This window comes from Candoia aspera, chromosome 2, assembly GCF_035149785.1.
Source record: "Candoia aspera isolate rCanAsp1 chromosome 2, rCanAsp1.hap2, whole genome shotgun sequence".
Classification (NCBI taxonomy): Eukaryota; Metazoa; Chordata; class Lepidosauria; order Squamata; family Boidae; genus Candoia; species Candoia aspera.
This window is the reverse complement of record NC_086154.1, coordinates 183,780,134-183,852,222: the sequence shown is the minus strand read 5'-3', so window position 1 is coordinate 183,852,222 and position 72,089 is coordinate 183,780,134.

Here is a 72,089-nt window from a genome sequence, read left to right as displayed (position 1 = left end):
CCTCCTCTATAGCTTATAGTATTCAGTAAGCAGCCTGATCCTGGGACTATTATATCCAAGCTGCAAAAATTCAGAGAATCACAATTATTTTCTCTCTATTTTTTTGCCATGTAGGGACCATCTGGATCACGGCAGCCCAGATCTGCTAACCCAACCTGATAACATCATGTTATAAGGTCCCCCTTTTTGCCATTACTGGCTAATGCTAGGTTAGGGAAGCACATACAAACATTTCCCCAACACCCTGTATGGTATTTGTAAACAGCTCAGTTTCTTTTTAAAACACCAAGCCAAGTCATCAGCATCTAGGCCTCATTGTAACTGATACAACCAACGGGTTAGTGTGGACCTTAAATACATGAGTGACAGGCTTCTCCGTCTTTATACAGTCCTTGGCTCTTTTCCAAATCTCCCAGTTGTGTTATGCAGCACTACCAATGAAGACTAAGTTTCAAGGTTCTCCTAGAGACAAATTAATGTTGCCCCACACAAAATTTGTGATGGATTCTAACTTTCCATTAATAACAACCCCAGTTCTGGACCTCACACACTGTTAAGCCAAATTAATATCACATCATTGGTTTGTGTGTTTGCTTTTCATTCATCAAGTAGTCTAAGCTCACTCTCAAATTTGCGAGCAGGGAAATTGGGTGGGCAACCTCTCTGAATTTATCCAGGGAAAGGAGAAATTCCCAAACAATTTCTCAAGAGCAAGACTTCCCCTTTGTGATACCAATGTTTACACAATGAAAGAAGATATGCACATAGACACCTTGGCCACACGTAACACATAAATAAATGTGCACCCATGAGAATTTCACTGATTTTTTCCCCTTTTACTTAGAAATAAGTTCTAAAACGAATGAAAAACTAGTAAGGAAAAAAAATGAAGATCTTCTTTCCCCTGAATTATAGAAGAAATGGCAGCACTTTGAACTGCACATGCTTCTTCAATGTCCAGTTCTTTCTGTGAAGATCAGGCCTAGGTGAGAAAAGCTGAATCTCACATTCTGGGCTTGAGGACAGTAGTGACTGCAGAGCAGATCAAGGAGGTGAGTGGAACAGAATGACAAAAGAGCAGTACGCTGTCATGATGCAAGCCCTGCCCCTTTTGCACACACATCATTATGGTGTGCAGAAACTCATACCCAAATAGTTGGACCTTGTGGCATGACAGCCCAACCCTGCTTTCGTAGCTTTGACAAAAGCAAGAAGGTTCAGGCAGACCCCCTTGCCTGAGTAAATGATATATTTATAAATGACAGGAAGATTTATGTCTTTACTGAATAGATATATTGTCTCAACAGTTAGTCCTTTCTGAATGCATTTCAGGATTTCTCTTTATTGTTATACATCTTTTCTTTAGATCTCCGCATTGAGGAATAGGAGCAAGCCCTGTAATCATTTGACTTCATTGGGGAATATTTGGCTAGAAAGTTCCTTTTGGAAAGTTCTTGCAGGAAATGTACCTGGGTGCTGAGATTGAAAGAGGAAGAATAATTGAATACTGGAGCTTTTAGAAATTTTAAGCCAAATAATACAGCATTATTTTGTTATTTTTATTGCAGTATTCCCAGGGTGTACTCCTTTATTAGGTCCTCTATCAAACTGTTATATTGATGGATAGTATACATGTGTTCATTTGGTTTAATTGCCTCTGAGCCTACTTCTGTTCTAGTTTTTTGAGTGTGAATCCTGAGGAAAGAATTACACAAGGACAAGGACAAGAGGGTGTTATGTGCAATGAACTAGCAGTACTCTGGCACTCCTATGATTGAAATACACATCTGCTACTGGAACTGTTTGCCAGTAGAACTACTACAAGACCCAAACTAAAGTCCACAAACTTTGGTAAATGCCATTGGAAGATCTCCAATTTGTGTAAAATTGGAGTGAAATATGAGATGTTTCCTCATTCCTTCTTTCCTCTGACAGGAACACACACATACACACACACACAGCTCCAGGAAACATCCCCACTGTTTGGGCTCACCCAGCTGTTTGGGGTTGTATCCTTTGATGCTGTAAAACAAAGGAAAGCTGAAGTAAAATTGTAAGCACAGTCACAGTAACATGATTTTCCACTTACCCAGCTCTTCACTTAATGACTGAGTTGCCAGTCCCAATTGTGGTTGCTAAATGAGGACTTCCTGTCTTAACATCATATGCTGCATCCCAACAAATGACTTCAGCCAGGATGAGGAGAGCTTCAAGCATCTTTCTTCCCAGCATTTGGAAAACAGTGGTTTCATATGATCATAATATTGGAAAGTAGAGATTATCTTTCAGGGGTCCAAGTTTAAGATCTGGGTTTTGAGTTCTCCAAAACTTATCTATTCTCATACTATAACAGATATTCTCTCACCCTACTCTCTGGTTACTTCCAATAATGGATTCTAAAAGGAACAAGCAGCATGATGCCACTGATCATCAATGGGACTGCAGACATTTCTTTCATTGCCTACCAGCCTCTGTGTTCCACATTAATTTTTGAAAGATTTTGTTACCACAAGGGACCAGCTATTGGCATCATTGTCAAAAATTGCTGTAGGCTCCAGTTGTGTCTCATCAGATTTTTTAGAAAATAAAAATGCATGGCTGTCCATCTGCTGAAGAGAGGAAGGTAATCTGGTGGAGAGGTATGGAGATTACAGGGAATGGGAAGAAAGAACTTAATTAGTTATTATAAAATTGGTATTTTATTGGCCCACACTCATCAGAGTGCCATTCTATTAAAACCACTCAGAATGTGCTTCCTCTCTTCAAAATGTGTCCTCTGTCCCACAAAGTTGCCTGTTTTAGCATTGTAATAATATCACCATGAATGCTAGCCATAATTCATCTCAAGAAAATTGCTTGTTATGGCTCAAGAAAGGACCCTTTATGGATAATGATTGTTAGGGAGTTTACTGGCTAAATGCTCAGGATATGAGATTGATATTGATCCTAGATTGGCTGCGGTAAGGCTTGGCAATCCATAGTAGTATTCTCAGTTAAACAGTGGGGCCCAATCGTTGTGTATGGAAAGAAAGGGAATGAGTTGAAAGTCAACATCCCTTTTTCCCCCTGGGTATGTGATATAGAACAGCGGGCAGAGGCCTGCTAGAACTGATAGGTCTCCACTTTACTTGTAGATAAATCAAAATATTACGGAATTGGCATACTTTTCCAACAATATCTCCCCCAGGACCCAGTCAAATCTGAAATGCTTCCTTATTTTCTTTCAAAATCCCTTCCTATATTATTTCTCTGTTCAGTTCCAGCAAAGGGTACTGTCCCTGGATCCCCACTGCTGGGGCCCTAGATAGGATATAGCCAATATAACAGCATCATTTATAATGGATAATAATGTCAGGAACTGGGGTGCATCACATTTCTGTTACTGTTGCAGCACCTGATAGATTGCCTGGAGTTGCAGTGCCTTCTCCCACCTCCTGCCATCTTCCTGAGCTTGTGGCCAATTCACTCACTTATTGAAATGGATAGGATATGCCTGTCTCCATTGCAGTTGGCAGGCAGAGTCTAAAAAAATAGAACCTGCAAAACAGTTACCCAGTTAATAGCAAAGATTAGATGTGGCTCAGAATTGTCCTGCTTTCTGAATCAAGCATTTAGCTGTAAAATTAATCACTATATTAGCACTCAATTATACAACACAAACGAGAAAAATCAGTATCACAGAATCTGAATAAGTGGGGAAACCAAGAAAATGTTAACATTTTTACAAATTTGGCGTTTTTACTGGTATGTTGCAGTGGATGGATTCTACATAGATGGACATGTCTGTTTAGGAAATGGGCCACAGTTCAGAGAGACTGATGTGCTTAAAGTATGGGGATTTCAGTGAGGTTTATTTACAGAAGTCCTAAATAAATTTCCTTTTAAAAACCAAGTGCTAGGAGGGCTGTGTCAATAAGATAGTAACAATGTTTTCATTTCTTTTCTTTTTGAAATAATGTGAGTCTTTTAGAAGTATAGGAAATTCTTGGAGCTTGCCAGGCACTGAGTGATGCTAAAAAGCCAACTTCTCCTCTGTTAATTGGGAAATGCTCCTGGCATGGCCTTGCTAGTTAGTTCATAAACTCATTCAACCCTTTTGACACATGGTCAGTTCCACATCTCTGTATTTATGCCATGTTGAATATTACCATTATTTTTGGCTGCTTATACTGGATGAGTCTTTAATTAGGAAATATGGAAAAAAGCCTAATATGAAATGGGTATTGTTGCAAAACACAGCTCTTTGTGTGCTATGAAGGTTGTCAGGTACAATGCTTCTTGCAAGGGTTACAACATCAAGGTTGTCTTTTTGAAATCTGGTGAACAAGCCCTCGTAAACTTGATTGGAAATGATTACTCATGCAATGTTTCCTTCTATTGCAAAATGAAAGAGAGATAATGAGGAAGCTTGAGAGCTGCCAATAACTCCTATATTTGATGCAGTTGTTTGAAGGGTGGACCCTAGAACTAAAATGGAAATTGAATCCCAGCAACAAATGTGCCCTGAATGACTCTGAGACTATTCTGCAGAGAAAAGGGGGGAACACTAAAATTGCATTCTTAGAAGTCTCTTGTCCTGTGCCAGATATTTGAACTACAGCTGCACTAGGAAGTAGCAATGAAATCCAGTGTATGGCTACGAACTAAAACATCTTTAGTTCCCCCAATAAACATATCCAGGATTGCATCTGAAATAATTCAGAGATATATTGCTGCACTGAATTGGCTATGATTCCTTGGGTTGTGCAGCCTAGGCTCCAAAACAGAGATAGAATTAATGAGAACTACTGGAATACTGGTTTGGAAAGTTACAGGTTTCCCTGGGCTAATTTATATGGTGTGTGTGTGCGTGTTCAGATCATGAGAGCAAATATGTATCTGCCACCCTTTTAAAAAAATCCATCTGTATTCATATGTTTATGCTTCTTTTTTAAAAAAAATGTATAATCAGTTGCATTTATCATGTTGCAACTTGTGCGTAAATAATGGTAATGCAGTTAGCCAGGGTTGTCCATGGGAAGGAGGAGTCAAAAAGATCAGGTTGGTGGCTGCAACTGTGTGATTAAAGCTCTACCCCTTTTTCCATGCAAACCATGTAAAAATAAAGCAGGGTTTTCAATCACATGGTCACAGCAGCCATCCTGACTCCTTTGACCTCCCTTACAGATATCCTGTTGTTGGTCCTTACCGGTCACTGATGATCACAGACCTAGCATATAAGAGGAATCTTGCTGAATCATGCAAAATAGTTATCTGCATCTCTCTTTTTCTATATGGATGATTGATTGATTGATTGATATCGATAGATATCGATAGATGATAGATAGATATGGATGGATGGATGGATGGATAGATGATAGATACTGTAGATGCATGTGTAAATAGTATATCATGCAAAATACCTTCTATTAACCAATCAGATATCTATGTGAAGCCCACAGAGAAGATACAAGGATAACAGAAGCCTTCCAGTCATTTTCTCCATCAACTAGGCATGGGAAGAATATCATATTTAATAGAGTATAAAATATCGAACCATTGTGGTGTAGAGGTTGAAGTTTTGGACTAAGAACTGGGAGACCTGGATTCTAGTCTATTCTTAGCTATGGAAGCTCACTGGAAGATTTAGAGTTAGTCCTATTCTCCCAGCCTAACCTACCTTACAGGATTGTTTCTTCTGAGGAAAAATAGGAAGCAGAAACCCTTAGGTGGGCTGCCTTGATCATCTGAATGAAAGGTGGAATATGAATCAAAGTATGGAAAACCCCATACTTTATATCAGATAAAAATATATGATGATATCTTTAATTGGCAATTTTAAAAATGTGGCAAATTACTCTATCAATGTATTATTATCACAATCATATATCGCACTATTTTATGTATTTAATAATAATACATAATCAACCATCATTTATGGCTTAATGTTATGTGTAAATACAGTCAATTGTTTTCTTAGTTAACAAAGTATGGTGAAACAAGTAGTTCTTAGTATGAAAGGTAAATCCATCCAGTATATTATCTTCAAGATGTTAATTAGCTTGTCATTACCAAGTCGTTCTTTGGTACAAATTGTAGCAACATGTCCTCAAATTTCAATAGGGTGGTCACGGGCAAGTGTGATTGGCTCTAGGGCAGGCTTTCTCAACCAGGGTTCTGCGAGAGGTTCCTAGGGGTTCCCTGGGAGATCACAATTTATAAAAAAAAATTATTTCAAATTCAGGCAATGTAAGGTTTGAGTCTGAGTCAGACTCTGGAAATGATACTTATCCTGAACAGCCTGAAGAAAATGAAATTTACCCAGTAGAAATTGGGGAAACAGATACCAAAATGACTCAGCAGAGCAGGAGAAAGTGCAGGTGCTGATTGGGCAAAGTCTGGAGGAGGATTTTAAACCTCCAATCAGTGCGCAAGACCGGAGAGCTGAGAAGTGCGCGAATCAGAAGGCAAATTCTCAGACTTTGAAGTTTCTCGTGAACTCTAGCCATGGAATGAATCCATTCAGATGGATCCTCGGTATGGTAAGTAATGCCTCTTGTTCCCAGTTCTGCTTTTAATTTTGTTCTCAGTGCTATGGGTACCTTTGTCCTTTCTTAGGGCCAAAGCTGAAACTTTCTGACTACAGTCTGCTAGTATCCTTCCTTTTCCATAATCTTTATGATGGATGATATTGTATTATCATTGCTGCATGATCATTGCTGAATCTCATAACTTTCAATAGTGAATAAGTGACTTCTGCTCCTTGGCATTTATCAAGGGCATTTTCTAGGGACAAGTTCACCTCGCTAAGGAAGTATCCTTACCTTCTGTTGTTTCTTATGCCCAAAACAGTTTGATTCTTGATCAGAGACTCAGTCAATATCTTAAAGTCACAAGAGTTATGTTTTAGTTTCAGATCTGGAATAAATTCTTTAACTGGCTCAGGCTTCTTTTCAAGGCATGATCTGAAGACAAATCTTTCATACATGACTTTTTGTGTGTCCCTGTGTGTGTGTCATGCAGTACACCCCAAATTTCTGCCATAGAGTGTTTATATTAGATCTTTCTTCATTCATTAATATAAGTGTATTATATGCATCAAGGGCGTCTGCTCCATCCACTGTCAGGAAAGGGCTGTTTGCTCTTCTTCATGGCAGCCAACTGCTCTCAAGTACAACAGAAATCTTTGATGAAAATGTTGCTATTCACCTCCCATAATGCCAGGAAGATCAGTCCTGGGGAATAGCCTTTTTTCCCCCTTTTTGTTGTAGGCTGTCATTACTCAGCTAAGACCAAAGAGGGTGCTATTCTCTGAAGGCTGCTTGCTAACATTGCAACTGACCTTCCATCCTTGTGCTGCCTCTCTGTGGTTTGATGGAGCAGTAAAACTATTGATTTCTTATTTTAATCAGCAAATATAAGGGTAATTTTTGTTTGGTTGCTTGGGTTTGTTGGCATTTTTTGGTCATACCTGGGTCTCTAAGATCCCATCACTGCTGCACAGGAATTCAGCTTCATTTCTCATACCATGTACCATTTATTTATGAGGGTACAATGACTCAAGAGATGAACTGTTTTTATTTCGATCAGTTTGGACTCATCTCAGACCTGGATCAAAAAACACAGCTCAGTGAACCATTATTCTCTGTGATGAGGGTAGGTTCAACTTTTGTAAATACCAGCTTCCCCACAACCTCTAGAGCAGTGCTTTTCAACCTTGGCAACTTTAAGCATGGTGGCTGGGGAATTCTGGGAGTTGAAGTCCACACAGCTTAAAGTTGCCAAGGTTGAGAAACACAGCTCTAGAGCAAATGGCAAGAGATAGATTAAGAGAAGGAACTTGTATGCTCTCCTTATATTTGTTTATCACCTGGCCTGTTGTTAGTTAAATGAGTCTCCATGTTGCATGGACACAAATTCTTCCCTCTCTCTTTCTCTTCAAGGGGTAGAAGTTTCCCATCCATGTATTTCTTGATGTATCTTTTACTTCAGATATAATGAATGCTTGTTAGTATTCATAGATATCTGGGTTAAACCCATTCTCTGCATCCATGTACATTTTTTTAAGGGACCTGCACCTATGCCAATGTGAGTAGATTAATAGGTAATGGTGGGCAGGTAATGGTGTTCCGTGTAGTCATGCTGGCCACATGACCACGGAAGTGTCTACGGACAAACGCCGGCTCTTCGGCCTTGAAACGGAGATGAGCACCGCCCCCTAGAGTCGGACACGACTGGACTTAATGTCAAGGGAAACCTTTACCTTTACCTATTCTTTTAGCGCTCTGCTTATGTTCAGGAGCATACCCTCTCTGGGGCTGCTGATGAATTCAAATCTTCACCACTAATCCCTACTCTAGATAGGACACAGGATATGGGGTTTGGTTTTTAAAAAGAGTAGCCCAGTGCTTCACGCATGTAAAGTATGTCTTCACCCCCAAATAATGTTATTACATTATAAGATGCAAATAATTATGAAATACAGATATTAGGCAGGTACAGTGATATTTATGCAATATAAACTAGAAATTGTTAACACCATGATGGTTTAGAGAAGTTAATCCTAGGAGAAAAAAAGTGTATATCGATGTTACATATAATTTCTGAAGCGGTAATAAACATAAGGTTGCTTGGATTGTACAGTTCAAACTAACTGTGGTATTGTTAGCCCTTTGAGGTAGCCCAGACAAGAAGCACAGCCATGAGTAGTAACCCTCTGTTAACGTAGTCTTACAATAGAGTCTGAACGAACCCCTCTTGTCCCTCACTTTTACTCTCCCGAAAACTAGGGAGGGTCCCTTCTGAGATGCTTTCTCCACCCCACCCTCCTTTGGGCTCAGTTTTCTCTTATCAGAGCATTGTCTAGGCTGCGGCTCTTCCTCCTGTCTCTCAAGGTCATTCCGACATACCATTATTGGTACTGATAGATGATTGCAAAATGCACTAAATTATTTTATAATACAAAAAAGTTTCTATCTTGAGCTGAATGCTTAATACGAAGGTCTTCACATCCAAAGTATTTCTACGGAGAGAAGCAGCCCACTGAAAGGCCTGCTGCCAGACTAATCAGCATCCCATATTAACAAACAGACTTACTTTCCATCTCATGTTAAGCCATGCTAGAATAACTATTTCCAACAAGTTGAAGACCATTCACTTATCCCTATTACAAAATGTAGTGCAGCCTCAAATCAGTTTATGTAGCCTAGAGACCCTGGTTTTAAGGCCTGGCTTAGAGATTTGACTGAGCAAGTTGATCTGCCCCCCTCCCCGCTATGCAAAAACGATTGCACACATTGTGGGCAATGCATATGGATGACCATGCAGATGCTCAAGTTGTGCAGCCTCCCTTCCTCTCCCCTCTCATATCAAAAAAGGCAAACAGGCTTGTCCTTCACATACAGTTGCTTGTTGGGGAGGAGAAGGCATGCCTGTTCTTATGGCCAACACAGAGACCTGCCAGACTATTAATGTCTGAACTGTATGAACATGCTGGATTCCGTGCCCATTGGTCTTTTGGAGGACCATCAAGTGAATCTAAAGGCCAGTGAGCATTCTCAGTGAAGGGAATATACAGAATGAATATGCATTTTGGCATTTACTTTTATGCCTTATAAAACAATTCTCCTGCACCTTCCCCTTATTTAAAGGAGAGACGCATTCAGGCTGTTGAAAACTATATGGCGAAGGTAATTAGATTCAAGTTTCGTCCTCTAGTTATTAGTTTGTTTCTCTCCCCTTGTTCATCATTAGATGCATTTCTTTGTTAGGATTATGCATGCATGCTAATTCATTACTGTTTAGTTTCCTATTCCGTGGCTTGTCAATGATCTAATTTATGTGCAAGACTGAAAGCTGTTTAAATGGATAATGCACTGCCTTCATGATACACACCACCCTCTTTATGCTCCATTAAGTTCAGGCATTGGCTGTATAAGCGATGTAGCAATTATTCTTTCTCAAGAACAATTGCACAACTTTCTCTACAAAGTATAGCAGATTATTGCACTGTGCTATTAAGCTCTAGGCTAGGTGAGTTACAAATATTGAGAGCGTCATAGTTTGGAGATCCATTTCAGTACTTTTCCGAATAGAAAATCTTGGCGGGCAAGCAATACAAATACTGGCTGGATTTGGTTGATCTTGAAAAGTCCAGCAGGGCCATATCTGGTTAGTATCTGGATAAGAAACTACCAGGAAATCCAGGATTATTGGATAGATTTGGAAGTAAAAACAAACAATCTCAGGGAACTGGAAACTATTTCATATTGTGGCTAAGAAAACTATATAAATATGTTCATGAAGTCACCTGGAGTCAAGCTTGACTCAAAGAATACTTTCTCTAGCAAGGAATATCCAACTGCTATAGAAATTGAGTGTTTTCTAATGGGCAACAATGGTCTTCCAATATTTCTAAAGGTATCCAAAGTTGCTGATGGAATAAATTCTGAAATTTCTGTAATGATCCCAGAAGGCTGGTGGCTTTAGCATCATTACAGTATCAGATGGAATTATACTTTGTCCATATGTGATTTAGTAGGTTCTTTCCAAAATGTTCATTTGGCATGGAGGATAAATCTACCTAGTCATAGACATCCATACCTAGCCATGCTTAATCATGATGATGACAAAAATGTGGATCATGACACAAGCCCCTTCCCTTTGTACTTGTGCCATGATGTTGCATGTAAGTATATAAGGTGTAAAGTTTATGTCGCAACACTGCAATACAGGTTTTGTCACACAACACCTCCCTGGACACCTATGACTGCAGTAGCTGGCAGCTTATTCAACAGCAATGGTTGGGTTTGGGGCATCTTTCATTAATACATTACCTACTGTAGCTGAACCTAGCTGACTAGTTAGGACAAACTTTGTCTGCCCAGATTGAAGCTTTAGGAGGAGCTATACTGTAGTTGGCTAAGATGACAGAAGTATGAGTTTTGCAATGCATTGGAAGAAGATTTAAAGGCTAGGCTGATTCACTTTTTAGAGAGTGTAAGCTCCTTTAAAACTAGGGTAGAAAACTGCTCTTTCCAGAAATTTCTCATCAGTCCTTGCAATATGGTCAATGGCAAGAGATTCAGAGAATTACAGTCCAATAATCTGGAGGTGAGTGATGAAATAAATCTTCTTTAAAGACTAGCAAGGATGTTTGCATGTCTGTCCTTCTAATGGGCATGGCTAGCAGGTCAGACTTTCAAGGTTCCCATTAGAGCAGTACAAATACACAATTACCTATTACTCCATAGTAAAGAAACCAAGGGTCAATATTTGGTTAAATTCTGGTATCAACAGCTAGCATCAACTCTCCTCCCTACTTGAGATTAACTAGTCAGGAAGGAGCTTGCTAGCTGATTTTTGCTCTGGCTGGTAGGAAGGAAGGTTGTGGAGTGAGAATTGTTCAGGTTGCAGGGAAGAATCACATGCAGAGTTTGAGGAACAATAATTTAGCAGAATGGATAAAGGTTTTTTTTGGGGGGGGGATGTGCTCAAGGTTTTGCCCCATTCATTCCACAGCTATTTTTTTCTAACACTCAGTAACATCTTAGATGGACATCTGTATGGCCCTTTTGTTTAAACCTTTCCTTTGAATACATTCCTTTTTTTCTAAACACAACACACACATTTTGTGTTTTTGTGTGCTTCTAATAAAGCCAACTTTATTTTAATCTGGGATTTTTGATGCAACTTTGTGTTGTGGGGCGGGGGGGCGGGCTGTAGTCTGGTAGGAAGCCTTAAACCTTTTAGGCATCTACAAATTGACTAGGGGCTGCTAGGCTTAAACTACCCTTATATTTTTGCTTATCAGCAAAAAAAGGGGAAGACATTTTCCTCTTTTGGGCCTTGCTCTGATATTACTGAGAAAAAGAAAAGAAGGTAGTATCAGCAATACCACTGAAACCAGGCTGCATTTTCTCCAGCCTGTTCTAGCCGAATGGAGCAGGTGAGGCAAGAGAGAGAGACTCTTATAGTTCCCCCCTCCCCCGTTCTCTCTTATAAAAAAAATAAGATTAAATTACCCAACACTAATCTTGCATTTCTAACTGCAAGGAGAAGGTTGAGCAGGGTCTGTCACCTTTCTCAAGGGAAAATCATATTGACTTCAGCTGGAATTTTATTTGAATCAAAATTGCAGAAGCGGGCCCTCTTGCTGGATAATTGTCACACAAATCAATAGGAGTCTGGAAGTTAAATATTCTACTAATTAATTGGTGCCAAAGTCCATGCAGCAATTTAGAACAAGGAGATAGTGGACCCCGAAAGGTTGGAGTTTTGCCCCTGATATAATGATAGCCTTTCGAAAACTGATCATGAGGAAATGAAATACATTACTGAAAGACTGATGTGATAAAGTAAAAGAAAATAAAAACGTTGTAGCCTATTCATTCAGGTGTGTGCAGAGATATCAGTTTATGTGCCATCACACTGGCTTCATATCTATGAACTTCCTTAATGCTTAGCTCTCTGGATATGAGAAAACAAAAATTAAGGGCTCGTGGATCAAGTTTTGATTACATGTTTTATAAAACAAAGACATTTAGCTATATATTCCTCATTAAAAATCTTATCATGGTATTTTTAATGGAATTTTTGAAATGGAGATTTCCCACATGCAATCTAAATTGTTTTTTTAATAAAGCTTTATCAAGTTTTTCAACAAATACATAAAACTACAAGAAAAGAAATAAACTACAACAAAAAAAGGAACTAAAGAGCATGAAAATACAAAAAAGGACTACTACATAATACATACATACTAACTTCCAACTTTCTACAACAAAGATAAAAATAAGTCAATATCAATGTCTTACTCTAGTTCAAACTGGAATGAGCATTATTTCTATAAAATGTTTCCATTCTCAATATAACGTTTCCTTTGAAACACTATTTCTCTCTTGAAATGGATATATATATAAAAAATTATAACATAAAAAAAATTCCCCCCTTAATAGACAGATAATCAAATATTATCCTTCCTCATTACAATTTTACTCCTAACCAAAACATTTATATAGTTTTTATTATATTATCCTTCTTCATTACAATTTTATTCCTAACCAAAGCATTTACAGTATATAGTTAAACATTATATCTCCACCATTGCATATTTAAACAATAACCTTATTAATATCCTTTTACCCAAGGTAAATTCATTATCCCCAAAGCAAAAACATCTGTCTAAACCTTTAAAAGACCATCTTAATAAACACAATTAAACAGTTAAGTAAACTAAGGCATTTCTACTGTATATCTCACTGTTACAGACAAGGCTTTCTTGCAATCCTCAACTTGCCTTATGAAGTTCAACTCATCTTCAAGGACCTTCTGTCCCTTGAGGCTTAAATCTTGTCTTTGATCTCAATATTCCAAGAATGCAGCCATTTCTGTTCCTTTTACACCCAAAACTTTTCCTTCTTCAAAATTAACGTTCCAGAGGTGAATCTTTTTCCCTTCACTTTTTGGCTTTGCGATGTTACTCCTCACTTTCTTCTTTGAGACCTTATTTTCCAAATAAATTTCTAAGAAATGGACCAAAGCATAAGTAACCTTGAGGTACAGCTCCTTAAAAATATCTTTAAAATCTCCATATCCCTCCATGGAACATTATGGTGCCCGCTAGTGTCTCAGGATATTAGACAACAGGCTGTCTTTCAGAAAGAGTGTTAATCAGCAGGGGTGGAAAAATAAAGGTAAACAAAACTGTTTCTCATGGGAAAGCAGATAGATCAAAGCTCAGCTCTGCAAATTCAGTGAAATGGGTAATTATTTTGTAATCCTTCAAACTTTGAAAAAAAGTAACAGTAAACAGGCAAACGTCTTTAAATCCAACAATACAATTTAAAAAGAAAAAGAGATAAAATTTATATTTAGAAAAAAAAGCCAAATTAACAAATTAATAACTTCCAAAAGTAATGAAAACCATCAACAGCTTCTGAATTTCTTTGTTGCAAAGAGCCTCTCCTTAATAATAATAAAAAAAGAAAAAAATGGTATTTTAGAAATGAGGTAGGCAGCTTTTGAGTCCATTTAAGGCTTCATCATGGCTTAGGAAATGATGGCAATCCCTGCCTCCCAGCTGCTAGCTTACCAGTCGATCGCAAAATGCTGTTTTGTGGTCTTCTGGCTGCTTCCAGCCATCTGGATGACAAATGGGGTAATTCCTGGGGTTCTCCTTAATCCAGAGAACACTTCTGGGCTCTAGGAAATCCTGCCTGAGCCCAAGAACATCTGTATTTCCAGGTCAATCACAGAGCTCACGGAGACATGTCTCAAGTTGTCAATCCCCCACTGGAAGTCCACATGAAATCTGAATTGTAACCCCTGGTGAACTGAGATCTCAGATGAGATCTGTCCTATATTACATCCAGTGCTGTCCCCCAAGGAAATAGGCAGGGTATAATCCTAGGTTACTATAATGATAAAAGTGTCCTTCGAGGTTAAATTAAGGTCTAGTGACTTTATGGACAGGTTCATGTACTTCTCTTAAGAAACGTTTGCCACTTTTTCTAGGTTTTTTTTTAAAGTTCCCAGTCTAGTCTACAATCCTGGAATTCCTTGTAGTCTTCCATCCAAGTATTAACCATGTTTAGCTTTTCAAGGTTAGCCATGGCCAGCTAGACGCTGTCATCTAGTTGCACATTGTACCACCAAATCAAAACAAAATTCTGTAAAATAAACTAGTCTGTAAGAAAATTATATGTCAAGGAGGACAGCTGAACCCAAATCTCTGGTTAAAAACCAGCATTTTCCATTGTACCATTGTGACCTTAATAAAACTGAAAAGATAGCTTGGGCTTGAATGGGAAGAACTACAAAGTAGAACCTCATCAGCTGAATTGGTACTAACTTATAATTGACATCATCTGGTTCTTACTATTCATTTTATTATTCTTGCTTCAGATCTGAAAAGAGATTTTCTTTTTCTTGTTTTGAAAAAGGTATGTGTGCATGAAAAATGTTTCCTGGTAACTTCAAGTAGTCCATTGGTGTGTTTTCTTTGTGCCCAGCAAGAAAATGGCAGTGTCCAAATTCAGAACACAACATCAGTTCATTGATCGATAAATTTAATCCATTCTTAAGAAGAGAGGGGAAAAACAGGTTTCAAAAAGATGGATTTAGGGAAGAATCTGAAGGATTGCAGATGTAGTTTTGCGATATAAAGCTTTATGTTGTTGATGTGAATCACTTGCAGATTCTACTTTTCATTTCTTTTCATGTAGGTTATAAGGAAAACCTCCACCGGGATCTATTGTTAATAATTCCACTGGAGGTTTAAGGAAATGCCAATCCATTTCACAGCAAGGCTCAGATGTTGGCATAAGGTCAAAAACAGTGGCACTGAAGGTTTAGCTTGCAATCACAGTTTTACCAGAGTTCATTTCAAGTCCACTTTTTAGACTGTGTGACCCTTTGGGGCTTAAATTGTTTTGTTCCATAGATTAAGGGGCAGTGGCTGTATATCCTATAGCAATCAGAGGCACATGGCTTTAGAAAACATCAACAAGTACCCTTGCCTCTTATAAAGCAAAGCCAAAAATGTGGTGACTGAACTCTAGGCAGTCCAATGCAACATCTCAACACCAATGTAAGAATGGAGGATACCAATTTGAAATTCTAAATATTTGACTCCTTTTATGTTACTTTTCAGTCTGAAAATAAATCTGGAGTAAGTTGTGGCTGTCTTTAGGATTTTGCTGTTCTTATGTTTTTGTACTGATCTATGTAAGCCAAAGTGCTAAATAGGAATTGCAATGGATTGGATCTAAAAATGGTAGCAGGAAAGGAGGGATGTAAATAACTTTTCAATTACTACTTGAGCTAGCCTGAAGAAGAATTATCTAATGGTTCAAATACTCTGCTAAATGTTGTCAGGGTGCTTAGGAGGAAGAGAGGGTATCCGCAAATAGGACAGATGCATTTCCTCTGAGTTTATTTTCTGTTCTTTAGCTCCACAATGATAATAATTCAGCAACAGATCACAAGAACTGAGCATATGAAACCCCATATTTGGCCAATGTTACTGGAATAGCCTAGGAATTGCTGCTGCCAGTCAGAGAAAACACTATCGTTCTGGGCAAAATGGATGGATGATCTGCCATAGGGTAAGATAATCACTGATATTATTTTATGAGTCAATGAGCTAGGAAGTTGCAACCTGTCAAGGCCAAGGCCATGTTGACAGGTTATGAGACTAAATTTTAAAAACCTGTACATATCAAGAAATATGCTAGTAAATCTCAAAATTCTTAGTCTTGGCTATCAAATTTCCACATTTAAGATGTGATATTTTGGCATTCAGAATGTTTCATTCAAGCATCTTAAAACTTGTTAAATGCTGAATATTTGAAGGTTTTCTATTTGGCTGCAGTTTCAAATATCCAAGATTTTTTTTTCCTTACAGGAAGCTCTAGTAAACATTTTAGTAGGGCTGTTACCAAATAGATTCCATTATGTAACCTTAAACTTAACTACCTAGTTATAAAGAAGCTGCTCTGCCTGGCTTTGTCAAACTCCATTACTGATTAGATGTTGAATAATTTCCCCAGAGAAAGTATTAGAGATATTTCAAAACCACTGTTACTTTTTCCCAGTGCAATACATAATTGGCTGTAAAACCAAGATAATTCCTTCTTTACAAAATTAGGAATACTCAGTCTATCTGGGGCTAACTGCACCGAGTTATTGGGAGCTGGGTGGCATAATAATAATAATAATAATAATAATAATAATAATAATAATAATACCAACAACAGATCAAGAGGAAAATTATTATGTACTCTGTGATATACTGTAGGGTCCAAATGGATCTGATCTTTTACCCAAGATTCTTCTCCCTCTGTATCTACCTTTAACCACCCTGTTTCACTGTCCCACCCATCCAAGCCTAAAGCATGGCAGTGCTGCAGTATCAGGTAGAAAAAATGTTGCTCCCTCCATTTTGTGTCAACAACACCATAACATCCAAGCCAGAAATTACACACTTTATTTGCATTTATAAAATAATCAGGAACATTTGCAAAGAGCTAAGAAATCTGCCATTCATTTCATTAATAAATCTTGTTCCAGCTAGACTTTACCATTCCTGTGTTGTTCTACACTGTGCAGTGGCTTTTCTTCTATTCAAGGCAATCTAGTAAATGTTGCAACTTGAATTCAAATCTAAATTGGCATTTCTCATGTCCAAGCCATGCTTTACTAGACGTGTACTTGTCTAGATAAAACAGCTGAGAATAAAATAGCAATCTCATTTTGAGAAAAAAAATTACAAAGGTAAATTACAATTTGCATCTTTGTCCATTAAAAGCATATTGAAACAGAAAGTAAACCAACCCCTTGAATGGGAAACCAGATACAGGTGATGGATTGTTTCTCAAGTGGCATCATAACTTGTCAGATGTTCCATAGCTATAGCTGCTTATGGGTTCTGAATGAACACTTAATAAAAATCCAATATTACCCTAAGGCTTCTTTGTGATTTGATAAGAATATAAGAAGGGGATAAATAAATTAGCCAAGTGGAATTAAATCCTTTTTTGCCTCCTGTGTTTTGATGCACAAATAATTTATGCATAGTAAAATTTTATAGGCTTGGGCCACCTTCTTAAAAAAAGATGCTTTTTAATGTTCTGATGTATAAACATAAATAAATGCATCATTTCCCTTGAATTGCCTTGCAAGTAAGTTTAATGTAGCTGACAATCAAGAGCATGATCCATCTTAGTGCTGCTAAAGCACTTAGGCATGGAGAAATCAGCAAAAGGCTCATTAGAGTTATGTGACCTCCATACTTTCTGTGATTTGAGTAGCAAGTCCCAGGAGGGACTGGATGAAATTATAAGAGCTACACATGAGCAAACCCTGGCTAATAACAGACTAGGAACTGTTTGGACAGGAGAAGGGAGGCAGTACAGATGCATTGATTCTAGTCCCATTCCTTTACACTCTGGAGTGGCCTCATTTCTTCAGTAAGATAAACTTTACTCTATGTAAAAGCCAGGTGTAGGCAGCCTGGGGAGGCCTTCCAGATGGTTTGAACTTCACCTTATTAGCTAAGGCAAACAAGACAAAAATACAGGTTGAGATGCTGTCAACAATGAATGGAGCAGTTAAAGACCTACTTTTCATTGTTGCAAGGGTAAACCAGGTTGGTTGCATTTCAGCTATATTTTGCAGGAATATAGAAAGAATTAAGGCATATTGGACTACAGTATTTGAAATTATAATCAATATGGTGAGATGGACCTTGTCAAGAGAACCTGGAGTCAAGTTTTTAGAGACGATAGAATATATTCTGATTAGGATAAAATTAGGAAGAATTAGGAGGAAATAGGCTCATATGCTAATAGCAAAAGATGAATTTATAAAAAAACAAGCTCGTTTATTAGAGGAGTGAAAAATGAATGTGTATGAATAGGATGTCAGGATGGAAAGAAGCTTATTGTAAAACACTTTGGGCAGACAGTAGAAGTAGCGGTGCTGCTTGATAATCTTAGACCCTGAGATGACTTCCTTCCAATTAACATGAGCACCCACAACTCTGTCCATTCTTAGCCAACCATGCCTTGACAATAAAATATCAGGGAAGGAAAGGGAAAGGAAGGGAAGGGCAGACATTATAAAACAGGACTTGCCTTTGTCCAGCAGGTATTTAGACCAGATCTATTTGCTGCTGCCCCAGTGAGTTGCCTCTTATTGGGTAAACATTTCAGACTGTCACTACCTTTGCTTGTACAGACCTAACTCCCCCCAATCCAAATTGCTTCCAGAATCCAAGGATGATTTGTCAGCAACAGGATGTCAAAACATAGGCATTCACAAAACCTCTGGTTTGAGCATTTGCATGGGTTCTACAACAAAGGGTGTCCAAATGCTGCTGGATTGAATATCTTGTTTTAACAGTTCAAAACCTCTCTCTCTTTCCCCTCTCCTTCTGTTAAATCACTAGTGTTAGACATACAGAAAAATTCACTTGGCGGTGTGTCTTTTTCCTCGGTATCCATTTGTTCAGCCCCCTAGATGTCAAGATCTCTACGTTTTCAAGCAGTACAAATTGTTATGGGTAACCTTTGAAAGCTGAAGTCCGATAGATGAGGAAGAAGCGTGATTTATATATGTGTTTTGTTTTTGCAACAAAAGCTATTCTCATACTGTACAAGGAGCAACTGCCAAGATGCATTAATCAGACCTTAATTAACAAGGAAGAAAGGTGATAATTTACATTTATTCTGGATTGACACATTGTACTTTATTTAGCAAACGAGAGCTGTCAGGTGCTACCAATGAACCTTAGATTGAAGATGGAGGGTTGAAAATGTGTCTTCTGTCTTCCTGAGCCTTTGTAGGAGAGAGCCTTCAGTGTGTTTATACAAGGATCATTAGACATACCTCATGCTAAGTTTTCATGACTCTTTGAATCCATAACACTCAAAGGTCATCAGGTATGAAATATTTTATAATGGCATTCTGTCATCTTCTGGGAGAAATGGTGATTTATCAAAACCTATTCACATATGGCAACTGGAGAAGGAGCCAGCTTTGCTTGGAAATCCTTAGACACTGCAAGAAAGAGGGGAGAAAATGAGGCCCTTGGGTCCTGACCGTGTATCCAAAGGACATGGGTGGAAAGGAGGAGAAGTGAGAGAAAACAATGGTGAAAAGCCTAACTGGGAAAAATGAGACCACGCTTCAAATCAGCGGTAGGTAATCAGTGACCCCTATCAATGTGTCAGATTCTTGTTCCCAGTAACCCTCACCATTGGCCTTGCTGGCTGGAGTTCCTAGAAGTTTAATTCAGCGGCTCCTGCAGAGCCAGAAGTTCCCCAACCCTGGTCTGGATGGTGAGCTCCCCCTTGTCAAACATAAATCTGGCCTCAAAGAAGCAAAACTCTTTTCAACAGATTTGGAACTTCATTTGGTGCTTTCTCATACAGATCTATGACTACTTGGGAAGCTGTTCCAACCCAGTGTTGTTGTTGGGATCTATTCATTCACCCAATCCCTAGAAGGATATTTGACAACATTTTTGTCACCTACCTCTTGTCTTCTAGCAGTTATCCAGAAGAGAGAAGGGACCAGGTTAATAGTTTTTTTCTGTATTCCCCAGCATTTTGTTGTATCTGGTACATAAACAAAGCAGCATGTCCATCACTAGAGTACTGTTATCCCGAAGTAATCTATTTCTCCATGATTTTTCAATGTTACGACTGTGGGGTTTATACCCCAAACATTCAGACTGGTGTAATTTTCACAGGAATTGGTCATTATTTTGTGGGTTTCATTCTGATATATTTAAAGTAGAATTTAAATATATTGTTTAACTAACTTTGTTCTTTCTGGAAACTTTCATTCAGGGATTATGCATGATTGTGGTGGGAAACAGTTAATTATGGATCTTCTTGTGGTGGAGAAAAAAGTAGATTTGTGATGTTTAGGAGGAATGAGTGAGAAGTTGGCATGGCAAGAGAGAAGTAGGCTCAGAGATGGTAGTTTCATGTTCCAGGAAATCTTAATAATGGCACTGTTAATAAATTAGCACTGCTGCTGCTAATCAGATCCATGGAGACCAGAAAATTATGTACTGTACATGGTGCTTTCTGGCTGCCAAGCACCTAACAAAGTAAGAGCAAATTCTAAGAATCAGTACATTGTTAAGGAGAGATTATTAATCCAAGATCTCCAGTTGCACTCAAAGAGATAAGGGCTTCATACTGTAACAGATGGAAAACACCTCTGTCTGAATCCTTGCAGAACTACTTCACAGTGGACCAAATAGCCTCATGACACATGGCAGATTCATTTCTAATTATCAGCATGATTTGGCCTGTGAGAACAGAGCCTCAGTTTGTGATTGGACAGAGAGAAATGGTCATGCAAATTTTCTGAAGGATTGGTTCATCCAAACCTATAGAGCCCCAACAAAGAACCTGCCCTCCATTTCCCATGTTCTAGCTATGGGCCATGGAAAGGCATAAGAGGCATTTGTGGTCTAGCTCAATCTTCTGTATTGATATCAGGAGTGAAGTTCTAATTAACCCATCCAGTATCTGCTTTGGTTCACAGGACTAGGCTTGTAGTGTTTTAGCCTGCTTGGGATTATAAATAATACATTAAGTAATTATATACATTTTTCATCTTCATAGGTCCCAACTAGCATTACTTAATTAATCCTCAGAGTGCAGAGAATTCAGTCCATTAATTGGCGTAATAGTAGCACCCAAATCTATTCCCTTACTATGAAGTCATCCGGGAATAGTGCTATAAATAGTAAATGAGTGAATGTTTAGATTAATTAATCCATAAATTAGAAGATTGTTTTTGACTCTGTATGTGTGTGTATGTCATACATTCTGAAAAAAAATTATTAATAACACATTTTCCCATACAGCCTTACAGCTTTTTTATGCCATTGAATATAGGCATTGATTGTGCCCTGTAGTTCAGTTGAAAGCAGTGACTTTAATTTGCACCAGTAAATACAATTATTAAGCAATTAACCAACAGGCATTTATAGCTGGTAATTATCTTTGTTTAAATAAACACAAGTTAGTTGTCTAACAATAGAATTTTGCTACTGGCTCAGCAAATTATTACATTCTGATGTTCACACATCAGAAACCAGAGGTAGTGAAGCTAGCAGAGTATCTGTAGGCTTAATGGGCCAGCCCTATAGTTATTCTGAACAAAATGCTTTTGGTTTTTAGTTTTTGTATCTTTTTTGTCAAAAGGAAAACCCTCCTCTAAATTGATGAATATTTTGTTAGCTAAAATTATTATTCTGTATAATGTTCAGCATTCTTTGAAAACAAGGATTTAATATGTAACCAATTAGTAAAAAAAATTAAGACAATTATCAAACACAATTTTCTGTGTTAAATGTTAATTAAAGCTAGGGGTATTTTTTAAACAAAAATTAATAGTAGAGAAAACAAATTAGAGAGAGCGCGCCAGTTTAACCTAACTTAGTAATCTATTAATAAAGAATAGATCTAGCTTTTTAAATATGTATTTATTGTAACTGATAATTTAATCATCAAAGATGCAGTGCATAGGCAAATCTTTGACAATTTTAGGGATTGTACTGTACAAAGAATGAATACAACACTGATACAAAGTCACGCTATTAAAGTTTCGTTTCATGTTGAAGATCTTATTTAGAAATGAAGACGATATCCATATAAAGATGCATCATGAATATAAGATTAAGAATGGTGAAGAATTTTGTTCAGATATTTGTTTTAAATAAAAGTACACTGAATGTCTCCACAAACAAGAAGAACTTCTGATTATAAACTATTGGATGTCAGAGAAACTGAAACTAATCAGTTTATCCAATCAAGTTTAAATAGTGTCTTAAAACACAGAGAAATAGCTTCTCGAAGTGGAAAGCTACAGGTTCTAGAAAATGGCAAAGTACAGACTCCTGCAAAATTTATTTATTTATTTAATTAATTTGGTAGATTTATAAGGCTGCCCAAATCAAACAGTGTGACTCTGGGTGTGGCATACAACAACAAAAAATAAGCAGTAAATCAACACATGGACTCTCCTGCCTCAACCTCAGCCTGCTAGCTGGGGAATTCTGGGAGTTGAAGTCCACACATCTTAAAGTTGCTGAGGCTGAGAAACACTGATGTGTACAATATATCAATATAAAATTCAAACTATAAAATGGCGATGAAGCACCATAACAAAACAACCCAAAGGGGAGTCCACTCAACTGACCCTTAATGCCTGATGGGCAAGCCAAGTCTTAATGGCTTTCCTAAAGATGAGCAGAGTTGGGGCCTGTGGTATATCGGGGTGGGCTGGGGTGAGGAGATATGGTTCCAGAGAACTGGAACAACCATGGAAAAAGCACAATTTCTAGGTCCCATAAGATGAGAAGATTTAAAAGGAGAAACTTGGAGGATGCCCTCCCTGTGGGAGCATGTGGGATGGGCAGATATTCTTGGGAAAAGGTGGTCCCACAAATAATCCAGTCCTATGCCATGTAGGGGTATATACGAAAAAATATACTAAGATATACTAAGAAGTGGAGTAATGGGTGGCTTACCTTCTGATCCTGGAGTGCTTACTATATAGTTTTAGTTGAAGACTAAACTCTCATTCATGTTACTGTTTGTATCTCATGAGGGCAGCAAGTAGGTTTGTGAAGGATGCCACAGAGAATCAAAAGTCTGAGCTAGCACTGTGAGGGATCCAACTGAGTCAGAGAACCATTTTGTTCAGATATTACATAAATTTAGAAACACATAATTAGTGTTATCAGGAAGCCCTTCTGATGAAATGTCCTTCATTCCTTTCTTACCATTTGGCTTTTGAACTGACTTCATGCGGAGCAACTAAAAGAGTGTGCTTTCAATGTGTGTCATTTCCACAATGGTTGATATAAATGAGATTCTTCTCCCCTCCCCAATTCATCTAAATGTGAAGGGGCAGCTGGTTTCTCTATTCCAGAGCTTAATAAAAAGACTTCAGTCTCTGGGGCCATCAATATACTTCCTCTCACCAGTGTGATATTCAGCCCAAATTCTATTTCAAGACAATTGTTTCTGGTTTACAATGTTCCCAGCTCCTCAGCGTTATATCAACCAAAGTTCTGTATTAAATCGCTTTTCTGTTCTTATACTTAATATTAGTTTATCCCTGCCAGGACCAAACAGAGAAGCAACAATATTTCTCACAAGGCATTTTGTCTGATAAATTTTATTTTGTACAGGGATGTGAAATTAGGCCTGTTCTCAATATGCTCCACTGACAATAACACAATATGCTACCGTATATTTAAAAAATAGTATCTTTTTTTTCCAGTTTTGATGTGGCTAAGCTGTTCCAGTATTGTAGACTTATGGGCAATGGGATTTTGAACCTGGAACCAATCACATGAGCTGAATGAGGAAAGCTACATTCTTACATTCTTACCCCATATGTGAACCAGTCACTCAAGTAGAAATATCCTTACCACCCAAAGTCCATGCCACTTTAAACTAGATGTTAATACCCAGATGATGAAGCTTCATTAATTGCAATAGCCCTTGACCATTTTCAAGGCCAATTGAAAACAATGCCTTTGACTTTTGATGTCATTGTTTGGGATCATGGTCCTCAAAGGGCTGCTTGTTCCACCTTTGTCTGAATATTTGGATATGCCTCACAGGTCCTTTTCCAGGTTCTTCTGCATCTGAGGGACAGCAGGCAATCAGGAAAGGATTTTTCCAGTGGTGGTGCCCCAGCTGGAAATTGTTTCTCCAGGCCACCTTATCAGACAACCAGATTGGGGTTCCTCCACCACCATAGATATCCTTTCTAATGCCTTTTGATTTATTGAAATAATTTTACCTTGTATATGAGCATGATACTTTTCTTCCTTTGCTTTGCTGTTTCTGATACATTATTTCTGGTGAAGTTTGTTTTGTATTTTATGTTTTCTGTTGTTATGCACCCTGAGGGGAGAATAGAAAGGTAGCATCTAAGTTGCTTCCCAAATTTATAAAACAAATAATGCTTTGAATGCTTTATTGGCCTTATGGCCAAATTACACACCGTGTAGCATAAAGGTATTTGTGTGTGTGTGTGTGTGTGTGTTAAATTTAAAGTATGTAGGGTACAAATGCAATTCTTACTTTAAATGGAAGACACAATAAGGGAAGAGTTATTTCCATATGCCAATTCCTGTCAGCCCTCCCAGGTAAACCAGACAGGAAACACGATGAGATGAGCTAATTCTACTTTATTGTAAGGCTACATTAATAGAATCTTGCAAGTCTGAAAGTACAAATCTCCCGCCCTCCCTGTTTACTGCCTGAGTAATTAGGGTGAGCCCTAAGTTTCTTTCTGTGGCCATTACTCTGTTGTGGGCTACTTTCTCTTTTATCTGATTGTTCCCTGGCCAGCATGTCTTCCCTCTGTTTCCCAAGGTCACCCTCACATTCCATCACAATTCCTGATTAGAATCAAAATCTGCCTCTGACTAGAAGGGGCTTTCGAAGAAAAGTTGTTATTGACACCAAGTTCTCCAAATCTCTGTTTTATGTGCCCTCTTTAAATCTAAGTGTCCATTGACTGCCAGTGCTGTATTGGCTCAGAAAATAAGCCAGATTATTTGAAGGAGGGAATTGACATATTTTTTGAGCTTTTTCAATATGCGTTCAGAGACAAGTAGTTACAACTTTTATAGAACCAGGTTTTTCCCTTTGCCCAGAAAAGCTTGGCTTTATGATGTCTTCTTGCATGGCTATGCTTACCCTGTTGTTGGTCTGCACACTTGTTTCCCTCCATTTCTTAGTTCAAGAATGTTTCAGAATTGTGTAAATGTTTTGAACTGCATCATCTCATCTGCCAGTTATACACTAACTCATTATCTTTATACAGTTATACATTATCTCATCCATTGGCATGCATAGAGTTGACTCAACTTCTTGGGAGCCTTTTTTTCAAGGGACTGAAAGACAGGTATGGCTTGTATAGGGTGGAGGGGAGTGAGAAATACAAATTAGGCTGTGAGAGATCTCTGTTGATTGGAAGGATGGTGAAAAGATGCATAGAACATATTTATGCCATTAACACATTAGATTGGTGGTGTTTGTCAGCTCTTGCCAGCCACTAAAATGACCCAGAGATTCCAAGAATCAAAACTATCATTTATTGCCTCCTGTTGCAAGAACGCTTGTAGGTGTGCATGAAATCCTCTCTCCCCCTCCCCCTCTTTTTTTTAAATCATTTTTATTGTTTTGGGTTCTTAGTTTTATGAGCAGCAGAGGAGAGAAACGCAAACAGAAAGCTATTAAATTATCCATATCTTCACCAAAGTGTATAAGCTTGATGGCTATATTTCCAATGGAAAGTTTTAATTGTTCTGCTCTCATTTCTGCAGTAGGATTTTTATAGGGTAACTATCAATGCAGCTAAAAGTTAAAAGAATGGCAGGGGAGAGGAAGAGGAGGAGGAGGAGGAGGAAATCAATGTAACCCCTGAATAGCCTTCACTAGGTACCTTCATTTTCACGACTTGCTTTCATTTTAGCTTTCAGACACATCTGGATGGGCTTTTTTTGTTCTTCCTTCAGCCATTCCCAGTTTCTGCCTCCCTCCCTCTGCTGCAGGTATTTTTAAATTCTGGTCATCCTGTGGTGAGAATTTGCAGGTGCTTGTCTGAGAACTTTTTCCCCTCTAGCTGGCTGTGGAAAGGACAATGCAATTAATAACAGATGGTATGGAATGACCATGTCCTTGAGAGAATGCCTTATTGGCACCTCCTGCTAATTGTAGCACATAGAACACAACTAAAAGCATAATAAATCTGAACTGAGGGACATTTTATGCAAGTGCTCGCCTCCTTTTCCAGACGGTAAATTGCTCAGCTCTTGAAATATCTATAACCTTGTGACACCCAACTTGCATTAGCTTAATTGCCTTTTTTCCTTGTGCGCGTGCTCTCTCTCCATGCCTCCCACTTCCCATCTCTCTTTCCTCTTGCTTTCAAAGAGCCAGTCTGCATCCTTCCAGGACAATCCTGCCCACCCCTCCCCAGAAGGAGTCCCCACTAGCCTCAGTGGGACCAACACTCAGGCAAGGATCTCCTGTCTGTTTCACCAGCAGAAGAAAAGACGCTGCAAAATTTGGGGCTGTGGTGGTGGTGAAGCAAGAGCTCATTTGCAACCCTAATGGAAAATTGGCTTTTTAAAAGAAGATTCCCCCCACCCCTATCCCCAGTCTTCCTGTATGAGAGAAAAGAGAAAGGAGGGAATGATGAACTGCTGATTGGATTGGGTACACTATTGGCTCAGCAATTTCTTCATGGGGACCTCCTCCTTATTTGCAAATGCCACTTCTTGCAACAAAGTCAAGGTGTGTCTGTGTGCGCGTGTGTGTGTGCGTGCGTCTAAAAGCTCCCATGCCAACATCGTGATTTCTCTCCAAATCAGAAACTGCTCTGGAACTGCTGAGATTGGTTTGTCTGCTGGCATGTCACCATCTGGCAATTAGGCTGGGTATTTCCCCTCACTTGAGAAATTTGGTAGAGATCCTTGGACATTTGCCAGTGCACTTTCCGGCATGTACTAGATATGCAAAAATAATCCTGGCTTTAGCGGAACTATAATTCTCCCTGTCAAGCCCTGAGTCTCAGGGCGCAATCAGGAAAGCAAGAATCACACAGCCTTCAATAATGAAAGAATTAGGGATCAAGTACTGAACCTTGGAAACTGCGATAGGAACCTCCAGCCCTCTTTTATTAGTAAGTTAAGTTTCCTTGAACATTTCAAATCTCTTTTTCCTGGGCGTTTTGCAGCTGGACTGAGTTGCTATTTATGAGATAAGCTACTAATGAACTCCTCTCTGTCTTGGTTAGTTATGGCGAGCGTTCCTCCCATAACTTTCATAGCCTCCTGCAGTGTCTCCCATTCACCCATCAATAGTTCATCTTGGAGGAAAGGAACCAGAGGTGGATATCTTAATGCTCTGGGTATCAAGCAGCCCTATACTCATTTTTGGAGGGTTAGTCTTCAAAGCTCTTACCATTTCGAGGTGGGAAGCCTACAAAGCGGTATAAGGTATAAAATAAACTCAATGCTGTTTAAAAACTCAAAAATCTGGAAAATCCCATTTCTGCCTATGTTGATGGTGTAGTTTGCCTACTTTTCACTCTTCAGATAGTATATGGTCCACCCCAGCCTTTAATTAATACCGTCTTCCCAAATGGAAACCAGTATTCTCCTGCCATCAGATATCTATCCTGCTCTTTAAAGCAGTTTTCCCCAAACCTGCAGATTGCAAAACAATTTGTTTTTGTTTTCCTGAATTAAAGTTGGAAGCACACTTCATTCTTACAGAAGAAAATGTTAGTTTTTGAACAGAAATGGTGAACGTATGACTTTCTGGTTATTGTTAGATGCCAAATCCCATCATCCTAGTTTATTGGCCATACTCTGCCTAATGTATGAAGATTTTAGACCATCAACATTTGTCTAATTTAAAATAAATATTAACAGACTTAAGAGAGAATGCTTTCTTTCTGAATTTGTGTTTAAATCAAAGCCAATGGATTTTTATGACTCTTATCAGTCTTTCATGCCAGGACTTGATTTATTGGAATGGATCTAAAACTACCATTCCTTTGACGAAGCACCATACTCCAGTTTGCTAAAAAATATAGTGACCAGGAATCATTCATATTGATTTCTTCCTGCATGTCAGAGAACATAGTATAAGTTCCAGGACTGATCAGAAATGGATGTGAGTCAACTCCAAACTTTCTCTTAAGTGAAACAGATGCATTTCTCACATACACCAGACTGTGTACCACAGTACACTAGAAATTTATGTGAATCCATTTGGCTTGTGCCAGTGATGGAGTTGAAGAACAGAGAACCCATGTACTCCAACCTACAACTCCCAGAAACTTTCAGTACTGGTCATGGTGTCTGAAGCTGTTGGGTATTGCAATTAAGCACTGTCTGGGGTGCTGCATGTACTCTGTTTCTAATATAGTTCATTGTGGCTGGCTGTTTCCCTAAAGTGTCTCCACCTATGCAGCTTTTTAAATGTATTTGTTATCTCAGCAGAGTATCTCAGTGTCTCTCCCATAACATGAGATCTTATCCCATAGGGTGAAATCATCCCTTTTATATTAGGTGACACACTGAGTGCTGATTCATAGTCATTCTCCTGTAATAACAAATACTGTACGTAAATAGTAATCTCCTTCTTTCATATATCTATCTCTCTGAATAGATTACTGCATCTGATCCTGAACACAGAACTATCTATTATTCACATAAATGTGGCTTCACCCCAGTTCATACATGGAATTCAGGAACTAAACTTCATGTGGTAAGAAGCTACTGGGTTACTGCATTACTGTCATATGACTATGTAAATATAATGGTGAAAGTTTATAATATGAATTTAAAATCTTGATTTTGTAAATTTGCAATGCTAAGGAAACTGGTTTTCTGAACACTTAAACAGAACTAAAAAGAAGACTTATGTACTCTGGCTAGAAGAAAGCAAACTTCATACAATTACAACACTTTTTTCTATTACTCCCTAGAATCTTCTAGCCTATTGGATTTCCTATTTGCAGTGTTTGTCTGAGAAATCAATACCAATGATTCATCTCTAAGCAAGTGCTGTCACGTGGCTAGCACCCCATGCTTCTTATTAAGATGGACAAAAATTCAATTTGAAATCACAATGGACAACATATAAGAAGGCTGTTTAGCTGTCTGATCTACTTAGAGGACTAGATAATGAAGATTACCAATTTGGACCATACTTCAGATGCATAATGTGCATGTTCGGGTGGCATGTTCCGGTCCTCTGCGCTCAGACCCAGGCCCTGGTCAGCAGATTCATAGGGGCCCTGTCCTCTGACTGCTGCTGCTCAATGCCAGGTTAGTCAACAACAAAGCCCCCCTCATATGTGATTTGGTCACTGAGAAGGGGGAAGACCTGGCGTGTATCACCGAGACCTGGCTGGGCCCTGAAGAGGGGGTGCCCCTTTCAGAAATGTGCTCGGCTGGGTTAATGGTATGGCACCAGCCGAGACCCCAGGGCAGAGGAGGAGGGGTGGCGGTTGTCATCTGAGAGTCTCTAGTGGCCTTCAGGGGCACTGTTCCGCAAGTAACTGGTTGTGAGACCTGATTTTTCAAGTTGGGTTCCCAAGAACAGTTGGGGGTGTTGCTGCTGTACCAGCCACCCTGCTGCATAGCAACCTCCCTGCCTGAGCTGCTGAAGGCCGTCTCGGGGTTGACAGTGGAGTTCCCCAGACTTATGGTTTTGGGGAACTTCAATCTGCTGTCCCTGGGGCGTGCCTCAGAGGCAGCTTGGGAGTTCATGACTACCATGGCAGCCATGGGCCTTTCCCAGCTTGTTTGGGACCCAACTTGAGACAGTTGCCTTATCCCAGATTTGGTTTTCTTGTTGGAGAAGTGACAATGTGATCTTAAGGGAGAGTTACAGCTGTCCCCATTGTCATGTTCAGATCATGCCCTGGTGGCCCTGAGTTTCACTTATGCTGTCCCGCTCCACAGGGAAGCAGGAGCCATTCGACTGGTCCGCCCCTGGTGATCGATGGACCCGACAGGGTTTCAGAGGGAATTGGGGGTTATACCCGAGGATCTGCTGCACGGTCCAGCAGGGGCCTTGGCTGCTGCCTGGAATAGGGAGGCAGCCAGGGCCTCTCTTGCCCCATCAAACCTGACACTCCCATGGTTTACAGAGGAGCTGAAGGTTCAGAGGAGGGTTAAGAGACGTCTAGAGTGCTGCTGGAGGAAGACAAAGACCAAATCCAACTGAACACAAGTTAGAGCCTCTATTAAGGCCTACCTTTTGGCGATAAGAGCAGTGAAGCATCAATACTTCTCTGCTCTTATCATGTCTGCAGAATGCCACCTGACAGGCCTGTTTAAAATCACTCGTTCCCTTCTTGGGAAGGTGGGCCCATTGACCCACCTACAGGGCCATGCAGAGGAGTTATCTGAGCATCTGCAGGCTAAAATCTTTCAGATTCATTCCAAGTTAGACTCCAAGCATGAAGCATGCTCCATGGAGATACCAAGGGAGCATTCTTACCTAGTTATCCGGGAACAGTATGATCCTGTTGGACTTGAGGAAGTGGACAGGATCCTCCAGACTGTGAATGCCACCACTTGTCATCTAAACCCATGTCCCTCCTGGCTGGTGAAAGCAGCTCGGGAGGTGACATGTGGTTGGGTCCAGGTGATGGTTAATACATCCTTGTGGGTGGGGGTGTTTCCAATTGCCTTTAAGGAAGCACTGGTACATCCAATCCTCAAGAAAACATTGCTGGACCCTACTGTACTGGACAATTTTTGCCCACTCTCCCACCTCCCCTTTTTGGGGAAAGTGGTTGAGAAAGTGGTGGTGTTGAAGCTCCAGAGGGTTCTGGATGAAACGGATTATATAGACTCCTTTCAGTCAGGTTTCAGGCCCATATATGGGATGGAAACAGCATTGGTCACACTTATGGATGACCTCTGGCAGGAGCAGGATGGCGGCAGCGCATCCATCCTTGCTCTTCTTGACCTCTCAGCGGCTTTTGATACCATCGACCATAGTATCCTTTTGGTGCGGCTCGGGTGGGTGGCGTGGTTCTGCGCTGGTTCACCTCCTTCCTCCAGAGCCGGTCCCAATTGGTGTTGATAGGGAGCAAGAGGTCCAACCCTCGCCCCCGCCCTCCGCTTTGTGGGGCACCGTAGGGTTCGGTTCTCTCTCCACTCCTTTTTAATATCTACATGAAACCACTGGGTGAGATCATCCATTACCATGGTGTCATGTTCACTGTTTCAATGTAGTTTATACATCGTAATGTTTCACATGCCATGGCGCTGACGCGCGTTTCTGTTTGGGAGGAAGCTGCTGTGAAACCTTGTACCAAGCTCTGTATCTGTATTCATTACAATGGAATGTGTCTGGGTTATGTTCTCTGTTCAAGGACTTTTCCCGCAGACCATCAGAAACGGTTAGGAGCACCTGGGATGGTGAACTTGAGAAGATTCTACGGGGGGAGGGATTTCATTTGCACCAAGGGTTTTTAGTTTGTATTTGGCGCGCTTTCATCATTCTCAGCTTTCTTTGTGATCCTGCACACTATTCTTTAATAAATCAGATATCTTTGAATTCCGGCTTATGAGTCTGATAGTGTTTTAGAATAGGCAACCATTACATGGATGATGAGATATCGTCAATATGCCGATGATACTCAATTGTATATCCCCATTCCGGGTGAGGTAAGTGATGCTGTGACCGCCCTCTTATGGTCCCTGGGGGCTGTAGGGGTCTGGATGTGGAACAACAGGCTTCAGCAGAACCCTGGTAAGATGGAGCGGCTGTGGGTTAATGGCTCTTCTGTATCCGGGACTTTGTCATCTTTAGTTCTGGAAGGGGTTGCACCATCCCAGACAGACCCAGTGTGTAGTCTGGGGGTCCTCCTGGACTCACGGTTCCTGATTGAAGAGGGCCTTTCCACAACTTTGTGTTGTGCACCAGTTAGGCTCCTGGATCGGGAAGCCCTTTGAACAGTCACTCATGCCCTTGTTATCTCCCATATAGACTATTGCAATGCGTTCTACATGGGGCTACCCTTGAAGAGTATCCAGAAGCTACAGCTGGTCCAGAATGCAGCTGCGCAAGCTATCTTTGGTGACCCTAAAAGGGCTCATGTAACACCTTTGCTGCATGAGCTGCACTGGGTACCAGTTTGCTTCCGGGTCCAATTCAAGGTGTTGGTTATCACCTTTAAAGCTGTACATGGCATGGGGCCAGGCTACCTGAGGGACCACCTCTTCCCTGTTATGTCAACCTGTCCCACCTGATCATGCAGAGTGGGCATGTTGCAGACCCCATCAGTAAGAGAATTCTGTTTGATGGGGTCCAGGAGGTGGGCCTTCTCTACAGTAGCTCCCGCCCTCTGGAACATCTTGCCCCCGGGGGTGAGGCTAGCCCCATCACTCCTGGCCTTCTGGAGGAATTTGAAGACCCGGGTCTGCCACCTGGCTTGGGGTGGGGAGGGGAATCATCATGTTTGGGGATGGCTAGTGCCCTAGAGCGCTTGCCACATACAAGGACTGAGTTATTTCTGCCATTTGGATTTTTATATATACTGTTTACTTGTAACTGTTTTTAGATATTGTATTTTTATATATGGCAATTTTATTGCATATTTATTGTTTTATTGATTATTGTTGTAAACCGCCCAGAGTCCCCCTGGTGGGAGGAGATGGGTGGTGAAAAACTTGAAAAACTACACTTCTATCAGGTACAAGTATTAATTATTCCCAAATGGACCTTATTCACAGAAATTATGAAGCATGGATAATCCACTTGATTCTTCATTTTTCTTCTTTTTCATCTTTCCAGGTGTAGTGTGCTAAACAAATTGATGCATGCATGTTTTGTAAACATAAATGTATAGTTTGCATAAATACACTTTCTGTCAATAAATGCGTCCTATTAACTTGAGAAGCCTAAGAAATTGCTATTACCAGCAATAATGACAGCAGCATACTGCGTGAAGCCATGCTATTAGTGGATACTGGTAGCTGAAGGAGGCAATAGGTTAGTGATAGATTGTATCTCCCCTCATCTCTGACCAATGAACATGTCAACCAACCTTGATGGATATGGAACTCCAACAATATTGAGGGAGTATCACATGCTTTCTTTGGTAGTTCAAAGCAGAGAAGGACTTAAAAACAGTAGAATATCCTGCTTGAACTATGGATCTTCTGAAGTTCTGATCTTCACCTGAAGATAAGAGGACTTAGAGATGTAGGGAAGCAGAGAAACAGGCATCAATGCCTCCTCTATAAAACTTTGTAGATTTAGCAAGAAGACATGACAAACATTCTCAAATGTACTGAACTCAGACCTCTTTGGAAGAAAGAAGCTTTGTGAATGTGTGAAGGTCTAAGAAGAAGCTTGTACATGCAGATATGTTAAGAGCAGATAGTGCACATCTCTGTGCCAATTCTGGGTTAGATAATATGAGGAACCACCTGAGCACTCTTTGCCTATTTTCTTATATGGCATAATTCTGGAGAATGCTTCATATCCAATCACACTGCCCTCTACTGAATTATCACTTTTTAAATATCAGCAGTACAGAATGCAAATAATTGGTGGCTTGTAAAGATGAATAATAAAACAATCATTATTAATAACAAAGTCAATGTTGTAGGCCTAATCTTTTTATTAGTTTCTAAAATGGTATGGTTTCCATTCTGAGAGTCTGTAGTATGATGTTAGTATGAATAATTGTGGACCTTGAGTTCTAAAGGATGCTAATTCTGTGTATACCTATTGGGGTGTAGAGTGAATCTCACTCACTAGGACTAGACTCTTAATCTTTATATCTTGGATTGCATTGACATATTTTTATTTGAGCAAGACATTCTTGCACTCTTCTGTATATTTACAGTTCTTGTTTTCATTTTTTAAAAAGAAAATGTTCCACATTCTGCATATTTAAGCAATAAAATTCCTATTTATTACACAGGAACTAATTTAATAAAATATATTTCCAGTGTAGAGACTTCACAAATATTTCAAAGTAAATGGAATGAATGCCTTGATTTTTGCATTAAAATGTTGGATGTTCATGTCCTTTTGTAAATGGCAGAGTAGGTTTGACATCAAGCAAACCTACCCCATTCTATTCCATTTTCTGTGAGTTGCTGCTAATTTAGCAAAATTCCAAAACTAAACATAAACTGTTTAATTTAATCATAACTCCTGAGCACCTGTGACTATCTTCTGAAAGATTCTAGATTTCTAATACAAATAGGGAACAAAATGGCATCTGATCCTCAACTCTATATTGTTTACAAGATATTGTTTATGCAGATGCAGTTTATCGTCAATTCATATAAGGAACTACGCCCAGTAAGAAGCTACTGGATGACAGTATGATAAAAACTTGTACTGCAAATTTAACATTCTAATTTTGCAAATTTCCTATGCTGTAGAAGTGATATATATAGCCATTATATGGAATGTAAGCAGAACTAAAAGAAAAGTTACACATGTGGCTGAAAAAACTAAATGTTTGCCTAATTATAGGATTCAAGACTTCTTGCCTGTGATTGTATCCCTCTGTCCTCCAAATAGGGGGGAAAGACGGTACTAGGGGAGTGAATAATTTTCCTTCTCTCTTAAGTTAAATATTTGCTTTCAAATACCACCTATCAGGTCTATGAGGTTGGCTAGATCAGGGAACTGATACCACAAGGACTACTGGAACTCTAATTTATTGTTGTAGGGTATAATAACAGAATTGTGAAAGCCCACCAGAGTTTCCCTCTGCCGCCTCTTATATGAAAGAGAATCAAGGCAGGCTTTTCTTGAGTCTCTTTCTCGTTCTTTCTCCTTTTCTAAGGTGGAGATGTCTTTTACTGTCTCTTTTATCGGCTAATAGCACTTGCGTACTTTTAACTTTATCTCTGTTTCCTCTACACCATCAAAACCATGGCCCTGGCATTTTTTATTTTCTTTTTCAGAAATCTTAGATTTAGCTGTATACTGTGTAAATGTATACCATGTACCACAAACATTCAGAGATATTTTATGTTTTTGGAGCTCTCAAAACTGAGACAAGGATGTTCTTTCCTTCAGATGGGGGTTAAATGAAATATTGTTGCAGAAGGATGCAGTAATGGAAGATTGCAAGAAGAAAGTGAAAGAATTTTTTGGCAATAATATTAATAAAGGTGTAGATATAAGGATGGTTTGGGACACAAGTAAAGCTTTTATGAGGGGACATTTTTTTCAACATAATAGCAAGCTCAAAAAACAAAGAGTGAGACAAGAGAATGCACAAGCAATTTTAGGTGAGATAAAAATGGAATAAGAATTAAATCCCTAGAAAATAAAACCACTTCACAACAAATTAAACTCTTACAACAGCAATTGTCCATATTTACAGTAAAAGAAATGGAAGTAAAAATGAACTACGTGAAACCAAAGAATTTTGAATTTGCAAATAAGCCAGGGAAATGGTTAGCATATAAATTGAGAACAGAAAAAATGATATTAAAATTACATGATGGAAATACCATAACAACAGATAATTCAAAGATGGAAAAATATTTCTTCAATATTATTGTAAATTAATGAAGAAGAAGAAGTTTCCTTGGCAAAGGTTGATGTTTTGTTTAAAGAAACAAAATTTACCAAAGAAAAACAAAAAAAATAATGAATGGACCTATAACAATAAGGAAAGTTTGTGAAGCCATAAAAAAGGCAAAAATAAGGAAAGTGTCTAGACCAGATGGTTTACCAGCCTCTTATTAGAAGCATTTTGAAGATGAATTTTTACAACCATTGCAAAAAGTGATGAATTCTATTTTACAGACTGGAAAGATACTGGACAGATGGATAGAGGCTAATATAATATTAATACCTAAAGAAAGTCAAGATTTGACTTCTCCAAAAAATTACTGCCTGCCTGATAACATTATTTAATAATGACTAAAAGTTATTTACAATGATTTTAACTGAGAGGATGAAAACAGTTTTACAGGAATTTATTCATGAAGATCAATGTGGGTTTGTACCCAAAAGACAGTTGAGAGATAATTTTAGAAATGTATTGGATATTTTGGAACACTTAGAACAACATAATAGAGACATAAGACAAAAGAATTGTGGAGTGAGGATTCAAAAAGGAAACATATAAACTATGGGTATTTGCTGATGATTTGCTGATAATTCTGGAAAATCCTTTGGAAAGAATAGATATATTAATGGGAAAATTAAAGGATTTTGGTATGTTAGCTAGATTTAAAATTAATAATGAGAAAATGAAGATGTTAACAAAAAAACCTGAGGATGAAAGAGCAAAAAGAATTGGTGGAAAAAAGTGGTTTTAAGATTGAGAAAAAAGTGAAATACTTGGGTATTACTATGACTAATATATGTTATTTCAGAACAATTATGTTAAGGCATGGAATGAAATTAAGAAGGATATGCTAAAACAGGATAAATTACAATTGCCATTGTTGGGGAGAATTTCTGTGATAAAAATGAATGTATTGCCTAGAATGATATTTTTGTTTCAAACAATGCCGATTTTGATAATTGATGTACCATTTAAGCAATGGCAAAAAAATATATCTAGGTTTGTATGGCAAGGGAAAAAGCCAAGGGTTAAATATAAAATCCTCCAAATGCAGAGGAACAAGGAGGATTGGGATTGCCTGATTTGACACTGTAGTCTGCTGCTTACAGTCTGCTGCTTGGTTTGAATGAAGGAGTGGGTACTGCTGAGAAATAAGAGAATTTTAGAACTGGAAGACCATGACCTGAGGTTTGAATGGCATGGCTTTCTATGGTATGATAAATTTAAGGTTAATATAGCTTTTGTTGGGACGCGGTGGCGCTGCGGGTTAAACCGCTGCGCTGTCGATCGGAAGGTCGGCGGTTCAAAACCGCGCGGCGGGGTGAGCTCCCGTTGCTAGTCCCAGCTCCTGCTCACCTAGCAGTTCGAAAACATGCAAATGTGAGTAGATCAATAGGTACCGCTTTGGCGGGAAGGTAACGGCGTTCCGAGTCGTCATGCTGGCCACATGACCCGGAAGTGTCTATGACGCCGGCTCTAAGGCTTAGAAACGGAGATGAGCACCGCCCCCTAGAGTCGGACACGACTGGACTTTACGTCAAGGGAAACCTTTACCTTTACCTTTTATAGCTTTTAAAAATCACTATATTAGAAGTGCCATATTGAGAATATGGAATAGATATAAACCCAGATTTTGCCTGAAAATGCCTTTATTGGTCTCAGCACGAGAAGCATTTTATAGAAAAGAAACAGCAGGCAAAGAGAGATGGTTAACTAATAGACAGTTGTTAGAACAAGAGCATGGAGACTATAAGATGAAATCAAGAGAACAATTGGCTGCAGAGGGATTTAGTTTTCAATGGTTTTCATATGTACAGTTAAGAGAAAGATTTAAGGTAGATAACAAGACATTTGGAATTGAACAGCACAAGAAAGAATTTGAAATTGAACTATATACAAATAATGAACATATAATTGCTAAAATGTATAAAAGTTTGTTGAAATTTGAAATGGGAGAAGAATAAGTGAAAGATTGTATGATAAAATGGGCTAAGAACTTTGGACATAATATATTCATGGAACAATGAGAAAATATGTGCATGAAAGGATTCAAATTTATGCTATAATTTAAGAGAGAACTTTTATAAAATGATGTACCATTGTTATGTGACTCCAGAAAAATTATCTAAAATGTACAAGGGTACTTCAAATTTATGTTGGAAATGTGTAAAATATGAAGGGTCATTTTATCATGCCTGGTGGACTTGCAAAAAAGCCAGAAAATTTTTGGTTCAAATACATACAGTAATACAAAGAATTTTAAAGATTAATATTCAATTGAAACCAGAACGCTTCTTGTTGGGACTAATGGATAGACAATTAGAATAGAGCTATGGAAGATTGTTTTTATATATGATAACTTCTTGTTGTTGTTTATTCGTTTAGTCGCTTCCGACTCTTCGTGACTTCATGGACCAGCCCACGCCAGAGCTTCCTGTCGGTCGTCAACACCCCCAGCTCCCCCAAGGATGAGTCCGTCACCTCTAGAATATCATCCATCTACCTTGCCCTTGGTCGGCCCCTCTTCCTTTTGCCTTCCACTTTCCCTAGCATCATCATCTTCTCCAGGGTGTCCTGTCTTCTCATTATGTGGCCAAAGTATTTCAGTTTTGCCTTTAAAATCATTCCCTCAAGTGAGCAGTCTGGCTTTATTTCCTGGAGTATGGACTGGTTGGATCTTCTTGCAGTCCAAGGCACTCTCAGAATTTTCCTCCAACACCACAGTTCAAAAATATCTATCTTCTTTCTCTCAGCTTTCCTTATGGTCCAGCTCTCGCAGCCATATGTTACTACGGGGAACACCATTGCTTTAACTATGTGGACCTTTGTTGTCAGTGTGATGTCTCTGCTCTTAACTATTTTATCGAGATTTGTCATTGCTCTTCTCCCAAGGATTAAACGTCTTCTGATTTCCTGACTGCAGTCAGCATCTGCAGTAAACTTCGCACCTAGAAATACAAAGTCTTTCACCCCTTCTACATTTTCTCCCTCTATTTGCCAGTTATCAATCAAGCTGGTTGCCATCCTCTTGGTTTTTTTGAGGTTTAGCTGCAAGCCAGCTTTTGCACTTTCTTCTTTCACCTTCATCATAAGGCTCCTCAGTTCCTCTTCGCTTTCAGCCATCAAAGTGGTATCATCTGCATATCTGAGATTGTTAATGTTTCTTCCAGCGATTTTAACTCCAGCCTTGGATTCCTCAAGCCCAGCATGTTGCATGATGTGTTCTGCGTACAAGTTGAATAGGTAGGGTGAGAGTATACAGCCCTGCCGTACTCCTTTCCCAATCTTAAACCAGCCTGTTGTTCCATGGGCTGTTCTTACTGTTGCTACTTGGTCATTATACAGATTCTTCAGGAGGCAGACAAGATGACTTGGTATCCCCATACCACTAAGAACTTGCCACAATTTGTTATGGTCCACACAGTCAAGGGCTTTAGAATAGTCAATAAACAGAAATAGATGTTTTTCTGAAACTCCCTGGCTTTTTCCATTATCCAGCGGATATTGGCAATTTGGTCCCTAGTTCCTCTGCCTTTTCTAAACCCAGCTTGTACATCTGGCAATTCTCGCTCCATGAATTGCTGAAGTCTACCTTGCAGGATCTTGAGCATTACCTTACTGGCATGTGAAATGAGTGCCCTGTTCGATAGTTTGAACATTCTTTAGTGTTTCCCTTTTTTGGTATGGGGATATAAGTTGATTTTTTCCAATCTGATGGCCATTCTTGTGTTTTCCAAATTTGCTGGCATATAGCATGCATTACCTTGACAGCATCATCTTGTAAGATTTTGAACAGTTCAGCTGGGATGCCGTTGTCTCCTGCTGCCTTGTTATTAGCAATACTTCTTAAGGCCCATTCAACCTCACTCTTCAGGATGTCTGGCTCTAGCTCACTGACCACACCGTCAAAGCTATCCACGATATTGTTATCCTTCCTATACAGGTCTTCTGTATATTCTTGCCACCTTTTCTTGATCTCTTCTTCTTCTGTTAGGTCCTTGCCATCTTTGTTTTTGATCATGCCCATTTTTGCCTGGAATTTACCTCCAATGTTTCTAATTTTCTGGAAGAGGTCTTTTGTCCTTCCTATTCTATTGTCTTCTTCCACATCCGCGCATTGCTTGTTTAAAAATAATTCCTTATCTCTTCTGGCTAACCTCTGGAATTTTGCATTTAATTGGGCATATGTCCCCCTATCACTGTTGCCTTTTGCTTTCCTTCTTTCTTGGGCTACTTCTAGTGTCGCAGCAGACAGCCATTTTCCCTTCTTGGTTTTCTCTTTCTTTGGGATGTATTTTGTTGCTGCCTCCTGAACAATGTTGCGAACTTCTGTCCATAGTTCTTCCGGGACCCTATCTACTAAGTCCAGTCCCTTAAATCTATTCTTCACCTCCACTGCATATTCCTTAGGAATATTAGTGAGCTCATATCTAGCTGATCTGTGGGTCTTCCCTAATCTCTTTAGTCTGATCCTAAATTGTGCAAGAAGAAGTTCGTGATCTGAACTACAGTCAGCTCCAGGTCTTGTTTTTACTGACTGTATAGATGTCCACCACCTTTGGCTGCAAAGGATGTAGTCAATCTGATTTCGGTGTTGTCCATCTGGTGAAGTCCATGTATAAAGCCGTCTCTTCGGTTGTTGGAAGAGAGTGTTTGTTATGCAGAGTGAGTTGTCTTGGCAAAATTCTATCAGCCTATGTCCTGCTTCGTTTTGTTCTCCCAGGCCATGCTTACCTGTAATTCCAGGTGTCATTTGACTGCCCACCTTAGCATTCCAGTCTCCCATGATGAAAATAACATCTCTTTTAGGCGTGTTGTCCAGTAGGTGCTGCAGATCCTCATAGAACTGCTCTACTTCAGCTTCTTCAGCATCTGTGGTTGGGGCATGGCTTGCCCTGAATTCAAATTGAGATCATTCTATCATTTTCTTTTGGATTGCACTGCTTTAGCCACTTTGCTATTAATTATGAAGGCTACTCCATTTCTTCTGTGATCCTCTTGTCCACAGTAGTAGATCTGGTGGTCATTTGATGTGAAGTGGCCCATTCCAGTCCATTTCAGTTCACTGACGCCCAGAATGTCTATCTTTAATCTTGACATCTCACCAATAACCACATCCAATTTGCCCTGGCTCATAGATCTGACATTCCAGGTTCCAATGGTGTGTTGATCCTTAGAACATCGGATTCGCCGTTCACCACCAGCACCGTCGGCCGCTAGCCGTCCTTTCGGCTTTGAGCTAGCTGCGTCATCACATCTGGGGCTAGTTGAACTCATCCTCTGTTCCTCCCCAGTAGCATTTTGACCATCTTCCGACCTGGGGGTCTCATCTTCCAATGGTATACCGACATATCTCTGGTTGTACTGATCCATTTAGTTTTCACGGCAAGAATACTGGGGTGGGTTGCCATTACCTTCCCCAGGGATCGCATTTAGTCTGACCTCTCTGTCATGACCTTCCCGTCTTGGGTGGCCCTTCACGGTTTAGCTCATGGCATCATTGAGGTGCTCAAGCTCCAGCACCACGACAAGGTAATGATCCTTTGCTGAAGATATGATAACTACTACGAGATTGTTATATGCACAAAAATGGAAAAACTCTGAAATACCCATAATGGAGGAATGGCTGGTGAAGGTGACAGAATTAGCAGAGAATGGCAAAATTGACTTGTTTGATTAGAGAAAGGACAATAACTACATTTATTAGTGACTGAAAACCCCTTATGAACTTTTTGCTGGACCAAGAAAAAAAAATGAACTTGTGATTAATGGGTTTGATGATTAGAAAGGGTAGACGGTAGAAAGAAGGAAATTATGCTGTAACCTTAGAAATAGCGGATAAAATATAAATGTACTTGTAACTGCTGTTAAGAAGATTGGAAGCTGATTCTTTATAACCCTTTCTTTTTTCTTTGCACTTTTTTCACTTACTACTTTTCTTTACTTTCCTTACTTTTCTCTTTCAAAATTGGTGTTGTTTTTATTCTTTTTAAAATTTATTTAATAATAATAATATATACACATACACATACTGAAACAAGAATATTCTTGTACAAGAATCTCTGAATCTATATATGGAATTTGGCAAGTAGGGACCTCATGAACAATGAATTTTCCTTAAAATTTTACTCAATTGGACCAATAAATAAAATGTGTTTACTTTTTTTTCCTTTCCAATACTATCAAAAGATAAAGTGATAATGACAAAAATCACCGGCACTTGTTTATGTGAAGTTTGATTCTTATACACCTCTTGAAAGATTACAAATCTGAACATTCAGTGAAGTTCTGACTAAGATGTGTGGGACTTAAATAAAACCACTGAGCAATTTTCAATATAGGTGTTTGGATTTTTAAAATATTGCAGTTTGGGCCTCAAATCATACCAGGGATCCTCTAAATCAGTCATCAGTAAACCAAGCTGCCTCCCAAATGGCAAAATTGGGGTCTAAACCTAATTTTGTAGTCTATGCATTTTCTAATGTTTCCTAGTATCTTTGTACTCATAGCCCCAAACAGAAGTAATTGACATGCCAGAATGCAGGAAGTGTGAAAAGGAAGAGGGGACTTCTCATGCATGGTGGACCTGTGAAAAAGGAATGAAATTTTGGGTGCAAATCAATACAATGATGTAAAAGATATTATGGATGAAATGAACATTACAATGAAACCAGAATTGTTTTTATTGGGTTTTGTGGATATTGAACTAGAAAAGAAACATGGGAAATTAATATTGTATATGGTAATTGCAGCAAGATTGTATGCACAAATATGAAAGAATAATGAAATTCCCACAGTAGAAGATTGAATTATAAAATTGACAGAACTTGTTAAGATGGCAAAGCTGACCAGTTTGGTCAGGGAAAAAGTGATAAAGACCTTGCAGAAAGAATGGACCTTATATGGACTTTTTGTTAAAAGAAGAAAAAACTGAATTGATGATTTATGGATTTAGAATCATAGAAACAGGTTTAGAAGGGACCTTCTAGTCCAACATCCTGCCCAGGGTAGTAATCCTCATTACATCTCGGACAAATGGTTGTGTAATTTTTTTCTTGAAAACCTCCAGAGATGGAGCACCCACAACTCCAGGAGGCAAGCTGTTCCACTGCTTAATATTTTACACTGTCAGGAAATTCCTCCTTATTTCCAGGTTGGATCTACCTCTGATGAGCTTCCACCCATTGCTTCTTGTCCTACCCTTAGGTGCTATGGAGAATAGATCAATGCCCTCTTCCCTATGGCAGCCCTTCAAGTACTGGAAGATTTGGGAACTAAAACTAGTTAAAAAGGAAGAGGGAGGGAATTGCAAAGTAAGAGGGAAAAAAAAGGGTGAGGGAAAAGAGTAAGATGGCAAATATTTGATGGAAAGGACAGCAGAAGTCATAATTCTGTATTTTTTTTTACCCTCATTTTTATATTTTTATTGTATTTAAAAATTCTAATAAAAAAGACATGCCAGAGTGCAGAGGTGCTTAGAGCACAACTTTTGGACCAGCAGAAAGGAAGACTGCTTTGCTAGTCAATTATCTCACAAACCCAGATATGCTGATATAGAAATAGTTTGTGCTTTAAATTTGTAGGTGTTTTACTCTGCAAGATTTAAAGATGCAGAAGGCATTAGTTTTACACCAACTTTTGAAGTATTAATGCTACCAAAAAGCAGGCGAGTAGCACCTTAATTAAACTTGAAAATGATGGGTAAGCCGCAAGGTGTTGCAAATACCAGTACTGGTAGAGAAATCCAAGGTAGTTAAGACTCAAAAGCCATAAAAATAGATTAAAACGGAAGAGAATGCACATTACCATAATAAATCTGGGAAGGACAATTCGGAGTTAATGTAATAGAATATATATACAATGCTTATATAGAGAAAGATCCTAGGATGATAGTCAGTGGCAACCTATAGAAAGGACAATGTCTGTTTCACAAAGCAGAAATTTGCAGGGTCAAATTCTAATGCTGCCAGTCAAATGGAACCCAGATGGCCGCCTGCCCGAAGGCAGAGGAAGCCTGCTGCACAACATTATTCAAAGCAGTGGCAATGACATCATCGGTTAGAATGCAAGGATAATGGAGAGTCCTTTACTTAGCCAGGGAGTGAGATGATACCTCGTTTTTCAAATTCCACCACTGATTGATTGGGAGTGCAGCACAGAGGAAGTGAGAGAATGGAAAAAAATAGTCAAGGAGAGACTGGATAATTTCATTATTTGATACACTTCTCATTTCATGCTGACAGTGTCAGTGGTCACACTTCTTTGAAATATTGTTTGCATTTTCAAGTGATAAAACTGGACACTTGTTAAAGCTTAATAGGTTTTACACGTTCCACCTATGCAGCCTGAAAGAAATGGCTCTGAGAACAATGGAACTGACCCTTGCATAGCAAGGCAGAGGACTGCAGTCATGTCATAAAAGTTATTTTTGGCTCATTGAGTTGTTTTGTATATCTGGGTTGTATGATGTGCATCTTTTGACTATAAATTATAGAAAAAATTATATAAAACATAAGAAACCAAGTTTCAGGACTAAGAGTTTTCCTTGGGGACACAGCTATAGGACTTGCCATGATAGTCATCTATATTTAAATATTTACTTTTATAACTGTATTGTCTGCTACCAATGCAGATGTCACCAGCAAAAAATGAAGCAATGCCCGAATCAAAGTAGGACAGACTCATAGTGGCCATGTGGATTAAAATTGGTCAAATCCTGACCCTGAGCTGAATTACGTTGCTTTGCTTTGATTCTGTGACTTCCTAAATACAGTGGTAATTCTTTCAAACAAACTAAACCCAGAATTGGAACCATCACCAGGTGTCATGTGTGACATTAATTATTTCCAAATATGCTTCTCTCCAGCTAAGGAATTTGTATATAGATCCCTGCCCTGTCTTCCATCTTTGTTCATCCATTTTGTCTTTTAGAGCAACACGTACTGTAAGTGGCCTCAGTAGTGTGTCTTCCCGAAATAGACTATGAGGTTGTCTAGAAGCACTTCTGAAAATATGCAGTGGAAATACCCCCTCCCATATTAATCTCCTCACAATAGATTATATTTTTCTCAGTTCAATTTTTGGTGAGAAAATAGTTCCAACAAAAAATTCACCCACAAGTAGGCACTCAGGAGAGAAACGTGAGGAAACAATTCTTCAAAAAACAGGCACTAGGCCTAGGATTATATTGGGTTATTGGCATTCTCTGAGCTTGGTTGGTTTTTTGTTTTGTTTTTTGTTTTGGCAGACAGTGCATTACCAGGCTAGCTATCAGCAGCAGGAAACTCTCCCATGCGCTGATGATGCCATCTAGCCTGGTAACGAAACGTCTTCACGAAAACAACTAAGCTCAGAGAACACCAAGAACTCAACAGTTCAGTCCTAAAATACATAAATTCTCCACTAAGGTTCTAGGTCACCAGCAAGAGCATTTTCTGAGTGGATTTCCACATTAAAAGCCCATGTCCCTGGAGTGCATTTTCTTAGGGAGAATATAATGGATGAAAATAGCTTAATTCCTCGTTCCACCAGCTGAAATATTTCCCTTAATCAGAAGCCTCCTGCATATGAAAGTAGCCTTTGGGGCTGCAGGATGCAAATGCTAAATCCAATCTGGGCCACATAAAAACTCTGATGATCTGCACTCAAACTTTCCTCTGGCTTCAGAAGAGGAAATCAGTCCAATAGCTCTTTCAGGCTACAGCCACTTTGTGAAGATCATGGATCACTGCAGATCACATCAGCATGTTGTTTGGGGCTCCCCTGAGTCTAATTTGCTCTGATGTCTTTGCAATGTCCACGTGGCTCTTTCAGGAGCATGGCCATTCTAGATAAACTTTTGGGTTTGCTTCTGTCTCACAGGTATATATTTTTAACTAGCCTTTAGATGTCAAAAGGAGTTGAAATGGATCACTGTTAAAGTGCAGCAAAGAGGTTCTTCACTGAAGAGATGTATAACACCTTCCTCAAGTAATGTAACTCCTGTATGGAAGGTAGCTTCATTGTAGGGGCAGGGAGGGTTTGAGGGGAACTCAAGGCACACAGGTAGGTAGGCAGTGTGCATATAACCGAAAAAGAATTTAGAATACCAGCAGAGCTATCCCATTTTCAAATTTATTATTAGATTCCAGGCTGTAGTACATGGGAGGGAAGGCGGAGTAAGATCCTGTTTCATATTATTTATAGACCAGCCTAGGCTTATCCTTCAAGCTCAGTAAACTTTGCCAATAAGTTATTTGTCAAGCACATATCAAACCTGCTGCATCACCAATAGCCAGTGTGTCTCCCTGTATGTGCATGATTTAAAAATATTGGAAATTATCAGAGGTTGCAGGAATGGGAGGGAGGAGACAATAGCAAGCTTAGGGCAGCAAACTTGTAGAGTTGAAACAGCAACTCAACCCTGGATTTTCCCAACTCCCCAGCTGCCCAGACTTTTGCAGCAATGGTACCCTGGGATGTCAATGTTCCTTTTTTTTTGGATAAATTAATATTAATAAACTGCATTTCTTAGTTGTGTTTAACAACTGTGAAAAATTTAAATAATGTGCTGAAAAGAAAGAAGAAAAAAGAATATAAACACATACCTTCAGCATTTAGAAATACATCTTTAGGATCTATATAGCAGAAATGTATAGATTCAGTGATTTTATTAATTTTTTAATTTCCTTACTTTGCAGACCAATCCAGTAAGCACATACCTACAGTATATGCTATGTGCACACATTTGAGTAATGTATCATATTGTTAGGGAAAATTTTATGTCATTGTATGCTGTAGACATTTTTGGTTTTTCTAGCTCTTTGGAGCACCATTATATTCAGTTACAACTTCTCTTGTTTTGTTTTGAGGATATAAACCCTTCTGGAATGCATCCATTACACTCATTCCATTTAATGACCTGTTTTCTTACCAGATAGATAACAGGAAGGAAGGAAGGAAGGAAGGAAGGGAAGGGAAGGAGGGCATGGTAAAATTGTTCTTTTAGCTTTAATGTTCACATTTGTAACGTTTGTTAAATTATATGCCGCATAATATCACTTATGAGTCAGCTGAGAGTTGTGGAAACATGCTCATGCAGTCTTGGGCCAGGGCATTTCAATGCACTTAGAATGATCATAATAATGCTCACATGTAAAATGTATTTTAATAAGAACTGTACAATGTATTTTGCTGGTCACAGAAGTCAAGGGCTTTGGACATTTACTTGATTTGGCATATAAAGACAGTTACTTTGCAAGCTGCTTTAGCATAAATTTAACCAAATTTACCAGCCTCAGCCGCTATACGGAAGTTCTTTTACTTTGCAGGAGGGATTGATAAATGCAAATGCATTAAGGCCATGACCTGGGTGACGAAGTGGCAGCGCCAGAGAAGAAGTTTGATGTATGTATAATCTCCAAATTTCAGTCTTGCACCCCACCCCCGTCCACATGTGTTCCTAACCCTCCTTTGCTTCCACTCCTCTACAGCACCTCCAGATTGTGCTGCTAAAATTTACCAACAAAACAAGAATATTTGTGGTGCTATTTTTTGTTTTAACAGAAAGAAAAAGTAAGAGGCACGTTAAACTTCCAGTGGTCTCAGCACAATTATTCTACTTAAAAAAGAAAACCCAAAAAGAAAAAGAAAAAAAAAATCGAACATTTCAGCCCATTAGCACATCTTCTGTAGCTCTGAAAAGCCAATTTTTCTTAAGTAAAGCCTATTTTTTTAATTACCTGTCCTTGTTTGGAAAATCTCAACTACCAGACAAAGAAAATGACTACATGTACTGAAAGCAGGCAGCATTGTGCTAAATACAACAATGTTTTTACTATGGGGGTTGGATACTATGTGGTCCTTCTGATGCTGTTGGACCACAAATCCCAGTGTGACTGGGAATCTGAATTAATTATCTCATGGGTCATATATTCCCACATATATTTCCCTACGTCTTGGTATGTAGGCTTATATCACAGAATGTGCAGGGAAAATTCCCAGGGATGTGGAACACTGGTGCATTTTAGTTATACATAGAGGTGTCTTTTCACACTGAGTATCCAGATGTCCCAAAGGCAAGGCTAGTAACAACAATAGATGGGACCAGTGCTACATTTCCACATTACTCCATGTGTTCCTTTTTTCATGTGGGTAACATCTTAGAACCCTTCTGAAAATGCTTCTCAACATATAGGTGGCTGGATCAGCCCCAAAGAAGTTTGACAAAAGTATATATGCTCACTTATCTGGAAAACTTCTATGCTTTTGTCCACCTGGCTGTCCAGATGTAGAGACTCTGTTAGACATGGCTCACCACATCCACTCAGTGAGTGCCAGGTCAAGGGTGCAGCTTAGTAGTAGCTCTTCAGAAACTCAGCACAGCTGAAGACCTCAAAGCACTTTCTATAATGTCAAAGCAAGGGCTGACCTCATGGAGAGAGTCTGTATAAATTTGATAGGCAGAGAGGATCTCTATAGATAACTTTCATTTTAATTATGCAATAGACAGATATCTCAGCAAGTGGCAGATGGACACTCACATTGATGCTCCATCTGCTGTAATTGGGGAAGAAGGCTATAGATTGATTATACAGGTGTGCTGGATGGCCTTCTTGCTCAAAGAGTTTGGAAATTATTATGAAATACGTGTATTGTGGGGGGAGGGGACTTGTGGAAATTAATAAACTTTCCTATCCTTTTAGAAGTTATTTAAGAACAATGTATAGCAAAAACAGAATAGGGATCCCTAATTATTACTGCTCAAAATCTTAGGATAAGTAAAGAGCTAAATGAGAAAATATTGAGTAGAGAAGGAATTTCATTCTAAGTTAAAAATAGGTTTGTTAGTTTGGAGTCACCTACATCTCAGATTAGAAAATGGGAACTATGGGGGCATTTGTGCTGTGCCAGTGTTCCCCACAGCAAGTGTATACCCCATATATGAAAGAGTTCTGGTAATTCCTAAGATCATAGATGAATTTGCACAAACGTCTAAAAGAACAGGGATATAGGAATGGGTTTGGTTATTCTCAGTTTATCATTTTACCAATTTTAAACTTGCTTCCTTTTCAGCATCACTTTGATTTTTTTTTAAAAAAACTGCACATTGCATACATGCATTTCCTAATAATATGTATTGGTACACAATTTTGCATTATATGCCTTATTCCAAGTAATTTCTCCGAATACAGAGAATTTTGCTCATTATTGCTCGGCTCCCATGGAGGCCATTTCTCCAGTAGTGTTCCCTTCTATCTTAGAGAATATGGAGAGAGGCACCTGGGGAATATGAAAGAGTGAACAGGGCTCTGAACATTGTCTTTGCCCTTATTGGCATAAACCCTGCTGGCATTGCAGCTCAAACTCCCCCAAATTAGGGCTATATTTGTATTTTACTTTATCTAAAAGATATTTTAGTGCGCTTCCATCGAGCTTTCATAGCAGCCATAGAAAAACAAGGTCAAATGCATGTATGCAACATACAGCCATGTTGTAAAAGAAAAGAAATAAACAGTGAAAGGAGAATGCAAAATTATATAGCTGCATGGGATCAAGGAGCTAGGTCAAGGTTGGCTTTCCACATGCACCCATAATTTAGACTAAAAAAAGGGGGTGGGATTTTTGGAGCATTCCAAGTTATCTGCTCACTGTCACTCATGCCCTTGTGACCTCCTGTTTGGATGACTGCAACGCACTGTACGTGGGGTTGCCCTTGAAGAGCATTTGGAAGCCTCAGCTGATACAGAATGCAGCTGCAAGGGTTGTAAATGGTGTTGGCTACTCGGCACATGTAACACCACTGTTTCAGGGGCTGCATTGGTTGCCAGTGTGTTTCACAATTCAAGGTGCTGGTTGTTACCTTTAAAGCCCTTCATGGCTTGGGACCAGGTTACTGGAGGGAACATCTTTTCCCAGTGGTTTCTACCAACCAATCTGGCCCAGCAGGATGGGCATGCTCCAGGTCCTGTCAGCCAAGGAGTGGTGGCTGGCGGGGACCAAGAGACGTATCTTTTCTGCCGTAGCACCTGCCCTCTGGAACATCCTCCCTCCTGAGATTAGGATAGCCCCAAACCTGCTGACCTTTTGGATAATAAACCCCTGTTTATTATTGGAAGCCTCGAGACACCATAGCTATAAGGTTATATATTGCAAATATTTCAAGAAAGCAGATGAGTAAATAATTAAGGGTCACTCAGAAAAAAGCAAGGGTAGTCCTGAATAATGCTATTGAAGTGGCAAATGTTGCTGAGTATCTATTCTGAAGTAGAGAGGATGCCTTGGCTACCTAAATCCTATCTTGGGGGTTCTACCTGAAAATTCTCTTCTGCCATTGGTTTCCAGGTGCTACTATTCCCTGGAAGGGAGCATGGCTTCTCACAGTTGCTTGATTACACTTTTCTCCTTCTCTTTGGAGATAGCATGCAATAGCTATGCACTCATGAACAACTTTGAGTTGTTACAAGTGATCCTTAGGACCCAGCCAATGAAAGGGTCGTGGTGACTCTCCTCTTAATATAAGTCTTTCTCAAAGATAGCAGTGATCCCTCTCTAACACTTAGCATAGCATTATGAACAAAAGTCAGGTGAAACTTCAGAGCATCATTCATGCTCGTTTACATCTTCAAATTCTTGCAGTGTACCAGGATAGGGGATGTTTATTTTCCATCAGCTTTTCTTCCCTTAGGTAAACATTTCTAAGTTCTGGGCAAAGCCATGTCTTTCCTGTAAATGTCATTTAATACATAAAAAGCGCTCAGATTTTGACAAGCTTAGGATGAGATACAGAACATGTAATACCTAAAGTGCCTGATGTCCTATATATATTTATATGTGTCTAAATCATTTTATCATCCACTTAAGGGCAGAACAAATTAGTCATACCCTCTGATTCAGTACACATTATGCTGAGACATGCCCACGCTAATATGCTTTCTGATAAAGTAAATGCTTACCCTGTTGGAGTACAAATCTTATTTGGACTCTAGTAAAGTCAAGGGACAGAAAGCTGAGTCTGCAGCAGGATTGCTTACCCAAAGGGAATTTGAGATTTATTAGCAGATTTCATTAAATATATGGTTGCCCCGAGCAGTCAAGGTTGCAGAACTGGGATGCAACAGGAAAGAAGTTTGCTGGAGAACAGCAACATGTAAAATGAATGCTGCTGTGCAATAAAACACTGGTGTTTTACTGAAATAACTTTTCGTCAACTGATGCCCTCTAGATGTTTTTGGACTGTCATTTCCAGAATGTCTGAATATGAATTCTGGAAGTTTCTGTCTTGATATTTCTGGAGGATCTAAGTTTGTGAAAAGGTGTGGAAATAGAAGGTGGAACTGCTAGCAGACAAGTTATTACTTCATAATAATAGCCCTAGTTCAGACTGTACATTTGATGAACTACTGTATTTATTAAATGTAAAAATTTAATACTACTTTTAAAGAATTGAAGCAGACATTTACATTTTTAAAGGTTCATTGTATCCTGCTTTTCATGCATTTAGGCAGGTATCAAAACGTATTTTAAAAGCAGACAGAAGTCCAAAGCAAATTATATACACAAAACAATACAGATTCTATTAAAAAAAACCCTCAAACATCACAGTCTTTTGGTCTAGCCAGAAGTACAGTAAGCTGCTCTAAATTCAGTCAGTTTTGTTTCAATACTGCAGCCTAAAAGCTGTGTTTAAGATACTTCCCAACAGATATATTCAAACTATGAAGAAATAACAGCCAATACACACACACACTCACACACACACAATCAATTGAAGTTACACTCCCATACTTAAGTGCAGCTAAGAAGAGTAGTCAACATGCCTCAAATTCAAAACTGAGGCACAGCCACAGAAAAAGGCCTTTCTTCAAAACCATTCAGTGAATAGAGTATTATCTGTATTAGAATTTTTAATTTTGTTCACTGTCCAGAGTCACTTGTTGAGCTGGGCAGCCAGACAAATTGAATAAAATAACAACAACAACAATAGAAACTTGAATAATGATGCGTTGCCGAGTTTATAAAGAAGGTGGCAGAATATGAGTATATATATGCACTTTCACCTATGAAAACTGCAGTCCTGGAGCAGACTGGACCAGCAATATAAATGTACGCAGGTGAAATCAGAAGCAAAATCTTGAGAATCAATTTGATATAACAATATAAGCAAGGCTCAGCAACCTTTTTCACTCCCGGGTACCATAATGCATTCTTACATGGGCAATGAGGAGTCAGAACAAAATGCTAAAATATTATGAGCTATAGTGTGAGATGATGGAAATCTCACGAGCCGACTCATTAGATTTTGGTGATTTTATAATAGTTTTCCCTGGAGGAATGGAGATGCCTCTTGGGGATGCTGCATAGGTTCTCACATCCATATGCGCCTCATTGCTGATTCTGGAGTGCTAGACTAAAGGCTTTTCCACACAGGACTTTGGCACTGATCTTGCAATGACTACATACTTCTAGGATCCCATGCTAGTGTCCCTACTGATCAACCAAACCAATTTTTCCAAACTTGATTGTCCCAAATCTCAAATGGTGAAACTTTTTACAGTGTGAGGTACTAAAGATCATTGGCGGTTGGGGTTCAGCTGGCTTTGCCTTGATGGGAACTCTCTTCAGTTTTACCTCCTGGCTCCCTGATATTCCCATTTCTCTACAGATGACAAGGCTTTGGGGTAGCTGGTCACCCAGTGATGGTGTGGTTGTTTTCATTTTGCCTCACCAAGTGTGGCAGGACCAGGAAAGGGACAGGGGCAGCAGCAAAAAGGCTGATTTTCACATTGCCTAGTTAGGGAAAGGGGGGCTGTAATAAATCTCACAATTATTGCATTGAGGAACAGCTGCAGACTATTAGAAGGCTGAAGTATCTGGAGCACATTTAGGTAATCTCCCATCCTCTCCTTCTCCAGAGAGGCCGCAAAGAACTGGTTTACTTGCTGGTTTTTTGGTCTTTGCCATGGTTGTCATCTCCCCTCTTTTGGAGATGTGTTTAGTTCACCATGCCTCCCCCAGAAGTCCTTTGGCCAATATTCCATAGGTTTGGCTAATTGCATGATGGAAAATGGCTATATATGGTTTGCCAGATAGCTTTCAGAATGAGATCCCTACCAGAAAAATGTTTGAATAGATAGGCATTTGTATCCACTATTTTTAACTATCTCAGATCATTGCTTAAAGGGGTGAAGCCATCAATTTCCTCTTCTTCCAGTTTTTAAACTCCAATGGAAGAGAATATCTGTAGCTCAGGGTTAAACTATGCAGTCCTTGGTGCTCTCTGAGCTTGGTTGTTTGCTTGCAGATGTTTCATTACCCAACTAGGTAATGCAAGTCTATTGAAAAACAACACACACTAACCAAGTGCTCCATTGCCAAAATAACAAGCAAACCTCCCACAAGAGGAGCTGTGTAAAAGCATTCAGATTAGCACAAACACACTGCAGCAACTCAGAACACCAGAAAAAGGAAACAGGCCACCTATATAACATCTTCCAACAAAATGGACACCCCCCCAACTTTGTCAAAAAGTGCCTGACCACTCAACCCATCTCACACATTGTGACTCTTGGTGGACAACCTAGGGTTAAAACTAATACAAAAACAATATGCAGAACAAAGACATAACACAATCAAGGCCAGCCCATGATTACATCAAATCATTTCAGTCAGGCTTATCCACCAATCAGGCCCAGCCCTTGAGGAAAAAAAACAGGCTTTAAAGACTTACAAATGGCCAGCAGAGTCAGGGCTGTTCAGGAAATTTGCCACATGTGGAGGCAGGCCAAAAATCAATCATACTGTATTTTAAATTCTGGAATTGGGAGAAGCACAGCACAGGGACCTCTCTCTTTACCTCGCTACACCCTCTTCTCTACAGCATGCTGGTACAGGGTTTTTATATATTTCTCGCCCAGAAGTCAACTTTAAATCAGTAAGACAATTCAAACAAAGGAGAGGAAATCATAGAAACCATGACAGGCATAACATCCTGATGGGCTTTTCTGCAGTCAAGAGGTTGAGCTATTAGCAGTAATCAAGGACAGGGCTAGCTACAATTATTTGCAATAGTTATTGAGATGTAGGTACCTCACAAACACCTTGATGAGTGTAAATGGAAGAATTTTAAAGGATGTATACTTATGGTAAGGAAAAGGATGATCTTAGCTGAGCTTCACCTGAGATACTTAATCACTTGGGGGAGGGGGGGAGATCCAGTAATGTATTGGAATAACAATGGAAAAGCAGGGAGCGAAATTCAAAGGTAAAGCAGTAAGAAGGGATAACATATGGAGATAAACTTGTTCTTTCCTAAAATCTAAGATAGCCATGAATAAAATAAGGGAAATGACAAAATGCATTTCTTCTTAAAACTATAGTAGCATACAGTAACCAAATTAATAAAGAAAAGATACAGAAATATAAAATTTACATAACAAGGTTATCTTAATCCCTAAAGTTTCATTCCTTCAGCAAAGGATCGTTACCTTGTCGTGGTGCTGGAGCTTGAGCACCTCAATGATGCCATGAGCTAAACCATGAAGGGCCACCCAAGACGGGAAGGTCATGACAGAGAGGTCAGACTAAATGCGATCCCTGGGGAAGGTAATGGCAACCCACCCCAGTATTCTTGCCGTGAAAACTAAATGGATCAGTACAACCAGAGATATGTCGGTATACCATCGGAAGATGAGACCCCCAGGTCGGAAGATGGTCAAAATGCTACTGGGGAGGAACAGAGGATGAGCTCAACTAGCCCCAGACGTGATGACGCAGCTAGCTCAAAGCCGAAAGGATGGCTAGCGGCCGACGGTGCTGGTGGTGAACGGCGAATCCGATGTTCTAAGGATCAACACAACATTGGAACCTGGAATGTCAGATCTATGAGCCAGGGCAAATTGGATGTGGTTATTGGTGAGATGTCAAGATTAAAGATAGACATTCTGGGCGTCAGTGAACTGAAATGGACTGGAATGGGCCACTTCACATCAAATGACCACCAGATCTACTACTGTGGACAAGAGGACCACAGAAGAAATGGAGTAGCCTTCATAATTAATAGTAAAGTGGCTAAAGCAGTGCTTGGATACAACCCAAAAAACGACAGAATGACCTCAATTCGAATTCAGGGCAAGCCATCTAACATCACAGTGATCCAAATATATGCCCCAACCACAAATGCTGAAGAAGCTGAAGTAGAGCAGTTCTATGAGGATCTGCAGCACCTACTGGACAACATGCCTAAAAGAGATGTTATTTTCATCACAGGAGACTGGAATGCTAAGGTGGGCAGTCAAATGACACCTGGAATTACAGGTAAGTATGGCCTGGGAGAACAAAACGAAGCAGGACATAGGCTGATGGAATTTTGCCAAGACAACTCACTCTGCATAACAAACACTCTCTTCCAACAACCTAAGAGACGGCTTTATACATGGACTTCACCAGATGGACAACACCGAAATCAGATTGATTACATCCTTTGCAGCCAAAGGTGGCAGACATCTGTACAGTCGGTAAAAACAAGGCCTGGAGCTGACTGTAGTTCAGATCACAAACTTCTTCTTGCACAATTTAGGATCAGACTAAAGAGATTAGGGAAGACCCACAGATCAGCTAGATATGAGCTCACTAATATTCCTAAGGGATATGCAGTGGAGGTGAAGATTAGATTTAAGGGACTGGACTTAGTAGATAGGGTCCCAGAAGAACTATGGACAGAAGTTCGCAGCATTGTTCAGGAGGCGGCAACAAAATACATCCCAAAGAAAGAGAAAACCAAGAAGGCAAAATGGCTGTCTGCTGCGACACTAGAAGTAGCCCAAGAAAGAAGGAAAGCAAAAGGCAACAGTGATAGGGGGAGATATGCCCAATTAAATGCAAAATTCCAGAGGTTAGTCAGAAGAGATAAGGAATTATTTTTAAACAAGCAATGTGTGGAAGTGGGAGAAGACAATAGAATAGGAAGGACAAGAGACCTCTTCCAGAAAATTAGAAACATCGGAGGTAAATTCCAGGCAAAAATGGGTATGATCAAAAACAAAGATGGTAAGGACCTAACAGAAGAAGAAGAGATCAAGAAAAGGTGGCAAGAATATACAGAAGACCTGTATAGGAAGGATAACAATATCGGGGATAGCTTTGACGGTGTGGTCAGTGAGCTAGAGCCAGACATCCTGAAGAGTGAGGTTGAATGGGCCTTAAGAAGCATTGCTAATAACAAGGCAGCAGGAGACGACGGCATCCCAGCTGAACTGTTCAAAATCTTGCAAGATGATGCTGTCAAGGTAATGCATGCTATATGCCAGCAAATTTGGAAAACACAAGAATGGCCATCAGATTGGAAAAAAATCAACTTATATCCCCATACCAAAAAAGGGAAACACTAAAGAATGTTCAAACTATCAAACAGTGGCACTCATTTCACATGCCAGTAAGGTAATGCTCAAGATCCTGCAAGGTAGACTTCAGCAGTTCATGGAGCGAGAATTGCCAGATGTACAAGCTGGCTTTAGAAAAGGCAGAGGAACTAGGGACCAAATTGCCAATATCCGCTGGATAATGGAAAAAGCCAGGGAGTTTCAGAAAAACATCTGTTTCTGTTTTATTGACTATTCTAAAGCCTTTGACTGTGTGGACCATAACAAATTGTGGCAAGTTCTTAGTGGTATGGGGATACCAAGTCATCTTGTCTGCCTCCTGAAGAATCTGTATAACGACCAAGTAGCAACAGTAAGAACAGACCACAAAACAACGGACTGGTTTAAGATTGGGAAAGGAGTACGGCAGGGCTGTATACTCTCACCCTACCTATTCAACTTGTATGCAGAACACATCATGCGACAAGCTGGCCTTGAGGAATCCAAGGCTGGAGTTAAAATCGCTGGAAGAAACATTAACCATCTCAGATATGCAGATGATACCACTTTGATGGCTGAAAGCGAAGAGGAACTGAGGAGCCTTATGATGAAGGTGAAAGAAGAAAGTGCAAAAGCTGGCTTGCAGCTAAACCTCAAAAAAAACCAAGATTATGGCAACCAGCTTGATTGATAAGTGGCAAATAGAGGGAGAAAATGTAGAAGCAGTGAAAGACTTTGTATTCCTAGGTGCGAAGATTACTGCAGATGCTGACTGCAGTCAGGAAATCAGAAGACGCTTAATCCTTGGGAGAAGAGCAATGACAAATCTCGATAAAATAGTTAAGAGCAGAGACATCACACTGACAACAAAGGCCCACATAGTTAAAGCAATGGTGTTCCCTGTAGTAACATATGGCTGCGAGAGCTGGACCATAAGGAAGGCTGAGCGAAGGAAGATCGATGCTTTTGAACTGTGGTGTTGGAGGAAAATTCTGAGAGTGCCTTGGACTGCCAGAAGATCAAACCAGTCCATCCTCCAGGAAATAAAGCCAGACTGCTCACTTGAGGGAATGATATTCAAGGCAAAACTGTAATACTTTGGCCACATAATGAGAAGGCAGGACACCCTGGAGAAGATGCTGATGCTAGGGAGAGTGGAAGGCAAAAGGAAGAGGGGCCGACCAAGGGCAAGATGGATGAATGATATTCTAGAGGTGACGGACTCGTCCCTGGGGGAGCTGGGGGTGTTGACGACCGACAGGAAGCTCTGGCGTGGGCTGGTCCATGAAGTCACGAAGAGTCGGAAGTGACTAAACGAATAAACAACAACAAAGTTTCATTCTGTAAGCTTCATGCCTTTCTGTTTGATGATCTATTCTATTCTATCCAGTCCCAATTTTCTTTGGCCCTTCTTCTCAACCTATTAACTCTTCCTTCAAATATTTGCATTGTGATTCAAACCTCTCTACATGACCAGCTATCTCAATGTACTTTTATTCTGGTGACTTACTTTTTTATTCAGTCCATATTCCTTCAGCACCTATTCATTCTTGGCCCTCCCTTTCCTTGTTTCCTGTGTAGACTTCTTAAGAGGCATCTGCAGGGTTTGAGGCTTTTATCAAAATGACAAAAGCAGTGTCATGACATTACTTTTGCTTTTATGCCATATGTTACAGAGCTGGACCATCATCTAGCTACCCTAGGGTTACCAGTTTTGGTCTGCAAATAGCCACATGACCACTAGATGGAGGCAAGGTGTTAGAGTTGGCTGTACCTCTTTGCTGCTATCTAGTGGTCATCTGACTTTTTATGGCCCAACTCTGGCAGCCCTGATCTATTCCAATATTGTCAATGTTTATGGCAGCAGCTCTTCAGGATTTCAAGCAGGTGTTATCAGTGAAACGGACACAGTTCAGGGTTCTGCATCCACATAGCTCTTAAACTTAGCATCACGCTGTTCTTTTTTAAAACAACAACAACAACAAAATAGAAGAAATTCTAGCCTGCCTCCCTTGATCGTTGCTTACCCTGCTGACTGGCTCTTTCCACCCCCACAATACAAGGAATAAACAGTGTTTGAGGGGTAGATGGTTGCAAGTCAGCCTCTTGATCATATGTGAATGCTAGCATTGCTACAAATGGAATTACCTATCTGGGCAGATGACTTGTGAAACTTGCCAAGGATGTCCTTTATTTCCTCTTATATTTAATTTGATTCTGGAACTGCTGGCCTGTCTTATCAGACAAATGGAAAATATTTTGGGCATAACACTGTCTGAAGAGGAACATTAACTGCTGTTATATGCCAAGGATACCTACAGTCATTTTAATAATTATGTATTTCTACACATAATTTAACTGTTTGATAATTTATCAGGTTATTCAGTTAAATGGAGTATGGCTCAAATATTTTCTATAGGCTGTAATAATTGTTTAGAAAGTGGTAATAATTGGGGTTTTGATCATTTGAATGCTTTTAAATATCTGGGAATAACTACCACAAGGAAATTTTCTTCATTTGTGGATGTAAATCTACCAAACACTTTATCTCAGATAAAATTGATACAGATAGATCTTGGAAATCTCACTGAGTTTATGGAGAAAGTTAAACATTAAGACTGGTATATTTACTCAGAGGTATTCCTGTGCTAATATATTTATGTTATTTTAAACAGATTAATAAAATATTATTTTTTTTAATGGGAAGAACAACCTCCCAGGCATTGTCTAATTTATAGCTACCGTATGATTATGTGGGTTAGAGTTAGGCCTATATTTTGACTTCAAATATCTCTACATAAAGTAATCAGATAAAAACCATTATGGGCACAATTCGTTATTATATGACACCTCTGACATTGTGCAGGGCTTAGCTTCATTTTTAGCTGTGGTGCCATTGCTGGGACATAAGTATAATTTGTTCATTATTCACATGACAGACTTACACTCTGGGATAGCCTGTTTGAAAACTGCTGATAATCCTTTTCTCTGAAGAAAAGAAAGGCAAGAAAGGGTTTTAATATTTTAAACTACCACTTGATTTCACAATTCTATCCTTATGCATTAGCAGCTTCTAAAACTCCTAAATATATTGAAATATGTTTTGGATCATTCTAAATCTACATTTTAAAATAAACAGTTAAACTGTATTTCTAAGTTGGGTATTAGCTATTTACAAGAATTTGTAATTGTATTTACAATTTACAATAAAGAATTGGGATATGTCTTATGAACATACCAATAACTAAGTGTCTTATGGAATATTAAATGTCTTGTTATGATCTTAAAGATGACTAATTCAACAAAAGTTCATGTTTACCTCATAACTCAGGTTCAAAAAGGGCTGGATACCTGCAAAGAGTTGGCTGTTAACCATACTTCTTGGAAGTTTCAAATGGGCAAGAAGTCATTTATTATCATGATGTTGTCTCATTTTGGTTTTATATCCATGTATTTGTTAATCGGGTATTACAGAATCCAATACAGAATATTCTTTTGAATTATACAGTATATTGGGGGAGGGGGAGGGGAGCAAAGAAGTTACTCTTTCTGAAAGAAAAACAACCCCAAATTTAGCATCTTGGATCAGTGATATGTGTTCACTTTCAGCTTAGGAACGAGTTCTCTATCATATAATGGAAGACAGAAGTTGTCTATCAATTATTCTGTATGGTCAAGTTATAATGATGCATTTAAAAATTAGGCTGAATGATGTGCTATGTTGTTGTAAGAAAATGCTCAATTTAAATTCGAAACCAAAGCAATTGGAGATAGATGCCACAAAGTATACTCCTATTGGAATAAGCTAGGTTGATCACCAGCCTCCTCACCAACAGACTGCAGGAGAAAACCCCGGATGAAGCATCTCTGTTGTTGTTGTTTATTCATTCAGTCACTTCCGACTCTTCGTGACTTCACGGACCAGCCCACGCCAGAGCTTCCTGTCGGTCGTCAACACCCCCAGCTCCCCCAGGGACGAGTCCGTCACCTCTAGAATATCATCCATCCACCTTGCCCTTGGTCGGCCCCTCTTCCTTTTGCCCTCCACTCTCCCCAGCATCAGCATCCTCTCCAGGGTGTCCTGTCTTCTCATTATGTAGCCAAAGTACTTCAGTTTTGCCTTGAATATCATTCCCTCCAGTGAGCAGTCTGGCTTTATTTCCTGGAGGATGGACTGGTTTGATCTTCTGGCAGTCCAAGGCACGCTCAGGATTTTCCTCCAACACCACAGTTCAAAAGCATCGATCTTCCTTCTCTCAGCCTCCCTTATGGTCCAGCTCTCGCAGCATCTCTACCGACGTTATACATGGGGTTTTGTTACATTGCAAAAGTAAGAGAAAAGAAGGATTACAATACAATGTGACTGAAACACTGAAAGGCTTGGATGAACTATTGGAAGGGGCTCCCTGTTACTTTTCACACTAGTAAAATCATTTCAGATAATATCAGCATGCACAATAAACAACACTGTTTATTGTGCCAGTATCCTTTTACACCGTTTTATTCACACTCTGAAGGATGGACAGCTGTCTGGCTTCTCTTATCTGTCTCTGCTCCAGGGTCACAACACTAAGCCCCGAGCTATTTAATCTAACAATATATGGTCTCTTTCTAAGGTATAAAAATAAGCATATGAATTAGGCCTGGGTATCATATTTCTGTTGCCTCCTTGTCACTTGTTTCCTTTCTCTATTTTTTGGAGAGAGGTGTTTCTCTTGTTCTCTTATTTATATTAAAGCAACAATGTTAAAGCAGTGAAATAAATTGTAAAAAGGGAGTAGATTGAATAATCAAGAGAAAGCACACACATTAGAAAACAAAGAACTGGTCAGAAGAGAGGATCTGAAGGGGAAATCACCCAGAAAGAGGGGTGGGCCCCCCATAACTGGAGCAGCCACGACTGATGTCATTTGCAGGAGCTCTTCTACTGAGCTGGCTGACTCCCCACCGCTCCCTTTGCACCCAATTCATGCACATAATCCTTGTAGAGATCTGTGTAAAAGGAGGGGTCAAAGTCCTACTCTCTTTAGAAGCACACAAAAAATAGGCAAGGCTTCAATCATTCAAGATCACTGTATTGAAATAACATATTATATTAAAATTGAGTAGCTGGGGAATTAGATGTTCTATATGGCTAGATTTAATAATATGTTAAAGGATTGAGCTACTTCTATCCATACATTTTAACACTTTATGGATATATCTTTAGGTTTTCAAATGTCACTCATTTCAAATGTCACTCATTTCATATTCTGTATATCCTTTTCTGATTTTATTAGCACTGTTATATTTTGGTTGTATTTTATCATATCTTCTGGTTGTTATATTTCACCAATAAAATATTTTAAAACAAAGCAAAACAAAAATGATCTTTAAAAAACAGGTGAGGCTTCTATTGTGGCCGCCATCTTGATTTTTGCTACTTTGCTTCATCATGCACCCCAGAAACTTCCCAAAGTTGTTATCCTGTTGCAGTGTTTAAAGATGCAAGTGGAAAGTCATCCCAGTAACTCTAAAATTCAATATAGGTATAAAGAAATCAAGTTTTTCCTGGCTGCACCGCCACTTGACTCTCTGAAGTCCAGCTTCTAGCATGCCATTCAAAGACCAAATTTGTCCCTCAGCCAGAAAACACATCCCTGCAATGCACTATGGGCTTACACAGAGTGGAAGTCTCCTGCTCATCCAGCACCTTCAGGTTTTTTTTTTTCTGGCTTGAGACGTTAAACCCAGAAACACACTAATATTTGACAACTTGACAACGGAAAAATTAAGCAGCCCTTTTACCAGCCTTGACAACTGGCAAGAGCAGATTGGTCTCTTCCACAACAGCTGATCTACTCATTGCTATGGGAACCAGCAGGAAAGTACCACACAACAGGAGCTGCTGCGTGGAGGTAAAGGTTAATACACAAAACGTATAAAGAAGTTAAGAAGTGATTATAAAATTCTGGTAGCTAACAAAGAATTGCCTGCCTCTGAAAAATGTCACTTTTTTTTTAAAGAAAGCACTCCACAGAGAAGCCCTCTTCCCCCACCCCCACCCCCAAAACTTTGATTAATGCTGTCAAACCAAACTTATAAATTAACTGCAGAGGAAACTGCCATTGTCCATAAAGCTTTCTGGTATGATCCTTTGTGTGTGTTTGTGTGTGTATAGTATTTCACAATAGAATGGAGACTTAAAACATGACTCCAAAAGCTTTAAAAATGCAATAGGAGCATACACTCACACCCACCGTAAAATCAATAGAGTGAGGAATGACTCAAGCAGCTTGTATTTTCACAGTGGTAATCAAAAAGTAATTTTAGATCCAATAATTTGTATTGATTGTTTGTGAAACTGTAACACCTTATGCCAGAAGCCTGGTTGTGTGGTTATAAATATGTGTACCATTTTGTTGTGCTTGTCCTTTACTTATTGAGTTTTATTTTCTCAAGAAGAATCTTATTTTATGCTGTTAATACATAGGAGCAAGGAGCTGCTTCATGAACATTTTTTAGAACCGACTTTCAAGTCTAGCAATCTTCGCTGTGTCTGCCTTTGTAGACAGTGTTGAAGAGACACCTCTTAAGGATGCCTTTCATTGAACAGGAAGGAAAAGCTGGTTTTATAATCACAAACAATTTCTGATCTTCTAAATCAAGTCTGTGGAATCTATTGTCGTCCAGGCGTTGCTGAATTACAACTTCCAGAAGTCCCAGCCAGCATGGCCAATAAGGAGGAATGCTGGAAGTTGTTCTGAGTTATAACTGAATGGTCATGCATTCCGAAACCTGTTTGAAAACCATCTTCCCCAATCTGTTCTCTTCCATCTATGATAGAATACAACTCCAATATTTCTAGCCAGTACATGAGTTGTGTGGAAGGATCAGGTTGGGGAAAGCTGTGTTAAAATACACATTGGATGTTGCAGTAGCCACTATGGATGGAACCAGTAATCCATCAACAGCCTACTGATTTGACAAACAATGGCTAATGGCAGATTTCTCTTCTACTGGGAGAATAATATCCAGAGTGTGTGACAGTGTCAAGAGCTGGAGGTCTCAAACTTAGAGATGAGCCCATTATGGGATTGTCAGATTCAGGAACTACTGACATACAGTAGTCTTGGATGGGCTATAATATTACTTGTACAGCTGGCCAAAAGGCAATATTGCAACTAACAGCTCAGCAATGAGTACATGCAATTAAATCTAACAGGGTCCAAATAGTCTTAAAAATCTGCATCCTTGTCATGAAGGTATCAAAAGAGCTTCTTTCACATTATTCATCCCTCCTTGACTATTTCTTCATGTACCCTATTCAGTCAAATAGCTGAGGTTTTCTTGTGATGTTGCTATTAATGTTGTTCCAAAATCCATCTTCCAGTCTTTCCCCCCTTTTTCGTTTTTTTGTCTAACGATTTAAACCTTGCCTTATAACTGCAAGGTGGCTAAATCTACTAGGGTATATTTGCCAATCTTTTTTACAATTTGGAACAGAACAAAACAAAACAAAATAAAACAAAGCAAAACACCCATTCAAGGCATTCCTTCATCATCACTTTGGTCTTAATTGACATACAGGAATCATGTCAACTAAAGAAAGAAAAACCAACCACCCTCCTCAGCTATCTGATCCTTGCAACCCAGCACAAGTGGAATCATTTTTTCAAAGGTGGTTTCTTTTCATTCAGATTGATTGAAAATAAATAGGAAGTGTGGGAGGAAAATCAGCACTGAATTTCCTTTCTTTTTAAATGTATTTTTCCTTTTAATTTCCTTTTAAATTTTCCTTCCATTAGTTGTTAATTGATATGTGTGGTGGATGGGTGGGTTTGTACTTCTAGAGGAAGGTTAGAGGATTCCATACAAAAAGGTAAACTTCTGGCTTGCAGGATCTGTTCTTTCTTTCCTGGAATTCAGTGGCCCATCAACTGGATGTATCCCAAGTAGTAAGGAACTGGGTATCCCTGAGTTCATGCTAAGGCCAGGAAAGTATGATCAGCAGATTGCTAAAGCCTTCATGTGTAACTCCACTCCTCATTTCTTCTCCCAATGTCTCTTTTGCTGCTTTTCTAAGCTAGTGCAGATCACCCAGAGAAGTTGATCAAACAGATCCTCTGGTCTGTCTTCTCACAATAGAGCTTTAGGACTGAGAGAGGAGCCAAGGAGCCCTTTTGGCACTTAACAGGTTCACATATTCAATGTCTTGAAATTTATGCAAGATAGTTTTTCAGGACAGCTTCTGCCATCATGAAAGGAATAAGGAACAAAGAGGAAGCCAGTGGGGATCCTGCTCCAAAATTTTGAGTAGGGTCCTTGATGTATCCTGTAAAGTAGAATTTTGATACCTAGTTCTTTAGTTTATAATAAATTAGTTATGGCCTCGAATAACCCAGTGCAAGAGTGTCATTTATTCTGGGTAAGGATGCATTTGGCATTACAATATACTGTTCATACCTTCATTGACATAACCTAATACAATTTCAACTTAGAGATAGGTATTTCTTATAATATTTGATAATTCGAATTAGACATCAGAAATTTCTAGTCCCTGCCTCATGCAATATCAAGCTGAAAAATGTGCAATTATGCATCTCCTCATTTAAAAATGATTTGATACATTTAATACATAAACATTTTAACGTGTTCAGAAGAATTTCTTTAAATTATTCATCATTAATTTGGCTGAAGCTAAACTCAGGAAGATGCAGTTATTACTGATACCAGAGGCTGGGCTTCAATACACTTGACATCAATAGTGAATTCTATGGAACATGGCAGGACCCATATTATGGAACAAATTGTCCCTAGAATTGAGTCAACTATTAATATAGTTGGGGAAGCTTAAAACCTAGTTGCAGATGTTTCCCTTGGTAAGTCTTGACTCAACTTTATGCAAATATCTCCATGAACCATATCAAATGTACATAGAAATAAGCATTACAGACATAATGTGAAATAGTATATGTGACACATATGAATGAAACTTTCTACATGGAATAGAAAGTTAAACAAATTGTGAAGTTCCTTTATTTATCCAGGCCTTTAAATGTTCTAATATTTCAATGCTTACAATTCTAGTTATTCATAGTTTATACATTTTATATGTAAAAAAATGATGATTTGTTTTTATATCATTTTTATAAGCCACAAAGAACCATTAAAGGAGTGGACAGCATATCCATTTCCTAGGTGAAATAAAAATAATCCAAATGCATTGAAAATGTTTACGCATCCTTTTTTTTCAATATAATAAATATCAACTAAAACATAGGAGGAGTAATAAATAACATGTGACTGTTTATTAGATGAATAAATCATGACAAATAAACACTTTATTGGATTTACCCTTTTGTGTTGTATATAATCATAATAGTAGCTGTCAGTCACATTTCAATATAACCGATTGTAAGAGTTCCCTGCATTATGGTTATATAAGTCATCACACAGTTCATCATCCCTACATTCTCTTGATGTGATCAATTGTGATGTCACAATTTATAAATTCACTGTGATTTAAAAGTTCACATTCTCATGGTGCTTTTGTTGAGAAAGGGGTGCTACAGCCGTTTCTGCAGAACCATCTGTTTATGTTAACTTGTCCTCTCCCTTTTTCTAATGTAGTCTTTATTGATGACCTTCTCAGCAACACTTTTAAGGTCAGATAAGCAAGTTAAAAGGACAGTAATTAGGGAATGGATCGCTTGACTAATAAAATTCTACAGCTTGGAAGATGGTGCCTTGATATTTCACTTACCTCTATTAGAAACAATTGTTACTGGCAACTTTCAGAGATTTGCCAGTAGTCACTTACAATTTGTAACTCTCTTCTTCTCCCCTGACCCTATTCCCCTTAACTGTATATACTGTTTTCTGTGAGAAATAGATGAGGCACATTGATTCCTTCTCACTTGTATGCACTGAACAAATTTAATGCTTGCTATTAAATATAGATATTGTCTTTATATTTTTGGGCACATGTGCAAAAGCACATTTTTAAAAATGCAGATCATAGCTAATTTTATTTTTCTTTCACCAGATTTATCTTCTTCCTGTCTTCCAGCAGGTGAAGATGATATACATGCTACTATTGTCTACAGTTTTACAACTATCTTGTGAGATTAGTAGAGCTGACAGACAATGGCTGGCCCAATGAACTTCCATGGGTTTGAACTTTGTGCTTCCTGACTCTATCGAAAACTCTAATCGCTTCTCCACATTAGCCTGAGATTGGTATCTCTGAGGGTGCGCTTGAAACAAGAACTGTATCACTGCATTGAAAATTCAAGGTGATTGCCACATATATTTGGAACATTAGTTGCCCACCTCCATAATTGTTTTTTTGGATGACTCTCAGAATGTTTAAGGAAACATATCCTTGGAGTCTAGCTTGGCCATTTGTTTACATCACTCAGAAACAAGCTCTTCCCACCCTTGTAGGCATCACCTGGGTGCTATGTCAAGACAATACAAAGCAAAAACACATAGAATACAGTTTTTAAAACAGTCCACACAGTAGAAGAAGAACAGGAAAGGTTACAACAACCATTTTGATCCAGGTACCAGAAACAATCTTTTAATAATTTCTGAAAATTGGGTAGAATGATTGATCATTATAAAACTACATTGCCACAAATCCCTATACTTCAGACCCAATTATGAGTTCATTTAGTTGAATCAAAATGTTAAACAGCTTCCTTGCTGAGAATTAATTACTTAATTAATTTTATTTTTATTTATCCAATTTGTCCCCGCCCATCTCCTCCCATATTTCCTTTGCTCCTTCATTGATTTCTAGGATATTGAAGGTTTATCTGTTTTGAGTCATCTTGGAAAATTGTTGCAGGTGTCTTGTGGCAATGCTGTTCAAAATGTCAGAAGGTTATTCAGGCCTCATAAAGGTAACACATGAGGTAGATTTCGAGGAAAGGGGGAAGCAGAGAAGATGAGGTCCAATGGCTAGCATGAGCAAGCCCCAAATTGTTCTGTTAGATTTGGCTCTAATCTTGGGGGAATTTCTAAGTTAGCCATTATGAACCTCCCATGTTCCAAATTTTGGTTCAGCTACAATGGCAATCCTTTATAACAATGGTTTGGAGAGTTGTGGAGCTGAGATAACCATCTTATTTCTGAGATCTGAGCAAGTGGGCTACTAAATGCAAGCAGACTTCCTTATTCATTGTTTGTAAAGTCATGGATACTTCAGGAGATATGACAGTGTTGCTTCTGAGAATCAGAATTTAAAATCTTGAGAATCTTAATATCTTCATGAGATAAATATGTCCCCAAACCTGTCAATATCTCAATACACATTAATGCTACTCTTAAGGTCATTCTGTGTAATTTAAACAGCTTCTTTCTTTTTTTACTTTCTAAGCTTTTAGGTTTTCTTGTAGAGGAGATTTCTTTATGCAAGTTGAGCAAGAAATTAAAACAAGAAGTTGAACAAGTACTTAAACAGACATCTTCATAGCCGTGTAATGTTGGAACAAAGAAAACAATTCTTGAAAATTACAATCAGACTGTATGCTTGTCTCAAGGGGAGGGGGGAGATTCAGATAAAAAAAACTCTGTAAGCCTCTGATTTTGCTTAAAGATAAAGAAAATACAATAATGCATTTTCCCAGAATGACAGCTAGTGATATCTGCAAATGGCTTTCATCAGAAGAAAGCCAGTGTACAACTCCAATCAATACACTGATAGTCTGTAATGTAAAGATTAAGATCAGAATATTTAAAAATTTAATACACTGCCTCTCTCTATAGCACTTTGGAAGTCAATATCTTTGGGAATCCGGTCCATTTCCCTGGCTTCAAAGCATTATATATTTAAGGTTTTTAAATAATTCATCCAGTCCATGTGATTAAAATGAAACATGTAAGTCCATCCATTATCTTCTGCAGCTGCTGCTTAGATATTAGTTTGCCTAACTGCTCAGGATGCAATACTTAATTGAGACTTCAATAGATGGGCCACTGAAAAGGGGTTATAGGCCCGTGAAAGACAGAATACAACATAAAGGCTGATCTTTAAAAGGGATTTATATGCAAACACAAGTTATTGTCCAATATTTACATTTATGGGCCCTGCTTAAAATGCAATTACTTGGCCACAAAAATATGCAAATAGGACGGGATATACTGTACAATTCTTTGTTAATTTCATTTTTCAGTGCTACCAGTAAGAAATAAGGGATGCAGAAAAATTAGCAAGGATTTTTTTTCATGACTATTGCCCATGTTCCTGCTCATTGATGCACTCACACCCCACGTTCATGCCAATCTCGCTTTTTTCAGACCTTGTTCACAGATATACTGAATGTCCAGCACAATGAGTGCACAGGACACACATAGAATTGTATATACGTCAGAATTCTGTGCAATTCTCTCATGCAAACCAGTCCATTTGCACTACTTCCATACTGTACTCCTTTATTGACAAACAGAAATCATTTGCACTACTTACATACCAAAATTCTTTATTGACAAACAGAAATGTGGGGCAAGACATCCTTTGTGGGGACATCTCCACAATGTCCAACCTTATTCTAAAGTATGAAAGCAGGAGCCTTCTCAAGGGCTTTCCTTATAATGATAAGAGAAACAGTAACAAGTGATATATAAGCACAGCATAAATTGTGAGTATCTGAACAATCAGTACCACACACACACACACACACACAAGTAAGAAAAGGAAAACAACTGCCAAATGTGTTTGTGTTATTTAGGATAGCAAATGAATTTGAGGCAATCACATTCTCCTCACAGTCCCAAGCATTAAATGAGACTAAATTCATTGAGTCTGTTATTTACTGTGAATTATTGGCTCAGCTCTAATATGCTGTACACTAATCTATGCTGCTGTAGTCATAGTTCATTTTTGGATTTGTCTTCACCACATACTTTAAATCATCTTCTCTCAGGAGTTACATCTGCTGCCCATGGAAATGGAGCTGGGGGCTATACAAAGGCACAAATGAATTGCTGAAAAGCTTGAAATTCCCTTCTTCCCATTGCTGCTATAGCTGCAAAGGCTTCTATCTCTTTGTGTTGGCTAAATAGGCTTTATTTAATAACTAACCTATCCAGTAATGAGATGGAAATACTTGCTGAACAAGTAGCTGGAATGCCAGGAAGAAGGACTGCTTGTTCTTTTAGACTGGAAGGAAATGGGATCCACAACCCTGCCATGTGTTTTAAACCAATTACTGTGTTATTGAGTCATATTAAAAACTGGGTACCACAACTAAAATGTTGTCTTATGACCTCTGCAGATGAGAAGCTAACATTGTATACATCACTGTGGTCAATCCTTGGTGTCAGTGTGTAGAAGCTAGACTAGATACCAGGATTAATGTTTAGGATCCCATAGCTGAAGGGCTTTTAAATCACAACCCAGACATTAGAAGGTGCAGCAAACAGGTCTGGAAGCAGCACTTTATCCTCCATGAACTTGCTTTCCAAAAATATGTTATCATCAGTTAGGGATTGGTTACTGTGATGAGCCTGCTTTCCTCCATAGCTTCTTGCTGGATCTTGACGTATCCATGCAAAACAGTTTGTACTTGTTTTGCTAATAAGGTGCTGAGAGTAGGTGTTAGATTAGATTCTAATAGGAAGTAGTTCTCATAGGAGAAGGAAGGGATGGCAGATATGGATTGGTAAAGAGGAGAAGTCCTAAATCTCATCCTAGGGTCTGGGAGGAAGAAAGTTGGAAATGGAGGAGATGGCTGGCAGGTAATATGTCTACAATAGACTTTGACAGCTCAAGTGAATGTTGGAGATGGTCAGAGAAAATGTGGCTAGTGATCCTAATACCAATTAGACAGTGTTTGCATTGTCAAAGACTCGTTAGCTCATGACAGTTCGAAGTCCACAACACATTCCAGGGCACCATCCAGGGGAAAAATGCTGAAGGGAAGAAGCTTGGTGCAGACTTAATCTACTTATTGCAGAGAGTCCTTGATGAGATCGAAGATGGTGGAAGAAAGAAGATCAAAGGCTTCCTCAAAGAATCACTAGTGAAATCAAAGCTAGCTGCCAGCTTGTCTGACTGAACCAGAGAAGGGAGAAAACTTGCCATTAATATCTGTAAACTCTTCCTTGAGTCTAGATTTGGGGAGGTAGGTTGGGATAGAATTAGATTAGACTACAAAGATGTTAGGCTTGGATAATAAGCTGTACACACATACATGCTTAGTGTGGATTAGAGCTGAAAGCTGGAGTTCAGGAAAAAATGTTCTCACTTGTAATTCTGAAATACTGTCTTATCTGAACAGGAGGGAAAAACTATTTGTGTTGACAGGTAGAGCAATTAGGAGCTGTAAATTGTACTTGCAAAGCTTAGATGGAAGTGAAACTACTACTACATCTTTTATTAGGAGTTTAAATAAGAGAGGAAGAATGGAACGCAGTATCTGATTCAATCAAATTGTTTGAACCCTTAAATTATAGCCCATGACAGTTATGATAGACCATGCTTACTCTTGTTCATTTTTTTTTAATTTTAAAACACAAATCATATTATTGTAGATGAAAATGGCACATATTCCTAAATCAATATCTCAGGACAGCAGATGCAAACTTTTTATTCTTGTATTCAAAATGGTACTATCAAGCTGTCCTTTTTGGGGGTGAACAATGTTATGCAAACGACAGAAAAAGCATAAGAAGTGGTCAAAATAAATTCAAGGTAGGAAAGAAGAAAAGGAAATCTAGTTTACCCTAACATATATCATTATACTTCTTGTGAAATCCAATTATCTCTGTCTTTGATATATTAACTTTCGGGTCTACATTCCTTCTTGCAACATATAAGGTAAAGGTTTCCCTTGACGTAAAGTCCAGTCGTGTCCGACTCTAGGGGGCAGTGCTCATCTCCGTTTCAAAGCCTTGGAGCCGGCGTTGTCCATAGGACACTTCCGGGTCATGTGGCCAGCATGACTCACGGAACGCCGTTACCTTCCCGCCGAAGCGGTACCAATTAATCTACTCACATTTGCATGTTTTCGAACTGCTTGGTGTGCAGAAGCTGGGACGAGCAACGGGAGCTCACCCCGCCGCGCGGTTTCGAACCGCCGACCTTCCGATCAACAGCTCAGCGGTTTAACCCGCAGCGCCACCGCGTCCCTTCACTGCAAATCATTCATATTCGCACCAACGATCTACAGTAGCATCATCTGCATAGAAAAATATGCACACATTCATATCCCTGACCAACACATCTAACATTACATAGGCATTCCTTATACATTAATCCATAAATGCATTAAGCAACAGAAAGGTGTTACATATCCTTATCTTATTACCCATTTGATACTGAACCATTGGCTAAGCATTCCATTTATTCTCATGTATTCTTTGCTTCCATCCTTTTTCACTCTTACTGCATTCAACAACTAATCTTGATCTCTCTATTCAGACCACCATTCCATAACCTAAGCCAATTTGCTTTATCATGTATTTTCTCTAAATCAACAACTGTACAATAATATTTCGTTCTCACATTCATACATTTCTCAGTGATTTGTTAAAGAGCAAAAACCTGGTCTGCCCCGGTATCCCTGGCCAGCATAAAACTGCGTGAACTTTCCAAATTGTCACCTCTCCTATTCTTTCAATTGGAGTTCTGCCAAATACTTTCCCAGGCATGCTTAGCAAACTAATCCCCCTTTAGTTTTTGCATTCACTCTTATTATCTTTCCCTTTGTCTCAAGGAATAAAATTCTTCCATTTGTCAGGCATGAATGAAGCCTTCACATGCAACTTAAGAGAGTAACACAGCCATTCCATAAAGCAAACAACATTCATACTTTACACCTATACCTGCAGCCTTGCCATTTTTCAACATCTTTATGGCATTTATGACTTTCTTTTCACTTTTTTCCCTGAAGCACTGACATTTATAGCATTCATTTCAATTCCGCTCTTCAGTGTATCACTATAATTCTCATATAAATATCGAAAATACTTCTTCCAGCATTCCAATTTAATTCCAAATCTTTTTAATATTTCATATTAGTTTAACACCACAAACGTCTGTGCTATTTTGAGGTGCAATTATTTTTATTTCGTTTCAATGAGCTTCCTCCATCTTGCCTGATGTTCAATCTCCATTCAATTGGGAGATTAATCTATCTTCTAATA